At 50.1% G+C, this 71,514-nt stretch overlaps 2 protein-coding genes and 1 long non-coding RNA gene across 3 annotated transcripts; all 3 read left to right on the top strand.

Moving 5' to 3' along the window:
- The first annotated feature begins 49,753 nt into the window (after positions 1-49,753).
- On the top strand, positions 49,754-55,033 carry LOC141276217 (uncharacterized). The gene is made up of 3 exons (XR_012325463.1): positions 49,754-49,830; positions 52,010-52,178; positions 54,934-55,033. It is a non-coding gene; the product is annotated as an uncharacterized lncRNA (long non-coding RNA).
- Positions 55,034-60,428: 5,395 nt separating this feature from the next.
- LOC117307854 (gap junction beta-5 protein) lies at positions 60,429-63,804 on the top strand. Its single transcript, XM_033838380.2, has 2 exons — positions 60,429-60,585; positions 62,613-63,804. Exon 2 carries the CDS (start codon positions 62,637-62,639, stop codon positions 63,456-63,458), a length of 822 nt encoding a protein of 273 aa, XP_033694271.1. The 5' UTR covers positions 60,429-60,585; positions 62,613-62,636; the 3' UTR covers positions 63,459-63,804.
- Positions 63,805-66,326: 2,522 nt separating this feature from the next.
- Positions 66,327-67,580, top strand: GJB4 (gap junction protein beta 4). The gene has a single exon (XM_033838399.2). The coding sequence runs from the start codon at positions 66,430-66,432 to the stop codon at positions 67,387-67,389; it is 960 nt and encodes a 319-aa protein (XP_033694290.2). The 5' UTR covers positions 66,327-66,429; the 3' UTR covers positions 67,390-67,580.
- Positions 67,581-71,514: the final 3,934 nt, after the last annotated feature.

Below are 71,514 nucleotides of genomic sequence, written 5' to 3'. Positions count from 1 at the left end.
CTGAGCTGCTCCAGCCACTTGGTCTTTTGGTTATTCCTGGAACACACCACACTCATCCCCACCCCAGGGCCTTTGCACATGCTGTTCCTCTGCAAGATCTTGCTGTGACTCCTCCCCCACAGGTAGTTCTCAGAGAGTCTTTCCTTGATTACCCCCAATAAACTAGCACCATCTTTTCTAACCTCTTCATCTTTCTTTGTTTCACTTATCACTTACTCCCTGAAATTTTATTTGTTTACTTGTTTATTGCCTATCTCTCTCACAAAATTGTAAGCTCCAAGAGAGCAGGGACTGTGTCTTGCTCACAGTAACCTGCAATGGTAAAACAATGCCTGGTGTTCATCAAATTTTGTTAAGTGAATAACAGAAAAAAAAATCTAAGATGGCTGTCTGGGCTATTTCTTTGCTACCAAGCCCACCACCACCATTCCTCTGAAAAACAGTTACACCACCTTCACATCCCAGTTCTAATATTTGGTGGAATGGGAGCTGCCAGCCACCTTCTGACATGACCCTCCCCTTGGCCACAGTGAATGTCAGGGGGTAGTTACATGACTTGGTCTGAACCAATCAGAGATCTTCCCTGGGATGTTTCAAACTACAGCCAAGGAAAAGAGCAAAAATTTTTCCCAGAGAGACACAAGGGGGAGGCTGGGAGCACAAAAAGGAGACTCTGGATACCCTGTCAACACAGCCCCTCCTGTGATTTGGACACCTGAGCCAACAACCATCTCTTTGTCTAAGCCAGTGTGCATTGTGATTCTGTCACTTGCAACCAAAGAATTCCGTTTTCATGATAAATGAATCGATGTATGCCGAATGCCTGGACCAGTGCCTGGGTCACAGCAGATGCATAATTGTCTTTAGCTCCCGTCGTGCACCTCCTGTAATTTCATCCTTCTTTGCCTCTCTCTTCCCATCTCAGATGGGGGTGTCCCTCCTCCTGTCCAAGGCCACCTCCACCCCCTCTCCACTCAGAAGCTTCTCCTTCCCCTCCTGCTCATCTTGCAGGGATTAGGAGCGCCTGCAAGCCAAGGGCCGTGCTGGCTCATCTCTTGCTCTCCGTGCCTGGCATAGAGCATGTCCCCGAAATGCCTGTCTCAGTGGCAGAGTCAGAGATGAACAGAATGGAGCCTCAGGCTCCTTATAAACTAAAGAGGGCTCCATAAAATGAATAAAAAGGGAAGGCCTGTCTGTATGTAAGGGATTGGGATTGTGGTTTTATTAGCCAAATAGATAACCCTCATCATGAAAGGAGCCTTTCTGGAGTGATGGATGGCTCTGAGGCCCCAGAGGGACAAGGGTATTTCTCAAGGCCGCCAGTCAAACAAGTTAACTGCATAACATTTCTCTCTCCATAGCAACGGGCCTGGTCTCCTCTGCCAGGTCCCAGCATCTGTGCCTCTGACAGTCCCTCAGCCTCGTGGCTGCTGCCTTCTGTAGCCCGCGATCAGCTGGGTACACTCACACACAGCCCCGTCTAAGGGGGAGAAAGGAGCAGCTTGGGGAGGGGCAGGTAGAGGGAATCCAGAGTCCAAAACTGGCCAGGCCGTGGGTCGCTGCCTCCTCTGTCTCTGAGCTTCTGCAGCATTCTGCCTGGCCTCTGTCATCCTCCAGCAGGCAGGAGGATGGGCTCCCCTACAAGACTGAGAAAGGGAGCTTCCCTGGTGGCGCAGTGGTTGAGAGTCCACCTGCCGATGCAGGGGACACGGGTTCGTGCCCCAGTCTGGGAAGATCCCACATGCCGCGGAGTGGCTGGGCCCGTGAGCCATGGCCGCTGAGCCTGTGCGTTCGGAGCCTGTGCTCCACAGCGGGAGAGGCCACAACAGTGAGAGGCCCGCGTACCACAAAAAAAAAAAAAAAAAGACTGAGAAAGGGAGCGGAGCATCCTTCCTGGGTACACGGCGCTGAGCACCTGCATCATCACAGTGATCAAGAGGGAGGTCATCTCAACCCCACTGCGGAGGTGAGAAAACTGAGACAGTCGATGAGGTGACGGGACCAATCTGAGGTCACGGTCTAGTAAGTGGCAGGGTCCCCCAGGCTTGTCTGATACCCCAGCCTATGTTGTTTCCTCTTCATGACCCTGCATCCTTCCGAGCTCCCCACATCATTGGTGAGCATAGCGGGACTGGAAGCAAGAGGGGTGGGAGGCTGGGGGAGGAGTCTCAGCAGGCCCCTCCCACTGCTCCCAGGCTCCATCCAGAGAGTGGGCATCAGTGCCTGAAAAGATCAACACAGGGAGACGGTGGAGACAGTAAGTGTAGACAACTCCTCCAGGAATTCTGGCAATGGACGGAGAGACGGAGGTTTTGTACGATACAGGCAAACAGCCTGGACCAGAGAGAAGCTTCTCCTGGAGATGGAGAGGCTGCAGGCACAGAAGATGCAGGGATCGTTCACAGCTTGAGTTTCTGGGGGAGGGGGAGGCAGGAGGGCACCAGATCTAAGCCAGGGATCTGCAAACTTTTCCTGTACAAGGCCAGAGAGTAAATATTTTCAGCTTTGCAGGCCCTACAGCCTGTGTCACAACCACCAAAATGCCATTGTAGCGCAAAGGCAGCACGGACAATGCGTAAACAAATAAGCGTGGCTGTGTTCCAATAAAACTTTATTTATAAAAACAGGTGGTGAGCTGGATTTGGCCCTGGGCCATAGTTTACCAATCCCCATCTAGAGCACAGTGTGCAACTGGCCCTGTAGGAGGTTGCGGGGGGCAGCAGGGGGGATACCCTTGGAGAGGAGAATGGAGACCTTGCCATCTGCACAGTGCCGTCCCCAGTGCAGGCACATAGTAGGAGTACACTGATGCTGACCTGAACTATTGGACTGTGAGGTAGGAGGGGAAAAGAAGGCATTGGGCAAATTTATAGAGAAACGTTGAGATAGGGAACGCAAGTCTGACGGTCTTCACTCTCTGCAGGGGGAAAAGAATAAATCGGGGGTGTAGAGTTGGTGTCCACAAGAAAGTGGGAAAGGCTTGCACAGCAGGCAGACATCAAATCCCAGTGGCTCCAACAGCTGTGCCCATCAGGGTTCATTAAACACCACCCCCCAGAGGAGGGAGGTCTCCAGCGGGGACTGGAGTGCAGAGATGGGAGGCAGCTTTGAAATCTGCTGATACACACAGCCAGAGGGGATTCAGTACAAACTGGTGCAACAGGTGAGAACTCTGGGCCAAAACCTCGCAGGCAGAAGCCAGCTGTTCACCAGTCCAGCACTTTCAAATCACTGGACAGGCAGACGCGATGATTAACTCCACTCACTATTCTCCCTGAGAGCACTGCACTGGGCTGCCTGCCCTGTAGCTCCAGCAAGTTTTTCAGGATGACAGTGGAAAAGCTCTGATTTCCCAGCTGCTCGCTACCTGTGGCCTGGTGAGACTCTGTTCCCTCCGAGGTCCACAGTGGATGGCTCTGGTTTCTCAGAAAATCCACCTGCACGAGCCCCTAATACGCTGAATAGAGGAGGAGACAGAACAGTGGGGGAAAGACGTGAGCCATGGGGACCCGTGGAGAGAAGTGGGCCGAGGAAACTGAAGGACATGGTAACACAGGGACTGGGTGCCTCGGTGACAGGCAACATCTTCCCCTACTTCCTGGGCATCTTTATCTGTGGACATCCTTTCTCCTCGGAATGGTTTTCCATGGCCTCAGTGATTGAAGGATGCATCTGTGAGATGGCTGCGGGGCTTGCAGCTTCCCTGCACTTTGGAACTCCCCCTGTTCCCACCAGTTTCCCATTGGTTTCCCAGCTAAGGCCACCATGGGTGGTCACACAGGCTACACCACTCCTCGGGGCACCAACCAAGAGCCACAACAGACACGACCTTTGTAAGCCACGATTATTATGCCAGTTTGATGCAAAAGGAGCCACTGAGGGGTCACACGAAGGCTAAACAGTTCGATTCCCGAGCCCGCACTTTCCACCTGCCACCAGGGTGAGGCACTCAGCTGCTGCCAGGACCCAGGCCTGCAAGGAGAGCAGCTCGAGCCAGCTGGGCATAAGTGCCCAGGCATGTGCATCTGAGTGGAGGAGATCACGACAAGTGGAAAGGGCGGCTGTCCACGGGGAGCAGTCACTAGTGGTCTACCACACTGCTGCCACGTGCAGGAAGCTGAGAATACGGGCTCAACCTTGCTAGACCTTCCAGTTTTTCAAGAGAAGTCAGCATCCAGAGTTGTAAGTGAAATCCCCTGATTTTTGGAGACTGACTCAGAGTTTTTTAATATGCTATGAGGCCAAACAAAACACATTGGCTGGCCAAATCCAGCACATGAGTCACCAATCTGCCTCTACTGTACCATATGTGCTATTTCTACTTTATCTTGTTAAATTCACATAGCAGCCCTTATAAGGTAAAGAGTGTTTATCCCCATTTAACAGAAAAGGACTCCAAAGCTCAGAGGAAGGGAAGGGACTTGTCCATAGTCACATAACTGATACATACCTAACCTGGAGGCTGTGCTTTCTGCCAGGCCCTGAGGTACCCTATCAATGCCAGGTTGCTCCCGCAGATGGTAAAAGCCTGGCGCTGGTGGTTTCCTGTACCCATGGTGTCTGTCACTCAGTGCAGCATGTGGGGTGAGGGCTGAAGCTCCGATGCAGCACCCAGAGGTGCTACTCCCCAGCTGGGTTCCTTCAGCATCAGATTTCACTCCTACTCGGGCTCAGCTGGTATTGTCAGCCATTTCCCCAGGGCCCTCCCTGAGTGATGGGGGAGACAGTAACCCCGGAGAGCCCTCAGCCTGGGTCACCGAGAAAACAGTGGGTAGACCAGGTGGCCAAGTGCCCCAGTTAAAACAGGAACAATAGGAGCCCAATTCTCCATCCAGAACCTGCTTCTGGTTCTGAGGATGGTTCTCCTTGAGTGAGCCTGGATGTTGAGACCATCTGGTCCAACTTTGTTTTATGAATTTTATTATAAATTTACAGGAGGATGTGAGCTGAATGCTGGTTCATTTAGGAGCATTTATAACTTGCTGAACACCAGGAGTGCTGGTCAAACCTGGAAGAAGTTCTCTGCTGGCCAGCCACAGAGTTCTGTCCTTGACTCTGACCTATACAACATTTTTATTAATGACTTAGTTGAATATATAATAGGCCTCTTCACCAAATTTGTCATTGATTTCAGAAAAAGAAAAGCAAAAAGATAGGCAGTGGGGCTTCCCTGGTGGCGCAGTGGTTGAGAGTCCACCTGCCGATGCAGGGGACACAGGTCGGGAAGATCCCACATGCCGCGGAGCGGCTGGGCCCGTGAGCCATGGCCACTGAGCCTGCGCGTCCGGAGCCTGTGCTCCGCAACGGGAGAGGCCACAACAGTGAGAGGCCCGCGTACCGCAAAAAAAAAAGATAGGCAGATTGCAAAAACATCAACAGGATCCAGATGGCTCTAGACAGGCTGGACTGATGGGCTGAATCTAATAAGATAAAATAAAACAGGGATAAATGTTAGGTCCTGAACTTGGCTTCAAAACAATAACTGCTCAGGGACAGGATGGAGGTGGACAGGACAGAAATGGGACTGAACAGTGGCAGGTTTTAATAAAACTTGGAGCTTTAGTCAACACAGTCAACATGGCTGTGACACTAAGAGAATAATCCAGAATGTTTATCACAGCATTGTTTATAAGAGCACAACAGTGGAAACAATCGTGGTCCAGTAGATACGGTTCCTCTGTTAGAAGTGACAACAATATACCTATTAACAATAATAATGGCATGAGAATATACTAAATGTCATGGGAAAATATTAAATGAAAAATAGTAGATTACAAAGCAACACGTGCAGTTGGAGCCAATTGTTTTTCAAAGGATTAAAAAAAAAAGCTGTGGAAAGATGCACACCAAGTTCACTGAAGTGTGAACTGGCAGCTTCTGGATGGTGTTAGGGTGACTTGTGTATAGGGGGAGGTCTCAGTAAGTGTGTCAAGTTTTTGGAGGTTTCAGAAGACTAATGCAATCTTCAGATATGTGGAATCTAGTGTCTAAAAAGTTGGAGAAAGAAGTCCCAGGCACGATCAAGCCTGGGTTCTTGAGGCTAGTTCTTGGTGCCTCCCTTTAACACAGGGCAACTTAGTGATAAAAGGTAAGAGTAACACTCTGAGTGCTTGCGGTGTGCCTGGAAGTGTGCTAAGTTCTTTTCATTGGTCGTCTCATTTAGTAGTTCCAATATCTTATAGCTCCCTATCAGACAGATACCATTGTTTTCTCCACCTGTTTACAGACAAGGTTCAGAGAGGCCAGGCAACTTGCCCAAGGGTTAGTGAACAGCAGCGGCAGGATTAACTGGATACATTAGACCAGGAAAAGGAGCCTGCAAACAGACAGACAAATTCCCTGCAAACATTGCAAGTACTGCTGAGCATGAGGCATCACCCACAGACCCACCCCGGGAATCCTCAATGTCAGGACCTGCTGCCAGCGGTTCTAATTGACTAAGAGTCCCTAGTCTGCTTGGGAGAATTTGGGAAGGGGCCACTGGGACTGAACGTTGGAACGATTGGGACTGAATTTCAGAATCCCAGACACCAGAATGAAGTCCCTCTGTCATAAAAGTTGAAGAAAGTTTGACTCTCAGATTTGGAGAAATCAAAGAACGTGAGATTGGGTCGCGGGGGGAAACTGGGAAAGTTAGCACAGGGTGACGTCAAAAAATTAGTCATCCTCCCACCTCATCCAGCCCACCACCAGGGAACTCGATTTCAGCTCCTTCTCATCAAGAACCGAACAGCCTAAACAGCTCCTTGGGTGCCAGCTCGTGTTAGGCCAGCCAAAGAGTCTGTCATACTTTGGGAAAAATCTCCTTTGGGGAAGAAAGCCCATGGCCGGGGGCCCAGAGAACAATTCCGCACAGCGAGGCCATCCGCAGTCCTGGACAAGACAGCTAAGGCAGCTCTGAAAACACCTTTCCCCCGGGTGTGACCAGAGCAAGCACACTGGGATTGGAGCTTTTAAATACCCTCTCCCATCTTGAAAACACATGGGTTAGCCTGGAGGAGGAAGGGACCTCTGTAGTGTGAATCCAGAGGGCAGAGTCAGCTCTAATGTGGAAGGAACAAGAGAGGCGCCTTGCTGCTCCCAGCCAGTGATGGGGCAGTTAACCCAGCAAATGTTAGGTGGTCACTGGTTCTGAGAGCCATATAGAAGGGGTTGTGCCCTCAACTTTGAAGGCCACGAGGTTCAGGATTTGGGGGTTTACTCAACATTATTTCCCCAGATCCTTAGCACATAGCCAGATTATAATAGATGCTCAAAAAAACATTATCTATTGAATTAATCAATTAGTGAGATGAAGTGTTAGACCAGATTACCAAAAAGGGTCCTTCCGGAAGTATGTGGAATTTATAATCAATGTCTATAAAGTCCTGATTATTTTCATCACGACTCATTTCTTCCAATGTCCATGCCCTCATTTAACCCAGCTGCAGTCCCAGATCACTCTGCACTCCTTTCAGGTTATAACACCCCACCCTAGTTGCTTCACCTTGAGACCCCCCCCCCCACATAGCACACCATGATGTCACCATGCCACTTAACCAAGGCCCAGAAGTTGTGCATTTGGTCATTTACAATATTTTACATTTACAATGTATTGTGAATATGTTGTGAAACATAGCTACAAACATGGGTATTCAAACATTTGTTTTCCTTCTTGGTTATTTCCCTGGACTCTACTTTGCAAAAGAAAATTGTTGGATGTCTTTGCCCAATTGGTGACTAGCTCCTCTGGCAGATTTGGGACCGTACACTCGAGTTCTTCCAGCTGCTACGCGTTGTAGTGATTCCTAGTTCCATAGCTAGCAGACGACAGACCAAGAGCATTCTAACTCAGAGCTAAGTGGTCCTAGAACGTCCCAGAGTCAACTGAGAATGCGAGATCCACAGGGTTATTCTTCAACTCATTTATATCATCTCTGAGTCACAAGAGCCAGGATAAATGACCTCCCACTTCACACACACTTTCCTGAAGCTCTCTCAATACAACACCACAGTCTGGGTGATGGGTCCCAGGAGGCTGTCTCCCAGCACAGAATGGTTCTCCTGAAATACATTGTTTATTTCCTGTCTTCTTATAGCTTGTCAGTGGTGGGGGATGTGGGAAGCCTGCAAAATAAGACACACTGGTGTTTGGGCTTCAGTGAGAGCGCTCATTTCAGATAGTAAGGTTTATGGGCCTCAGACACATCGTCAGGAAAAGTGAGCAAAAACTGTCATGGCTGGGATTCCCAACCCGGTGCAAATGGTCACATTCGACCCTGCCCAGCAGAGTAACCTGGCCAAAACTCTAAATGGTTTCCTGGCCCTTATGAGCCCTCTGGCAAGACGGACTGATTTCTAGGACCACCAGCAGAGTACAAATGCATGCCCCTCCTCCCCACCATCCCAAATTCAGCTCTGAGCTGGACCATCTTTTCTTGCTTGTTTAATGGCTGCGTAATATGACCCACAAGGCGCCAGGATGCGCTGTGTGTGCGTCTGCCTGTTGATGGGTTGCGTGCACTGCCCAGCAGATGGGATGGTTACATACAGGGACTGAGTCCCCTCCGTTGCCGAAGCAGTGAGCTGGGGGAGTGCTGCCTGTCCCCTGAGTTCCCCATTATGATATCTGGCATTTGCTTCATTACAATTTGTCGTGCAAAAAGGTTTTTTTCTTTCAGTATATTCTGGGCTAATTTTAGAAATTTGTTTTCACCTTCCCGACATTGACTCCTGGGGCAGCTTGCAAGGTGCCGGGAACAAAAAATCAATGGTGACAGTAGCAGAGTGGGCTCCAGTTCTTCATTAACCTGGAGCTCCGAGCAGCCCCAGCCCTGTCTCCTCCCTCAGGGCTAACCCTGGGCAAAAATGGGCAGCTGGGAAGTTTTCCTCTGGTGACCTTCACCTTTCTGTTCTGAACCCTCTCTGTCTGCCTGCTCTTCCTTTATCCTTTACCAAAACCTATGACCCACCAAGCACGGGGAATGGGGTGGGGAGAAGAAGTAAGATCACTGAGTGCCTACACATATGCCGGACACTGGGCTAGGCAGTTTACACGCATGATCCCATTTAGGTCTACCAATAGTTCTCAGAAGTTGGTATCGCCCCCAGAAGAGGAAACTGAGGCACAAAGAGATCAAGAAACAAGAACAGAGCTTCCCTGGTGGCACAGTGGTTGAGAGTCCGCCTGCCGATGCAGGGGACACAGGTTCGTGCCCTGGTCCGGGAAGATCCCACATGCCGCGGAGCGGCTGGGCCCGTGAGCCGTGGCCGCTGAGCCTGCACGTCCGGAGCCTGTGCTCCGCAGCGGGAGAGGCCACAACAGTGAGAGGCCCGCATACCACAAAAAAAAAAAGAAACAAGAACAGCTAGTAAGGTGGAGCTGAAATGAGAGCCTCTTGGACTCCAAAGCCTGTGTTCTCGCCATCGCTCACTGTTACACTGGTAACCACCGTGGTGCAGAAATCCAAGAGCAGGTGTGTGGGGGAGCAGCGTCCCCCAGTGACACAGGTAGTACGCTTTGCCCAGCACCCAGCTGCCCCACTCAGCCGAAGACTCTGCTGAGCTGTACACGCAGGGACTGGCCCTAATGCAGTCTCTAGGGACCTCAGGCTATGCTCCTGAATCTCAGCTCCACCCACTGGAGGCACAGCGTGGACCAAGGGCGTTCTAACTGAGAACTCACAGACCCCTGGAGAGGGATCGCGGCCCCCTGGCCAAGGGTCACCTCCAAGATGTGCAGAGCAAGAGGACCAAGGGCGTTCTAATTGAGAACTCACAGACCACCCAGAGCGGAATCGCGGCCCCCTGGCCAAGGGTCACCTCCAAGATGTGCAGAGCAAGAAGTTGAGGCTAGGATCTTTGAAACGAGTCAAAGACAGCAAAGAGACAGAGCAGCAGTGACTTCCAGAGTGGAAAGGGGGGTAATGCTAGAGAAAGTCTAGATCAGCCTTCTTCAGTAGAAATAGAATGCGAGCCATATATCTATTGTTAAATTTTCTAGTAGCCACATTTTAAAAAGTAAAAAGAAACAGGTGAAATTAATATTAATAATATATTTATTTAACCGAACGTATCCCAAGTACAATTTCAACATGTAATCAAACAGAAAAACTTATTCATAAGATTTTACATTCTTTTTTTGTACTAAGTCTTTGCAGTCCCATGTGTATTTTACACTTATGGTCCATCTCAGCTTGGACTGGCCGACTTCAGGAACTCAATAGCCACATGTGGCCAGTGGCTCCTGTGTTGCACAGTGCAGGGCTAGACCCACCGTTTTTGTTTGTTTGTTTGTTTGTTTTTGCGGTACGCGGGCCTCTCACTGTTGCGGCCTCTCCGGTTGCAGAGCACAGGCTCTGGACGCGCAGGCTCAGCAGCCATGGCTCACGGGCCCAGCCGCTCCGCGGCATGTGGGATCTTCCCAGACAGGGGCACGAACCCGTGTCCCCTGCATCAGCAGGTGGACTCTCAACCACTGTGCCACCAGGGAAGCCCGACCCACCGTTTTTAAACAATGTTCAGTGGACCGCAGCATTCCTCAGAAGTGCTCCAGGCATTCCCTAAATGTTTGCTTTTAATTTCATTTTTTATGGATTTTAAACCTTTAAATTAGTGATATAAAAAAATTCACACTTAAAGATGTCCCATCCCAAATTTTAACACATTGAGGACGATCAATAGGAAAACTTGTGTTTGTATTTGAGAGAAAATATTAATTCATCTCCTTATACAATAAGTTTGTACTAATAAAACATCTTTTAATCTGTTTTAAATATTACTAATATATATTAGCTTTCAATTAAGTAATAACAAGAACAACCAGCATTTACCACACATTTACTGTGTTCCAAGTGCTTTATGGGCATCAGCTCATCAAATTCTCCCAACAAACCTTTGAGGTGAGCAATTTTATTCTCTTCATTTGCAGAGGAAGGTACTGAGTCTAGGGAGTTCAACAACTGGCCCAAGGTGGCAAAGAGCAACATCAGGATTTGAACTTAACCCCAGCTGTCTAACTTCTAAATTAAAACTTTGTAAGCACCAGACTACAGTTAAAAGCGGAAAAACCCACCACTCAGTATAAAATTCTGAACTTCGTCAAACTTCTGTCTACCTCATATTGCTTCCTCCCTATACCCAGGCTCACGGCCTAAGTCACCCTCCCTCTCATCGGACCCTTAGACACAAGCAAGCACACCACACAGCATCCTGTCTAAGCCAACAAACATTTACTGACACTACTATGTATCAGTATTAGCTGTGGTCCCTTCATAGCCAAGATAAAGCTCTCTAAATCCTGCTTAGCCCTCAACCACTGAGGAGAGGTTGATTTTATCCTGTAAATGATATGAAGCCAGGGAAGGATTTCAGCAAAGGGGGTGACAAAAAAAGACCAGATTTGCATTTTAGAAAACTCATTCTGGTAGCTGCAGCAAGAGTAGGTTGGAGGGTCTTGGGGCTAGAGAAAGGCAATCAAATAGGAAGCTGTCAGATTGGTGACGGTAGATATGAGACAGGGCCACAAATGATAGAAGTGCTGGGTCTTGGTGATGAAATAAATCACTGAGTGGGGGCAACAGAGAGAACGGCGAGGATGATCTGGCTTCTGGTTAAAGTGGTTGAGTTAATAGTGGGACAATTCACTGAAATAGAAAATACAGAAGAGAAGTTGGGGTTGAGGGGAATGAGTAGACATGATGAGTTTAGCTTTTGATATCGGGGTTGACATTGTAATTGACTGCCCAACATCTACTCAGCCCCTCTGCCACCTGTCACACAAATGAAGTCTGAGGAATTTACTCCAGATCCAGGGTGGACCCAATCATATAACCCAACCATAATAAGCCCATCCCATAATAATCCCCCTTGCCAATGACTGGTGTGGAGCATAGGGCTAAGCTAATGAGCACATAGCATTCCCCTTGTGATTTTATTGGCGTAGAGACCATCAGTTGACTCACTCCAGACCATAGGGAAGAATCTTTCTTCCACCGTTTTGGGAAAGGAGATCTCTCCTGATGAGAACAAGGAAACACGTAGTCCTGATTGCTACCGACAGCACTCCTCCAACTCAGGAGGCTTGGGCTAAGCCAATTCTGGGAGGAGAGTATAATGGAGAGATAGAAAAACTTGGGCCTTGGATGAACTCATTGAACCACTGGATCAAGCCACCCAAAAGCTCCACCTATCCTCCTAGATGAGCCAATACATTTCCTTATTGCTTAATCCACTTCGAGTTGGGTTTTCTGCTATGTACCATTGCAAACCTCCTACCTGATATGTATATGTTGAACTGAGGTGACCCAGAACTTGGAGCCCCCTGGAGGTGTGCAACACAGCATCCCTAGGGTGACCTTTGGAACACTAAAGAAGTGGTACCCAACAGGAAGATGCCTCATCAATCTGAAGCTCAAGAAAGAGGTCAAGCTGGAGATGCAGATCTGATGCCATCAGATGGGATAAAAACTGAGAAAGTAGATGAGATTGACCAAGGAAAGCACATAGAGCGTGGAGAGGAGAGAAGAGCGAGGTCAAGGACAGAACCCTGGGAATCAGTAACATTGTGAGGGCTCACTTGCCAGGGCTCTAAAGAAAACAAAGGAATGAAAACAAAGGAAACAAAGATAAGCGAAGATGTTCTGGATGTGGGGAGGAGACCGAAAGAATATGGCCAAGCTGGGGAGAGAAAAAAAAATAAAGGCAGAAAGGAAAAAGGAGGGATGGGGCAACTGCTGAATGCTGAAGAACACTGCTGGAAAGAGACATGGAGAGGAGTGAAGGAGGAATATTAATTAAGGTGTAGGCCAAGCTGCTTTAACTATGAGACTCATAGTGGAAGTTCATTTCTCTCCCACATGACAGTCCAGAGGGAGAGACGGTCCAGAGCAGTAGGCTGTTTTTTCCCCACAAGGTCTTGAGGGGCCCAAGTTCCTTCTGTCTGGTTGCTCAACCATCCCATAGGATCTTGCCTTTGTCCACATAACCACAGCTGGCTCATCACTGGCAGTTGCAATTTCCAGCCCACAGAAAAAGAGAAACAGACAACGTTCAGGGCAAACAGGTTCACACCTAGCTGCAAGGAAGGCCGGGAGAGAATGGACATCTGGGTACACTTAGCAAGTTCCAGCACGAGGGTCTAGGAAGATGCGGTAGGTATCATATAAGCAACTACCGCTCTCTTCCTCAGTTTTATCATCTAGGCTTATCGACATCAATACCTTAACCGAGTCAAATGGATAATATTATGAATAAGATCTGAGGATCTAATGTAGAGCGTGGGGACTATGGTTGATAAACTGAAATTTGCTAAGACAGTAGATCTTAGGCATTCTCGCGAAACTAAAAAGGTAAATATGTGAGGTGACGGATGTGTTAATTAACTGAATTGTGGGAATCCCTTCACAATGTGTATTATATCAAATCAGCACATTGTATACTTTAAATATATTACAGTTTTGTCAATTATACCTCAATAAAGCTAAAAAAACTTGGAAGGAATAAGAAAAAAAATTTTTTAATTTAATATAGAGAAAAAATCATCTCAGACAACCCTGAAGAATTTCAGGCTCTCCAAACACAGCACTTCAGCTGCCACCCCTTTGCCCACTCAGGAGACAGCCTTGCAGCCCAGTTAATGTTGCATGACCTGCTGGCTGTGTCCAACCCCTCCCTCCCTGCTTCCTGGCCTGTCAGCTTAGCTCTGGGAACGCTCACCAGAACCAGTCAGAAAGGGGAAACCGTCACATTCAGGTGCTTTGCATTATGTAGGTCACGATTCCCTTTTTTATTTTTACTCACCTTCTAACCATTGACTCTCCTCAAAATTCCTTCCCCTGGCCGGGGCTCTGCTTAAAACTATCCCTTTATTTCTCTTCTTGCCTTCACCAATCCAACCACCAACTTGTTCCCAAACCCCCTGCCATCTGGCATCTGCCCCATCACTCAGCTGAAACTGTCATAGAGCTCGTTAAGTTTAATGGTCTTTTCTAGGCCCTCTTCCTCCTCCACCTGGCTGGGTCTCATTAGACACAACTGACCACCCCTTCCTTGGAACTCTGCCTCTCTGGGCCGCTGTAATATGCCACTCCACACACCTGCCGCTCCACACACCTGCCCTCCACCTGCTCCCTCCTTCTCCATCTCCCAGTCCTGCTCTGTGTCTTTCTTTCTGTGACTCCTCAAAACACAGACAAACGCTAATGCAACTTCTCTACAGGGCAGTCGTCCTGCTAGCCTGGTATAGTGGAAAAGATATAACCTGGGCTCAAATCTCAGATATGCCACTTATTTGCTGTGTGACCTGGGCAAGTTACTTAGCCTCTCTGAGTCTGTTTCCTCCCTGGAAAAACAAGGATACAAACACCCTGCTTTCAAACTTTGTATTACCAGTCTAGGCGACTGCTTAATAACAACCCCTAAAACCTCAGTGACTTAACGAACCTAATGTTACAGTCCAGTGAAGGTGAGCAGGGGCCAGGGTTCTACTACACACGATTATACAGTGACGGAATTATTCAGGAATTCAGTCCGGTGGCTCAACCGTGGCCTGGAGCTCAGCTTTCTTCACTGGATTTTCTGTTTCAGCAAACCACAAGGGAAAAGAGTGAGCAAGTGTGTGTAGAAGACCGTATGTGATATTTTTAGGGGACAGACATGAATGTGGCGTATATTACTCCTACCCACACTCCATGGTCTAGAACTCAGTCCTGTGACTTGACCTGGTAGCAAGGGATGCTGGGACATGTAGTTCCAGGAGAAAGAGGAAAGGGGATTTGATGAACACAGGGTATCCTCCCTATCACAGGGTCGCTGTGAAGATGGAAATGATAGAAGTAAATCCTGTGACCTTTCTGGAACATAATAGGTGCTATATAAACAGAAGTCAGTAGTAGTTTTTGTTTGTTTGTTTGTTTTACTGTTTGCCAACTTTCCCAAATGTTTAAGTATGGACAGACAAAGGCTGAGATAAAGAAGGATACCGGGGGAGAAAACGGAGAAAGGAGGAAAGCAACTATTGTGGACCGAAATGGAAGTGCTGGCCAGGTTCGAGGGGTAGGAGCAGACAGAGCTTGGCCGGGGGCTCGCAGGGAGCGGGGAGCCCAGTGGTACTAAGCACAGCATCTGACTTCCTGGCCAACACTGGCTCCCACCTGAGCCAGAAGGGACTTAGAAAGCTCTGAGTTTCCTTGGAAACCATTTCTCTGGCCCTCTCTGCACGTTATCAGCCAAGTTGGTTGTAATCAAACCCCCATGGGGCAGAGAGTGAGCTCTCAAACTGCCATCCCGGGGTTCCATCCAAATTGCTTGCATTTCATAGTTAAATTGGTAATTTCCCCACAAGTGTTCCTCCTCCCCATCCCGAGATTTGTTGGGAAAGGGAAGGTCGGGACATGCACCCAGACACAACCAGGCTCCTTGGGAGCACCTCCAAGCGGTCCTGAGTCCTCTGGCACACCTCGGCCTCAGGAGCAACCACGCCTGACCAGGACCCTGTCCTTGGGCCCCCCTGGCTCATGGAAGGAAGAGCTTGGACAAGAGCATTGGAGAAAGGCCTACAGGGGCCACAGTGGGTGACTCCAGAATGGGGGGCACCACTGTCCAAAATGAATGGGGGGACTGACTGTTGGACATTTGGCAGGTATACACTTTCCAAGGGAAAGAAATGGGAGCAGGACCAGAGCACTCGATAATCTTAAAGTCCCCAAGGCCACGGGACTAGGGGACAGCTGGGGACGTCCCAGGGTGGTAGGCAGAGAGATTCCAGGAGGCTCTGAGGCCACTCACCTCCACTTGCTTGGTCACAAGCCAGCCCAGGCCCTAGGGGGACCACAGGAAGGGAGACTGGACCCTGTCCCCTGTCCTTTCAGAGTGGAAAGAGGGCCCATCTCAGACAAGGACAGACACTCACAGACACACACTCAGATAGCCATACACACATGTATGTACACAGGCGTATCCGAGAGATCTGTATGTGTGTACAGACACATACCTGTGTACCTAAATGTCATGCATCCTGACGTCCCTCACCAGCCACACTAGGCATGTTCATGTTCATGGTGGGCATAGGGCCAGACTGCAGCCAGCACACGGTGACAATCGTGCATGACAGCCTCTGTGAACACACATGCACGTCGACACGGTCCGGCCAGCTGTGATGGCGTGATCACTGACCAACATGTGTACTCAGACACACATATATGAGGCTGAGGAAGAGGGAGAGCCAGGCCAGGAAATGGACCCCGCTTTGCAGGTGGCTAAGCAGGCGGCGGCTTGGATTCCAAATTATAGATAGAGCCAAGGAGACGTGGCCAAAGTGAGTCTAATCCGGCTGCACCTGAGAGTCTAATCTGGACAGAAGTGTGAAGGCGGGGTGGGGAGCTCCATGGTGGGGCAGGGTGGGTCCTTCCTGGGTGAAGTAAGTTCCCAGACTGCACTGGGGATCAGGGACCAAGAACAGCCCCTGGGGGAGGCCTTCCTCCCAAAGTGAAGCTGGATGCCAGAGCCTTAGCCCAGTGGAGAACAGGTAAAACCAGGAACTAGCCATGGCCCTGGGCACCTACAGTCAGGGGACTGCAACAGGGTTTGTGGGCCCTGGATGTCCAGGGTCCCCCAGCTTTCATCCTCTATTCAGGGAAGTATGATTGTACCAGCCCCACACACACTACCATGCTGGGCTCCCCACTCAGAGCCAGGCTGGGTCAGGGTGAGTGCAGGGACTTGGCAGGCAGGGCCTATGGACTCCATCAGTAGCTACAGCTAGGGAGACTGGGGGAAGACAGACCCAGCCTCTGAGCCAGCCTCTGGACTCTGTTATTCCCTCTGCTGCCAGGAAGACAACTGGTAGACCTGCCCTCGCCCTCCAGATCCCAAGCTAGGGCCCCACCGCTACCACAGCTAGAAGGGTCTTGGTCACACACACTCCCTGGCCTCCCCTCCCACTGCAAGGCAGTGGAGAGCTGAGCTGCACAACTGAAAGGGGTGGGCAGCAGGTGCTGGATTCTGATGCCCGGAACAGCTGTCTCCACCGTTTCTCCTCCAGCCCTAGCACGGAGAAGAATCCCACAGAGCTTCACAGCCTGCCTGCTCCTTTCTAAACAGACAGGTGTGAAGGAAGAAATGAGAACTCCAGCAGGGCAGGTGCAACCAGCTGTCTGTAGCTACAGCTCTCCACATCTTCTGCAGAGTCTGCTATGGGGACAAGAGATGGGTGGGGTGAAATTTCAGAACACTTGGTATTTCCCAACCACTCAGTGTCTTTCTCTGTGTCTCCCTCTCTCTCTCCTTTGTATATGCTGCTCTCTTTGCCTGGAATACCCTTTCACTGCCTTATCTCTGGGAAAACTCTTATTTAATCTTCAAAACTCTATTCAGGTGTTCCCTCTTCTATGAATCTCTCCCTAGCACTCCCCCTGTTTGATGAATTTCTCATTCCTTCCTCCAAATCATAGCATGTGTTATGATTTTCTATTCACGTCAGGTGTCTGTCTTCCCCACTTGACTGTGAGCTAGCTCCTTGAGGGCAGGAGCTGTGTGACACGTGTTTCTGCACCCCAGGGTCTGACAGAACATGTCCAGGAGAAGCAGTGTAACACAGAAGTTAAGACAGTGGGCTCTAGAATAAACCAGACCTGAATTTAAATCCCAACTCTGCCTTGTCTAGCTATGGGACTTGGACAAGTTGTTTCAACACTTTAAGCCTCAGTTGGCCCAAATATGAAATGGAAAGAATAATAATCAGCACTATGTCATCATCTGTCATGAGTAATAAATGATATAATAAAAATTTAGAGATTAGCCTGGAACCTGGCACATTAATTATCTTTGTTATTATCCCATGAGCATCTATGCTGTTGATTCTTTGTTGAAAAGTCACAATGACTCCTGTACAGGCCTTTTGCCTAGAAATCTCACAAGCAAGTGCATACAGTTAAGAGGAGTGAGTTCCATGAGAGAGCGGGGTGCTCTGGGAGCCCGGAGAAGGAACCACTCACTTCAGTGGCCATGTGCTCTGGTAGTTATGTTCATGAGCTTTGGTATCAGAACGTGCCAAGTTCAAGTCCTGACTCAGACAGAAACCAGCTATGTGAACTTAAGGAAGTTCTGTAAAAACTCAGAAACACTCTCCCTAAGGGCTCCTCTCCGAGGACGGCTGCTTGAATCGAAGGATCGTGGCAAAGTCATCTGCAGCCACAGCAGGACCCTGTGAGCGGGCTGTCCTGGGAATGGAGCCAGGGCAGCTCACCTATGTCTCTATCAGAAGCTGTGTCCTTGCACATTTACTCATCAGCTCTGCTTGGCTTAGCGCTTAGCACCATCAGAGGCTGGAACTGGCTTCTATCTCAAGGCCCCATGGCCTCAAAACCATGTCAGAGACAAATTGACTCCCCTACCCTTTGGCGGAAGACAAACCACTGCAGTTCCAGGTCAATGAGTCCCTACCATGGCTGTGACCCTGCTGTGACCACTGCTGTGACCCTGCCTCCCTCTTCCTAAAGAGACGGAGGTGCCGAGGGAGGGCTCAACGTCCGTCCTCTCAACAACTCCCCACATCCTCACTCCCAACTCAGAGGGAGAGAGGGCTCCTCCTCCCATCCAAGGGCAACTCTGCAGTCGGATGGAAACTCACACTTCCTCAGACGTCTGCACCCAAAACATCTCCCCTGCCCTCTTGCAACAAACGGCTCAAGATCCCCGGCCCCACGCTAAAGGCAGCCTTCCCAGAGCGGCCCTCACTTGTATCAAGCAGATCTGGCTTCAAGTTCAGGCCCCATCACTTACCAGCTGCATGACCTTGAGCCAGTCTTTTCATATTTGCATCTCAGTTTCCACATCTGGAAAATGGAAATTGTAGTCTCCACCTCTGAGAGAGGATTGTGAAATGAGGTGGTGACGCCTGGAAAGGGCTTAGCACAGTGGCTCCCTTTCACCACTCAAGCCCATTTTGTCATTATTATAAATGTGAGCCACTGTCTCATCAGGCTAATGGCCTCTTTTCTTCCTTTCACTAGCAGACTTCGTATATTTCCTGAGCACTCAACCCCCTTAGCCTATTTCAAACGGTACCCTGTCCTCACACCTCCTGCCCAGGTCACCAATGATCCCTGGTGACCTAATTCAATGGCTTCTTGCCAGCTTCCAATTGAGGCATTTGTTGCTGACGCCCACCTGTTTCCTTCCTCAAATTCTCTCCTCCTTTGGCTTCACAGCTACTCTCCTAGTTCTCCTCCAACTTTTATGAACATCCTTCCCTACCTCCTTTCTGACTTTCCTAGATCAGTGGCTACACATTAGAAACGTCTGGGGAGCCTAAAATACCAATGGCCAGCCCCACCCTCCAGCAAGTCTCATTCAGTTGGTCTTAGGGAGGCTCAAGCATTCTGAGTGCAGCTGGTTTTGAGAACTGCAACCCCGCATGAAGACTATGCTGTTGGCCTTTCTACTTGTTACGATTATTTCGCGTTTACAGAAGAGACAAACTAATAGCAGCTTAGATAAGACAGAGGTTTGACAGCTACTGGGAAGTACTGGGGACAGGAGCCAGATTATAAGGTAAAGGAGTAAGTAGGAGGTAAGCCAGGAGCCACAACTAGAACACACCATGCTCTTCAGAAGCGTGACAACAAAGAGAGAGGCGATGGGAGGTAGGGAGGGAGGGGTTTGGGTTTCCTTTAATGATTTTCAATCTACTCCATTAAAGCAAAGTCTTTAGCAATGTGGATGGATGCTTACTTTTTTGGGGGGGTGTTATAGTTTTCTGGGCAGCTTAAAAACAGCTAGAATAAACCTAGATATAGGGTATGTATGTGTATTTGAAATATAAGATCTTTAAAACTAAATATTTAGAGGAGTATATTTCAGAGGGAAGTGTCTAAGTGAAATAGAAAAAAAGCATTTGCTTAACAGATTGAAAATCAGATCACAAATAGATATTTTCTATTATATTAGAAAAATGGTATAGCAGGCAGGCAAGATACTGAAAGTGCAATAGAAGAATTACTCACCCAATGACTCAACATGACCCAATGTGAGCAAAGGGGCCTCAAGAAAAAAAAGACAGAGGTTCGTGTCTCTTGTACGTATGGACTCTAGAAGTCTGGATGAGGTTAGTGGCTGCATCAGGTACTTAGACTCATCCTACCTCATGGCACAAAACAGCTGCTTGAGCTTCACAGCCTTGCTCTAGCCAGCAGGAAGGAGAGAGAAGTGAAAGCAATAAAGGTCTGCAGGGACCACTTCCCCTCCCTGCTCTCTAGCCATAACTTAGCAATGGCCACACTCAGCCTCATGGGAGGTCGGGAAGTATAGTCTTTATTCCACATGGTGTGTCCAGCTAAAACCTGAGGATCTGATTCCTGAGGAGGAAGAAAGAGCAGCCCCGGCCATGCTCTCTTCTCTCTCCACACCCCGTCATGTGGCAACCCCAGCACCTCTACCACTGCACCTGACCATTTCCCCCAGCCACACCAGGGGCCCCTCAGATGCCCTTATTTCCAAACCTGAACTCATCTTACCAAGACCCACGAGGCAGCAGGAGTTTCTGAGATTACACACTCGGTTCTAAGACTCGAGTGACCGTGGGTATGTGCCTCAGCCACTATAAGCCTTTGTTTCCTTATCTGTAAAATAAGATAATATATTTTGTAGGTTATTGGGAAGATCAAATGGTTGGCTTACATAGAAACACCTTTAGAAAGCAACCCACTTGCAGCAACATGGATGCAACTAGAGATTATCGTGCTAAGTGAAGTAAGTCAGAAAGAGAAAGACAAATGCCATATGGTATCACTTATATGCAGAATCTAAAACACAACACAAATGAACATATCTACGAAACAGAAACAGACTCACAGACATAGAGAACAGACTTGTGGTTGCCAAGAGGGAGGAGGATGGGAAAGGGATGGAGTGGAAATTTGGGGTTAGCAGATGCAAACTATTATCTATAGAATGGATAAACAACAAGGTCCTACTGTAGAGCACAGGGAACTATATTCAATATCCTGGGATAAACCATAATGGAAAGGAATATTTTTTAAAAGAATGTATATATATATATGTATATATATACATATATATGATTTTGCTGTGCAGCAGAAATTAACACAACATTGTAAATCAACTATATTTCGATTTTAACTTTTTTTAAAATGCAACCCAGGTGTTTCTTATGTGTAGGTAGAACGCCAGCATCACCTGAACCCATCTTCCTCCAGGAGAGAAATAATTTGACACATATGGAGGGAGTTTTTCCTCTGCATCTCCCCTTTCCTTCCTCTTGCCTTCCCCAAGAACCCAACATTCACTAGGTAACCCCTAGTGTCCTCAACAGGACTCTAAGCCCCTGTTCTCCCAGTCACAGCTTTCTCCATCCACTGAGCCAATGCTCTCCAACAGTCCTGCCTGGCAATGAGCACAGCAGGTGTGGAATCCTTTAATGCTGTATCTTTATTTGAATGATGTATTGCAAATTTATTGGAAGAATTGGAAAGAAAGCATGTAAAACACCTAGAAGAGTACTTAAAACATGGAAAACAGCCAGTAGGTCGTAGCTATTATTATTGCCAGCTGTGTGGCCTTGACTATCCCTGGGCACACCACAGCCTTAGTTTTATCACTAGCACTCAACAAACATGCCAACATAGAGCAGGTCTTATAGTGTAAGTTCAACCTGATTCTCAACTCAATGGTAGGAGAGAGGATCAAATCCAGGATCGGCCAATGAAGAGAGGCAAGTACAGACAGGGTCATGAGCCTAGATATAAGGTCAGGTAAACCCAGGACACGTCTGAGGAATAAGGAGGAGGCTAGCTTGGCAGGAGCAGGAGACATGCAGAGGAGAAATGGATGATACAGACAGAAGGATGACAGTGGCCACTGATGGACCTTGAAGGCCAAACTAAGAAGTTTGGGTTTATGCTGAAGGCAATAGGGAACCACTGGAAGTTTTAGATCAGGAAGTAGAAGAGTGGCACAAAGTGCAGAAAGAGACTAATCTAGGGCAGTCTGTGATGGTAAAGAGGGGGGAATGGATTCAAGAGATATTGCTGTAGAATGCAGAGGACTTGTTGACCAATAGGGTGTGAGAAGGAGGAAGACGGAGGAGCAATTTGACAATGATGATGGTGATATCAGTGACTGACAAGGCAGCCCAGAGATGGAACTGTTTCCAAATGGAAAGTGATGCCCTAAAACTCCATTCCGTCATCCAAACAGTATTTCTTGAGTATCTATGCTACACACTGCATGGGGCTCTGAGTGTATCACGGTGGGCCAAACTGACAGTTCCTGTCCTCCTGGGAGATACAGCCTGGGGACAGGATGACACTGAGGTGCCTATGGGGCATCCAGCTAGAGATGTCCAGGAGGCAATTCAGAGAGGAGTCAGGGCTGGAGAAGGTTTTAAAGTCATTTTCCCAACTGCCCTGGACATACATTTCAGAAAGCATCCAGAGCTGGAGAAATCATCAGGAGTTTTCTTCAAGGCTCAGACCCTGCATTTCTCATGGTACCCAGTCAAAGCCACCGCAGTATCCAGTTTCCCTCTGCAGGGCCCTGCTTCAAGGTGAGCATGGCAGAGGCAGTTCCCTTGGAGATGGATACCTGCCCCAATGGACAGGGGCTCCAGCCTCTTGATTACCTGCTAATGGGGTGTCTCATGATTGTAGTCATCTGATTAGGGATTCATGCTCTCGACAGAACTGAGCAGAGACACAGGCCATAGAATCTGGGCCAGGTAGAGTCATCTTATGTATATTGTGGTATAGGTGAGATCGTTCTTCAGCACTGCCTCACCTTTACCCCCACAGTGCCCTCCTCTCACTGTACATTCTGTTCCCTGAATGTACTTCTCCAGAATCCCCAATGTGCTAGCTGGTCCACATTCTCCACCCTCCTAAGCTCAGACTATCTCCCGCTCTACAACCCCTCTAGCCCCTGCCTTTCAGCCTCCCAGACTACCCATTCTCACTCCTGGTCCCTGTAAGCCAAATCAAGTGAACAAATCCACAGTCAATTAAATCCTGAGCATTTCGTGTGGGGATGTATCACTTGGAAGTAAACTGCATGAATGATACTATGGAATTATATTTTGACGTGTTCTAATTGTGTAGGTACAACTTAACATTCACTGTGTCTTTTCTGTGGATAATGGATACTTATATCTCTTTTATAGAATTCAGAGGCCAATATAACTAGTATAAATGATATAGACGTTTAAGGCTGTATTCCTCTATCAGTGACATAGGATAGTTAGAACTACAATCTCCTAGCATTCATTCCTTGGAAAAGAAAGCAGTCCCTAGGTAACAAGGCACTCCAGTGTAGAAAGATGATCTTTTCTGTTGCCATCTGCTCTATGATGCACATTCCAGGAATACACCATGGGAGGGACTCCCTTTCCTTCAAAACCTACTCCTCCAGTGATTTTGTCAGTCTGGATCAAAAGCCTGAAAAAAAATATGCACTTTCTTTGACTCTGTAATTCTACCTCCAGAAACTTATTTTAAGGCAAATGTATGTGCAAGGAGGTTTGTGGAGCACTGTTTAAAATAGCTACACAGAAAAATGGAAAGAACCTAGGTATAATATATACACAGTGAGATGCAATGCAAGATATTTACCTAATGTCTCTCAGCCCAAATCCACCCTTCCACATTCTGCTCTGCTGCTGGCCCCAAGACTCTGCATACTCCACTTCCCAGACTCCAGGACCAGCTGGCTTCCTGTTAGGTTCCGGCAATGGGAGGAACTCAAGGAAGACTGGAAGGCAGGACGAGAAGAGAAGGGACTGAGTTCCTGTTTCTCCCTTTCCTGCCAGCACCACTCCAGCAGCAGCAGCAGCTGGCTCCAGTCTCCACTTTCTTTCTGCACTCCCAAACCCAGCCTCCTCAGACTCCTCCAAGGTACCAGCCGCAGCTGGTAACACCCCTCCTTCCAAGGTCTGAGCGCCCCAGAACCCTCGCTCAGAGTTCCTAGGTTCTAGTTTCTCCACATCTTTTCTTTTGTTCCTCTAGCCCTCACCTCAGGGTGGTACCTGCTTCCTGCAGTTATTATCTTGATCTCTGTTTTTCCTTCTTGCTCTATCAGCTCCCCAACACCTATGTAGCCAATCGCCTGTATTAAATTCCCTCTGTTTGAAATACCTTATGTGGTATCTGATTTCCTAACTGGATCCTGGCTAATATAGATGCCATTTCACACCCATCAGATGGGGAAAAAATTATAAATGTAACAATACCAAGGGATAGTTAGGATTTAAAGCAACAGGAAATTTTATATATTGCTGATAGCACTGTAAATTAATATAACCATTTTAGAGAGCAGTTTGGCAGGCAGTATCTAGTAAAGTTAAAGATATATTCACCCTTCAACCCTGCAATTCTGATTCTGGGTATGAACTCTAAAGAAATTCTTATGGATTTCCCAAGAAGATAGCATCATTCTTTACCTTTACTAACAGTAGAAAATGGATAAGTCGGACTTCCCTGGTGGCACAGTGGTTAAGAATCTGCCTGCCAATACAGGAGACACAGGTTTGAGCCCTGGTCCGGGAAGATCCCACATGCCGTGCAGCCACTAAGCCCATGTGCCACAACTACTGAGCCTGTGCTCTAGAGCCTGTGAGCCACAACTGCTGAAGCCCACATGCCTAGAGGCCATGCTCCGCAACACGAGAAGCCACAGCAATGAGAAGCCCATGCACTGCAACAAAGAGTAGCCCCCTAGAGAAAGCCTGCATACAGCAATGAAGACCCAACATAGCCAAAAATAAATTTATTAAAAAAAAAAAGAAAGAAAATGGATAAGTCTATTATGGTATACTCATAATGGAATACTAGACAGCAGTTAAAATGAATAAATGAAAGTTACATATATCAACATGGGTAAAATCTAGAAGCATCGTTTTGAGTGAAGAAAGCAACCTGAAAACAGATGTATATAGTAGGATATCATTATATATATATATATATATATATATATATATATAAAGTTTTAAAGCCTACAAATCAATACTACATATTGCTAATGGGTACATTTGTGTATAGTAATGAGAATATTTTCATGCATGAGAAATAAGAAGCACTAATTCTAGAATAATGGTTACTCAAGGGCAGAAAAGAAAATGGAATCAGGAAAAGAAATACAGAGACCTTTGTCATTATCTCTTAAGCCATGGTGGTAGGTACCATTAAAACGGGAGTCCAGGGCTTCCCTGGTGGTGCAGTGGTTGAGAGTCCGCCTGCCGATGCAGGGGACACGGGTTCATGCCCCGGTCTGGGAGGATCCCACATGCCGCGGAGCGGCTGGGCCCGTGAGCCATGGCCGCTGAGCCTGCGCGTCCGGAGCCTGTGCTCCGCGACGGGAGAGGCCACAACAGTGAGAGACCCACGTACCGCAAAAAAAAAAAAAAAAAAAAAAAAAAAAAAACGGGAGTCCAGAAGCAGAGGCTAAAGAGGGGGATAGAGTCTGTGTTTAGGAGGAGGGAGGAAGTAGGAGCCAATGAGCATATCATTCATCTACATTCATTAAAATGATTATGCAAAAATATAATTTATCAACATGAAGAGCTGTTAAGGACATATTAAGTAAAAAACTGAGGACATATGGAGTACAAAATATTATGTATTTCATTTTCCCCTTTTTATAAGATACAATATATATGTGTGTATGAGGGGAAACAGCTGGGAAAAAATACACCAAAATGGTAACATGGGGACTTCCCTGGTGGTGCAGTGGTTAAGACTCTACGTTCCCAATGCAAGGGGCCCAGGTTCGATCACTGGTCAGGGAACTAGATCCCACATGCATGCTGCAATTAAGAATTCACATGCCACAACTAAGGAGCCAGCGAGCTGCAACTAAGGAGCCCACCTGTCGCAACTAAGACCCAGAGCAACCAAATAAATAATTTTTTTTTTTTAATGGTAAGGTACCTACCCCTGGGTAGGAAGATTATAGATGACTTTTATTTATCTGTATTTTCTATTGTTTCTAAAACAAATATGAACTTCTTATATAATACATTCTTAAAGTTTTTTTTTTTACTTACTCCTACAGAAAACCCTCCCTTATCCATTGTTGTGATTGCAACATTCCACTGTGGGGTTTCCTAAAGCTTGGAATGTAAGATGATTTTAGGTAGTCAATGCAGATTAAGCATTTCTTATTCTCATAAGTATATGTTTAACATATATTACAAAAATAAATTAGTTTCAACTAATGGTGCTGAAACAACCGGGCACTCACATAAAAAAATAAATAAATCTAGACACAGATTTTATACCCTTCACAAAAATTAACTCAAAATGGATCACAGACCTAAATGTGAAATGCAAAACTATGAAACTCTTAGAAGATAACGCAGGAGAAAAATAAATTAGCACATCAAACCCATGATTCAGTTGATACTCAAATTTTTTAAAATGGGATTCCTGCAGTGCACGGGGGCAAGGATTATCTTTTCAATAAATGGTGCTGGGTCTGCAGGATAGCTATATGGAGAAAATGTAATTTAGACCCTACCTCACTATATACAAAATCAATTCCAGGTAGCCTAAATGTTAAAGATAAATAATAAAGCTCCTAGGTCAAACATGGGAGAATCTCTTGGTGACTTTGGGGTGCAAAGATTTCTTAAACAGAATAAAAAACTACCAATCATATAGGAAAAGACTGAAAAACCAGACTGCTTTAAAATTAGGAACTTCTGTTTATCGAAGCACACCACTGAGAGAAAGAAGAAAAAAAAACGAAGAGTAGAAGATGGCAATATTTATAATCTACAATAGACTTGCTTCCAGAAGATATAAAGCAGTCCTACAAACCAATCATTAAAAGACAGACCACACAATTGACAAATGAGCCAAAGACTCAAACAGGCACTTCACAGAGGATGCCCAATTATCTCACAAACGTAAGACAAATGAGCAGTACTTGTGGAGAACTGGCAGTATTTTCTTCTTTTTTTTTATGGTTAAATGATATTTTTATTGTGTTCTCTTTCTTAATCTGAGAGGTGATTAGATGGGTCCATTCACTCTTAGTTTCCTGATTTTCTATTCTTGAAGCTGCACACTTAAGATCTGTGTACTCTTCTGTATATACATTATGCATCGATAAAAAGATGACTTAAAAAAAGAAATTTGGGTAAAAAAAATATAACATTTTTGGCCTTGATTGATCTACAGAAAGTTTAGAAATGTAATACTGCATTACATAACTTTCAAATAGAAACAATAGAAAGATAAACCAAAAAAATAAATAAAATTGATTACCTTTGGAGGGAAGGGTAAGAACAAGAGGAAGGAGATAGGAATAAACATTAGACTTCTCTGCAATGAAACCGCTCTTTTTTTTTTTAACAATCTTCATTCATAATCATGTAAATAGCATGATTTTAAATATAATTTTTAAATAATTTATAAGAAATATAAATCAATTTAATAATGAAGGTAGCACACAGATGCAGCAAAAATTATGATGGTGTCAACCTGAATTACTGAATTTCATGCTGTATGAAAGTAAGATTTCCATACGATTGGGCATGCTGCCACCGCCCTTGTTACAACCAGGGCAGACATTGCTAATCTATCATAGATCTTTCTCACGGTTCCTAGATTTCACCTCAGAATCCAACTCAACACAGCACTCCAGGAATAAACTAGCAGTTACCAGTGGGAGAAGGAAGATGGAAGAGACAAGACAAGGGTAGGTGATTAAGAGGTACAAACTACTATGTATAAAATAAAAAGACTAGGGACTTCCCTGGCAGTCCAGTGGTTAGGACTCCGTGCTTCCACTGCAGGGGGCACAGGTTCGATCCCTGGCTGGAGAACAAAGATCCCACATACCACGTGGCAAGGCCAAATAAATAAATAAACTACAAGGATATATTGTACAACACAGGGAATATAGCCAATATTTTATAATGACTATAAATGGACTATAACTTCTAAAAATTGCAAACCACTAAGTTGTACATTTGAAACTTATATAATACTGTACATCAACTATACCTTAAAAAAAACAAACAAACAACAACAACAAAACAGTACTCTAGGCAGCACTGACACAGGAATTAAAACATGTTTGCCATCCCTATCCTATCACAGTAGGTTTCAAAGAACCAGGTAGAAGCGGTCACAAACTCACCCAGGTCTCCTAACCCCTCATTTCACTCATGGGAAAACTAAGGCTCAGAGAGAAGCGGCTTTCCCAAGGACACAGCAGAGGTTTAATTTTCACTCTGCTACACCACTACCAGCCTTAACATTCCAGCCTAAAGAATGGGACCCCGCACACCTGGGCAGAGGAGGCAGACAGAAGCAGTCAGCTGCGATGAGCTCTTCAAGGACTCCCAGGTAGGAACACCAGAGCTCACCCTTGTAACGAGCCTGCTTCTGCATCCAGGGCTCTCCCCTTCCCTTAATAACCAGGCCACTCTCTTCCCTAACCACCATCGCAGAGCCTGCAGGGCTTTGCTGAGTCATACTGGGGACTCTGCCATTTCCCTGCTCAGAAATTGTCCGTGACTCCCTGTTTCCTTAGTCCTAACTCCTTTACCTGGCATTCCAAATGGTTTGTGATCAGACCCCAAGCTGCCTCTTTTTCTTCCTCTCAGCTTACTACCCCCCATGAACTCCAGTGCAATCTCACTTCCAGATCTTCGTCCACGATGTTCCAACTACCTTGTGCTTTCATTGAGTCCCAGAGAGTGAAACTAGGACACATTTAAAGTCTTCCTTCCAGGCTCTGGGATGAAGCCAAGCCATAGGGTGTGGTCAAGAGGCTCCAGCTGGAAGGAAAAAGGACTCCTGAGGCTGGAGCCAGGTCAAAGGGTGGACACGTTCTCTGGGGCTTTCTCAACCTTCTTTAGACAAAGGACCTTTGAGAATTTGAATAAAACTATGGCCCTCATTCCTAGTTAAACACACAACATTTTTCACTTAGGGTCGAAGGGCAGGGGAACAACAACTGTTGCTCCGGTTTTCATGGCTGTGTAACAAATCACCTAAAAATTTAGGCATGTAGAACAACCACCATTTTATTCTGCTCCCAAATTTGTGGTTCAGAAGTTTGGGCAGGGCATCACTTCCAGCAGACTCTACCCGTCAAAGCAGTCCCAAGCCAGCCCAGATTCAAGAGGAAAGGAATTAGCCCCTGCCTCCTGGTGGGATGTGACCCACTGCGCACAAGCTTATGCAATGGGAGCTTTGTCCTGGCCATCTCCGCAATGATCAATCTGCCACTCGAAGCCCCTGCTCACATGCAAAATGGGGTCACATCAACCAGGCTGCTTCATCCAGCAGCCTGGAGAGAACAATGCTTAACGTTCATCTAAGTCACTTTTTCAACAGGCTTCCTCATGCTCCGCGGTTCGCCCTTTCTGCCTGGAGAAAAGCTGCGGCAGCTGCACCGCACACCTCAAGGGTCACCCTCAGGAAGTGCCCTCAGTGACAATGCTTTCCTGGCAGCTCAGGACCTCATGGACTAATAAAAAAAAAATATGTGTTCACCCAGCTTTCTTCTGCAGTCAGGTGGCCTCATCTGGGGCAAAGGTAAATCTGATGAGAGACGGAGAATCAAAATGAAAAAGGTTCAAACAAAAGACGTCATTGAGAGAGAGGATGTAAATTGGTACAACCTTTCCAAAGGGCAGCTTGGCCATATGTATCAAAATGTAAAATGTGTGGTACTCTTTGACCCAGCGCTCCCACTTCTAGAATTTAGCCCAAGGAGATAACAGACCAAATGCAAGAAAACAAATACATAAGCACTACATGGGCAGGTACACAGAGTGTTGTTTATAACAGTGAAAACTCGGAAACAACCTTCACGCCCCCATGTCACTGATAGATTAGGCAAATAAATTGCAGTTCATTAATATTAATATTCAAAGAATGAAGTCGATCTCAATGGAGTGATATGGAAAAATCTCCAAGACATACAGTTAAGTGGAGGAAAAAACTATTTGAACCATACATGTCATAAATCGTATTTATATAAAACTACGTGTGCTTCAGCCCAGAGAGAGACGGCTGGAAGAAGGTCCCCTGGGTTGTAGCATTTGGTGTGAATTTTGCTTTCTTCTGTGTTGTTAAAATGTTTAATAACGAGGAGGAGGCTTATATTACACTTACTATGGCTGTGAACTGTGGTAAACCCCTTACTGACGTTAACTCACCTTATCCTCACAACAGTGCTGTGAAGTGTATACTGCTATTATCTCCATCTTAGAAGACAGGGATACGGAGGCACATAGAGGGCAACAGCTCACCCCCAGTCCCATAGCCAGTAAACGACAAAGACAGGAGCCAAACCCAGGCAGTCATACTCAGAATCTATGCGCTGTCATTAAGCTATCCTGCCTCTCTCCAGCGATTTGATAAAGCTATTTACCAAAACAGTAAAGACTTTTTATAAAAGTCACCAAATTGGCCTTAAGAATCTTTACGTTTCTAGAAGGAGCTTCCATGGGTCTTTGCAGGGGGTTTTCCTGCCCTTTTATCCCACTGGATATACAGACAGAAATCCTCCTGGGAGAAGTCCAAGGGATGTGACAAGGTCTGCCCCAGGGAGCCCCATAGTGCAAACGGGAAATTAAGGAGACGGGAGGCTTGTCCTCTTGGGCTGGAGTGTGGGGTCCTTCAAGTCTGTGGCTGTTCAAAGGCCAAGAAAGAGACCCCTGGAGCCTGCAGACCCAAGCTGCAGCTCCTGACCTGAGGCTCCATTCAAGGCTGGAAAAATGTGTTATGATAAATATGTTTCAAAAGAGACCCCAGTGGCTAGAACGTGAGATCCAGCAGATAGTGGCATCAAAGGATGATCGCGAGAAGAGATGATGGGCAGTACAAAAGGATGCAGGGGGCCCAGCCAGAGTCCACACTTGGACTCTGGGCATGCCTGCAGGAGGGCAAGGCAGGCCCACCAGGAACTGCGGCATGAGGATGAAAGGAACATCTGGGGAAAACTCATCCTAAGGGAAGGGAGAATTGCAGCCCAGAGCTTGGTCCAAAGACAAAGGTAGAGGCGATTCTGAGGACAGCTCTGCTATGTCACCTGGTTCCCCAGCACATCCCTACGGTCTCAGGCCCTAGGACCGAGGACACAAGATGCCTCCATAAACACAAGTGGGAGTTTGAGAGGCCATTCCTCTCCCACCTGCCTGGATCCCTGCCAGCAACCGAGTCAGCAGCTGTCCCCGGGGCCCCCATGCACAGGGAAATGAGAGCTGCAGCCCCTTCAGCCCAAGGGATACAGCTGGCACTTCGCACTTCTATAGGGACAGGAGAGAAGCGGTAGACACTGGTGGTTGTCAAAGGCACATGAGGCATCCTTGGGATGCCCAGGACAACTTGGGAAGGGATTAAAGGTCTCAGGACTTGTCTCAGAGCAGTTAGGAGTTAAGTTACCCGAGGAGAGCATGCAGTGTGAGAGGGAGAGGTTCAAGAGCAAATCCACAGACAGACAGGAGAGAAAGAGGGCGTGCAAGAAGATCCAATGTGCGATCCTCTGTGTCCTGGGGCTGCCCTCATGGGGAGGGGGATGGGTTCTTCCCACCTCGTCATCCCCACTGCCACCCCAGGCCCCTCCTCCTTCTCACACTCAAGAGCCCCTCTCCCCAGCTAGCTTTCAGTGCCCCCATCCACACCATTTAAGAACCCTGGTCTGTGTCTTCCTTCCATCAGAAGTCCTCAAGAATCAGGTAGGGGGAATTCCCTGGTGGTGCAGTGGTTAAGAATCCGCCTGCCAAGGCAGGGGACATGGGTTTGAGCCCTGGTCTGGGATAGATCCCACATGTCATGGAGCAACTAAGCCAGTGAGCCACAACTACTGAGCCTGCACTCTAGAGCCCGCGCGCCACAACTACTGAGCCCGTGTGCCACAACTACTGAAGCCCACACGCTTAGAGCCGGTGCTCCGCAACAAGAGAAGCCACCACAATGAGAAGCCTGTGCACCCAACGAAGAGTAGCCCCCGCTTGCCGCAACTAGAGAAAGCCCGCACACAGCAACGAAGACCCAACGTAGCCAAAAATAAATAAATAAATTTATTTTAAGAAAAAAGAATCAGGTAGGGCTACTAGGCTGGAGGCAGAAGGGATCTTACTCTGAAAACTTTCTTTTTAAAGCAAAGCAAGAAACAAATGGCTCTGCAGTCCACAGGGATCACCTAGGGTTGGAAATTTAAAATGCATTAAGGTTGAGCGACCTATAAACATGTCATAACACGCTCTGCAAGCTGCTGCCTCCGTGACTTACGGGCACGGGAGCCCCAACGGGCACAGGCAGGCACGTTCCCCACGCACACAGATGGACACACACCCATGCGCGCCCATCCCTGGAACACACTCTTTCACGCCTGTGCTCATATGTGCATGCACTCTCCCTACTCTCCACACACAGCTCTGTGCACACGGTCCCCCAAATAGATGTGCATTCACAGAGCCTGCACATGCGCTCCTATAGGACGAGAAGCGCCACTACATCCAGCCCCACCCTTGTGCATACTCACACCTGCTGCATTCACACATACACACAGATTTGCACGCTAGTCACCCCACACCCTGCACATACCTTCACCCTGCATATACACAGATGCACACGCTCACTCACACCCGCCCCACCCACATATAAGGATGTGTGTGTACATTCACATACACTCATCCAAAATATAGACATTAATATGCATACACAGTCATCCCACACCAAATGTATGCACTCGCTTTACTCAAAGCAAAGATGTGCACAAACATGAATGCTCACCTGCGCACACAGAGCGTGTATACAAACTCAGGCCACTGAGCTGCAACACAATCACATAAACATTCAGCGTTCCCACAGACTCCAATAGCCACTGGGTGACCACCCAGCCTGGACTCTTGATTTTTTTTAGCTTTCTTTTCTTTGGAAATGATGCCACCATTTGCCCAGTGGCTCTTCTGAAAGCCTGAGCATCACCCTTGATTCCACCACCTTCCTCACCCTCCACATCCAGACCATCCTTAAAGCCAATCATTTCTCTCATCTCCGAAGCCATCGTTCCACTCCATGGCATCGTCTCTCATCTGCACCACGGCTACAGCCCCCTCCCCAGCGTCCCCATTTCTCCTGTAGCCACCTACAATTCATCCTCTACGTGGCAGCCTGGAGCAAAAGACCTTTCAGTGGTTTCCACGGCACTCTAACAGAAAGGCAGACTCCTTACCCAAGCCCACAAGTGGATGTGATCAGACCTCTGTCTCTCAGGCCCTGACCTCATCTCACACCTCCCCTCCCCTCTCTCAACACCTCGGCCTCCTTTCATGGTCTCGAGCAGGCCAAACCCTTCCTCCCTCGGAACCTTTTCATATACTGCTCCCTCTGCCTGGGATGCTCTTTCCCTGACTTTTCCTATGGCCACACACATCCTCTAGGTCTCTACCGTAATGTCACCTCCTCCAGTAAGGACTCCCCTGATTTTCTAATCTAAACAGGATGCTCCCCATCATTTTATTTTTTCTATTGAAGTATAGTTCATTTACAATATTGTGCCAATCTCTGCTGTACAGCAAAGTGACTCAGTCTTACACATATATAAATTCTTTTTTTAATATTCTTTTCCATTATTGTTTATCCCAGGAGATTGGATATAGTTTCCTATGCTATACAGTAGGACCTTTTTGTTTATCCATTCTAAATGTAATAGTTTGCACTTACCAAACCCAAATTCCCAGTCCATCCCTCTCCCTCGCCACCCCCACCCCCCTTGGCAACAACAAGTCTGACCTCTATGTTGTGATTCTGTTTCTGTTTTGTAGATAGGTTCATTTGTGCCATATTTTAGATTCCACATATAAGTGATATCATGTGGTATTTGTCTTTCTCTTTCTGACTTACGTCGCTTAGTATGATAATCTCTAGGTCCATCCGTGTTGCTGCAAATGACATTATTTTATTCTTTTTAATGGCTGAGTAATATTCCATTGTGTATATATGTACCACATCTTCTTTGTCCATTCATCTGTGGATGGACATTTAGGTTGTTTCCATATCTTGGCTATTGTGAATAGTGCTGCTATGAACATTGGGGTGCTTGTATCATTTTGAATTATAGTTTGTCTGGGTATAGGCCCAGGAGTGGGATTGCTGGGTCATATTCCCCATCATTTAAATCCACTGTATCTTGTTTCCTGCATAGTACTTACCATAAGCAATTTCTCTATGTTCATGTCTGCCTTTCCTCCTAAGCCTGCACTGTCCAATAGAGTAGTCACATGTGGCTAATTAACTAAAATTAAATAAAACCAAAAATTCAGTTCCTCTGTCAAGTTAGCCACATTTCGAGCTCTCAGTAGCCACATGTGGCTAGTGGCTACTCTACTGCACAGAGTGAATATTTCCATCATCACAGAAAGTTCTAGACTGCAGCTTGGAGAGAGCAGGGCAATGTCTCCTCTACTCACCAACACGTACTCTGTGATCACCATGGTGTCTGGCACACGGTAGGGGCTCAGGGAATATTTATTGAATGAATTCACACATGTGTACACAGTCCTAAAAAAGAGATACCCCTTCCACATATCAAAGACCCCATTCAAATGCCACCTCTTTCTTGAAGTCTTCTCACCATCCTTCCCTTCCCCTTTCTCCCAGCCATGGTGCATATATCTCGGTCACAGATGGGTCCTTATTGGGCACAGACCTGAGTTTGCTGCAGGCCCTTTTACCCGACACTGGCTGTGAGATGAGACGAGAAGAGGAATGGTTCAAGCTGTATCCTCATCAAGAACCCCCTCCATTCACCTCTTTAAAGGCAGCAGAGCAACTGCATTAAAAGCACAAGCACTGGACACAGGCAACCCTGGTTCACACCCAGCCCTGCCTCTTACTAGTCATGACTCTGGGTAGCTTGCTGAACCTCTTTGAGCCTCAATTTCCTCATCTGTAAAATGTGTGTAATAATGCAAACTTCACTGCTATTAAAAGTAAAAGAAATAATGCACGTCGAAGATGTTGCAACATTCCCTTGGAGGAGGGCGTTGCCTACCTTAGCAGAAGTAGGATTCATTTACATCCCGCCAGCCCTAAACCAAGTCTTGTGTGGAAACCTCAGTTTCTTCCTAATTTATTCCAGAGATGTCTGAAATTCTTGATAGATGGCTGTTCCAGATCACTGCCCAGATGGCCTAACGATTAATGAAGCTCTGATCCTGGCCCGGTGGCTGCAAGTCTGGAGCAAAACAGTCAATGGCTATACCTCAGTAATTAGTTTACATGCTATTAAAACACAAGTATTCATACCAACATTTTGTTAAAAGCAAGCTACAGTTACCACTGAGCCCCAGCCATGGTCCTCGGAGGTCATGTCACCCAAGACGGGGTGAGGTCCATGGCTGAGCCTCCTTGGTCCTTCTGGCTTGAGTCTCTCCAGGTAGGAAGATGGGGGAAGGAGGCCCTGGCCAAAATAAATGATCAGAAAGGAAGGAGCAGGCCCCCGGAGGAAGCAGCTGGCTCAGGAGGACAAAGGACGGGCGATTACAGGGACGTTAACCCTCCATGTCTTGGCTATTGTGAATAGTGCTGCTATACGGAAAATACAGTATGTGCAGCGATAAAGTCGTGGCATCTGACGCTAAACTGCCTGGGTCCAATCCCAGGCTGTTCCTCACTGGTTGGGTGACCTTGACCAAGTTACTTGTCCTCTCTATGCCCTTGTCTGTGTAGCAGGGAAAATTGTAGTACCTACTTCAATGGGTTTTTGCGGGGATTGAATTAGTTAATATCATAAAATGCTTGGAATAAAGCCTGGCACCTGTTAAGTTCTGTACATAAATTGGGGAAGAGAGTTGAGGTGCACTAAGAATTGGGTCTGGGGACTCTCCCTCCACCTTTGCCCTCTCTTCTTCCTTATGTCACCTTACAAAACCTTCTTCCCACTTTCTCCAAAGTCCTCTGCACCCAACCAGCCCACACCCCAAGTCTAGGCAGATTCCATCAGAGACCCCGAGTGGCTCTGAAGGAAATACAAGCGACTGAAACGGGGAAAGAGGCTCAGACACCCATCCTTCTTGTCATCCAGGGTGCAGGAATTAAAACGACAACGAGGGATCTCGGAGAGTCTCACAGAGGGCCGAGATGCGCTCAGAACGCTTCTGAATGAGTGCAGCTTTGTTCAGTTGGAAATCTTAATGCAGCATATAATTCTCTGGGCAGGCCTCAGGTGTCCATGATTCAGGTTTTTAAAATACTGAAATAACACTGGTACAGTAACCAAAATTGCCTGCATTTCAGTACAAAAATACAGAGTACCAGAACACCAGAATATTACATTTTAAAAAGTCTTAGAATCCCCTTATCACGCCCAGATTTCATGGTCAAGAGCTGTTTCAGAAGAGAATACGTGGCCTGTCCACCGAGGCAGCCTCTGCATGTTGTGAAGCCTAGGGCCGGGGGTGGGGGGTCGGGGAGGAGGGAGAAAGGCGGAAGAGAAAAAAATCATTGAAGAAGACAGATGGGCATCAGGCCTGTGAAAGGCAGTATAACCGCCCCTAAAGATGTCCACATTTTAGTTCTTGGGATTTGTGAATGTTACCTTACAAGACAAAAGAGACTTTGCAGGTGTGATTATGTTAAGGCCCTTGCAGTGGCGAGATTATCCTGGATTTTCTGGGTGGGCCCAAAGTAATCACAGGATCCTTATTCTTATAAGGAGGCAGGAGAGTGAGAGGCAGAGAAAAGGAGAAGATGGTGATGACAGAAGCAGAGGTTGGAGTGATGCAAGGCCACAAGTAAAGATCTGGGAGGAGAGCATCTCAAACTATATGATTAGCCTTTGCTCTGTAACAAACCACCCTGAAACTTAATGGCATAACAAAACCATCATGTATTTGCTCCCAGTTTTGCGATTTCAGCAGAGCTCAGGGAGAATGGCTCATCTCTGTTTCATGCAGCATCCGTTGAGATGACCCCCCTGGGGCTGGAGGGTGTACTTCCAATATGGCTCACCCATATGCTCCAGCAAGTTGGGAGGCAGACACTACACGAGGCTCTTCCACATCTGCTAGCCTCTCTCTATATTCCCGATAATGGAGCTATTAAGAACCGGGGGCCTCAGATGTTTAGTTTATACCATGCCCCCAAAGGGCTGCATGATGTGGCCTCTGATGTGTCACAGACACACAGCGGGCAGTTCGTCACCCCTGCTGCTTCTAGAACTCAGATTGTAGGAGGAACTTCCTGTGTGCCAGGCCCTGTTCTAAACTTGCTATCCAGTTGTATTATCTCACTATATCCTCACAATAGCCTTATGAAATAGGTCTTATTACAGATAGGAACACTGAGGCCCAGAGTCACAAAGCTAGAAATTGGCAGATCTAGAACTTGAACCCAGGTAGGTTGATTCCAGGGACCACTACCCTAGACTGCCACATAGCCATCATTTGAAATCCCCAAATTTAAGGATGGCAGGAGACCCTGCAACCTTCCCTCTTATGGGGAGAGGCACAGGAGATGCAACAGACCTTCCTGGAGAGGGGCACGGACCAAGGCGGCATGATGTTTCAGGAAAAGAACCAGCTTGGAATAACGTATACACACTACCATATATAAAATAGATAAAAACAAGGACCTAGTGCATAGCACAGGGAACTATACTCAATATTTTGTAATAACCTATATGGGAAAAGAATCTGAAAAAGAGCTCTTTTATATATATATATATATCTGAATCACTTTGCTGTACACCTGAAACTAACACGACATTGTAAATCAACTATACTTCAATTAAAAATAAAAAAGGAAAAGAACCAACTTGAGAGTCAGATCAGTGTGGGACCAAGGCCTGACTACCACTTCCTAAGGGACCACAGGGAAGAACCTTAGATCCATTTAGCCTCATCTTCCATTCAATAACACAGAGATCCTCATTCATTCAGCAAATAGGTACTGAGCGTCTTTTATGTGCCAGGAACTGTGCCATGAGTGACACACACACTGTCCCTTGTCCTCATGAATCTGACATTCTAGCTAGGAAGACAGATGAGAAAACAGATGAACACACAAAATAGATTTAAGCCCTAATGAGATCCATGAAGGAAATTAACAAGGAGCTGAGGGCAAAGAGCAGGGGAGGGTACCTCTTTGGGATGAGAATGGTCACCCTAAGGATAAGAAGGAGCCGGCCACGCAGAGAGGAGGCGCAAGAGCACCCAGGCAGAGGGAAGGGCACGTGCCAGAACCCCAGGAAGTTTGGGAAGCAGAGGAGCCCAGCAAGGCTAGCGCGCAATGAATGAAGGGATCACAGCAGAAGATGCTCGTCACTCTTCTGGGCTTGTCATGAGTTTGGAAAAGGATCCTGCTCGGAAGGCAGTAGGCATGACGCCTTCAGTAGGCATGCGGTAGACACTTAATAAACGTGAATTCTCTTTCCTCCCTGAGAGAGCTGGGTGCTCTGGGTCCAGAGAGAGCCTCCTTCTCGGCCAGGAGCTGGGGTCAAAACTTCCGGGCATCTTCAGCCACGAATCCCTGATGGCTGCTCGAGGTCCCCGAGCTCCAAGCCTGTTTGCCACCATCCAAGTGCGCATTTTCTCCCTTTGTCTAATTATTCCTAATTGGAAGAAAAATTGTTTGGAAAATCAGCTGGCATCTCCTCAGCTCCGGTGTCCTAGCAACCCAGCTCTCGAGGATGACACTAGGAGAGGAGGCGCTTTGCCGCCTCCGCACTGCAGGAAGCGCCAAGGAAGGGCGAGCGCCACAGCGACGCCCCCAGACTGGCGGCTCCCCCACGCGCCCCTCCCAGCCGCACCCCATCCCCACGCGCGCACACACCCGCGCACATCCGCGCGCTCACTCCACTGAGGCCACCCGCGCTGTCCCTGCCTGAAACGTCACCTCAGCCTCTCTGGAAAGCAGAAGGTGTCTCCAAAATAGATTTCTAATTTTCCAGCCACCTGCTCGGCTGAAAGATATTCTGGAGTCTATAATTACTTTTTAGGCACTTAACTAGAGTCTAGTTTCTAGGGCAACCTGATGCATCTCTTAATGTGTTTATGGATAAATCGCACCTTCAGGCTTAGGTAGAGTGGCCCGAGAGTGGCCCAGCTAGGCCCCGGGGGAAGGAGCTGCCTCCCAGCTTCATTCAGACTTTTTTTTTTTTTTTTTTTTGCAGTACGCGGGCCTCTCACTGTTGTGGCCTCTCCAGTTGCGGAGCACAGGCTCCAGACGCGCAGGCTCAGGGACCATGGCTCACGGGCCTAGCCGCTCCGCGGCATGTGGGATCTTCCCGCACCGGGGCACGAACCCGTGTTCCCTGCATCGGCAGGCGGACTCTCAACCACTGCGCCACCAGGGAAGCCCCCATTCAGGCTTTTTAAGAAAAATAACACTGACCTCCACGAGTCTGGGGAAGGAGTAAATGAGATGATGTGGGTACGGCTCCTGGCACAGGCCCAGGGAAGTTCTCCGAGAATATTTAGCAGCTGTAGTAACAGTTTTAATGAAAACAGATGGCATGGCCTCCACCTTATGGAAGCATGCAGACTCGGAGGCCAAGCCTCAGAGGCAGAAGCCACCTCTAGCTTCCACCTGACACCTTTGGAAGGCAGAGAGTATGGTGGCTGGACCAGGGTTCCAATCCCCACGGCACCATTTACTGGCTGTGTGATCATGGCAAGTTACTCACCATCTCTGTGCCTCAGTCTCTCCCCCTGGAAAGTAGAAATAATGACGGCACCCCCCTCAGAGGGTTGTGATGGGTCTTAAAACAGTTAATTCATGGAAAGCACTGAGCACGGTGCCTAGCTCATCGTGAGCAATGAGTAAGTATTCTATTACTGTTATTATCAAAAAAAAAAAAAAAAATCACAGAACAGCTCCCCCGGGGCCAAGAAAGCCCCGTGTGGGTGTCAGGAGACAGAGATGGCTTCCGGGGGGGCTTACAAACTAGAGCAGAGGTCTCCCATGGGAAGAAAATACCCACATATTGTAACTTCCATTTGTGTTTTTATCTCATCCTTTTTAATTTATATTTTATATATGTCTTATGATGCTTATATTATATATTATATATATATATGGCCTCATTCAATCACGTTTCAAGGACAGGGGAATGTGATTCAAAAAAGGGTAGGTGAGGGCTCCCCTGGTGGCACAGTGGTTGAGAGTCCGCCTGCCGATGCAGGGGACACGGGTTCGTGCCCCGGTCCGGGAAGATCCCACATGCCGCAGAGGGGCTGGGCCCGTGAGCCATGGCCGCTGAGCCTGCGTGTCTGGAGCCTGTGCTCCGCAACGGGAGAGGCCACAACAGTGAGAGGCCCGCCCACCACAAAAAAAAAAAAAAAAAAAAGGTAGATGAGAGGGAGTAAAACAAATTATTTCAAATGGAAGGGGCCCTAGGGGTCATTCCACCAACCCCCACCCATATTTCACACATGTGGACACCGAAGGCCAGCAAGGGGACCACACTCAACCCAGAAACAAGAACCAAAGCTCTGAGAAATCCACAGAGAGCCCAAGAAACTGGAGCCACAGGATTCCTGGGAGACAAGGGCCCCATGGGCAGCGCAGTCAGGAAGGCTTCCTGGAGGAGGGGACAGGGACCAAACTTTGAGTGAAAGAGCAAAGTCTCATCTGGGCAAACCTCGGAGAGGAGGAGCCATTGCTTATAAAGCCCCTCAACATGGGCTCCCCAAGGGTCATGACGTGGGTGGACACTCCCCTTGGTCACCTCCTCTCCATCCTTCCCTCTGTCTCCCTTTCTCTGCATTTTTGTCTGCCTGTCTTCTCTGGGTCAGTCTCTCTCTTTCCTGAGGTATCTGGTCATTCTCCAACCTGGGCGAGGGGCCAGGGAGGGGTCTCTTTCCTGGATCCGTATTGTGGGTCCCTGTCTCTCCCGGGCTCTGGGTCTCTCGGTCTCCCAGTATCTCTACCTCAGAGCACATCCGTGGGTTGACTTGACTGTCTGTCACCTCCTGGGCCTGTTTCTCAAGTCTCTCTCTCTCTGGCTCTGAGTATGTGTGAATGGGGGTGGTACGCAGCTGGGTTTCTCCTTGTCTGATTCTGTCTGTCCATCCGTCTGCCTGCCTGACGTCTCTCTGGGCCTCTCTTTAAGTAGGTGATTCTCAAATTGTAGTCCAGAGACCAGTAGCGTTTCTTGGGAATTCGGTAGAAATACACATTCTTGGCCCCTCCCCCTGCAAAGATTCTGTCTTCGACCAAACTCTATTCACGCTCCTCTGAGCTCTTCTTCAACTACGCTCTTTTCCAACTCAGCTCTTTTTCATTGGTTTCCATGTTCATCTCTGCATTGTCCAATTTTAGCAAGAATCCTGCTAAGTCAGTTTAACCAGAAGCACCCCACCGCCACCCCTCAATAGATATCTGACCAGGTTCCTCATCTTCCACCATCCCTCACCTGATGTCTGATCACCCTGGCCTCCCTTCAGCAAAAATCCCGCTAGGTTGATTTAGCCAAAATCTCCCCTCACCCATGACGTTTCCTCTTAGTAATTTTCCATCCACTGATCCCCTACCCTGCTCTTTGGCTGTAAGTTCCCACTGACCCAATCTCTCTCCCTCACTGCAGAATCCCATAGTCCCTGTACCCATCAGGATACCCATTTCCCACCCCCCAGCCCCGGGAATAAAATCTTCCTTACTGTGCTGTAACAAGCAGCATTGAATATCTTTTCCTTTAACCCCAAACAGACCGAATCCGAACCCTGAGGTTGAGCCCAGCAATCTCTGTTTCTAAAAGCCCCTCCAGGTAGCTGGGGGTGTCTGATAACAGGCCAACTTTAAGCACCAAGTCAATCTTTCTGGCTCTGTTGGGAGTGGGGGATGGAAGGGGGCTCCTTGCTCTCAGCCTCGTCTGTCACTGTGTCACTCTCCTCTAGGTCTATGTCTGTCACATCCAAGGCGATGGGACAGGAAGCAGCTGCATCCCCAGGGGTGTACTTCACTTGCTGTCCCCTGTCTCCAACAGCTCAGATGCAAACGAAGAGCAGACATCTGAGAAAAGGAGAGCTGCCCAGTTAGAAGCACAGAGCAGTTTGTTGACTGACCACAAAGCCTGGAAAGTCTGCTCTGGATTAATTGGGAAACATCAACTTCTCCTTCTGCTGGAAATGTTCACCGGGCTCTAGTCGGATCACCTATTACAGCTGTAGCACAGAATCACCTGGGTGCTTTTAAAGCTGCCAGGAACGACTGCCGGAGATTGTGATGCAGTTGGTCTGGGCGGAAGCCCGGGCATCAGCATTTTTTAAATGCTACCCGGGTGATTCTAATGTGTAGAGAACAAAGTCCTAGGGTAACCCTCGTTACCCCCCTTAAAGATGGAGATCAGGATCCCCCTTTTACAGATGGAGAAACTAAGGCTCAGAAAGGGAAAGTGCTTGAGTTAAAGTCACGGAACTAAAAGTGGCATAACTGAGATTTGAACCGGAGCTGTGGTCCATGTTCTTTATTCCACTCCGTGCTTTGCATTTTGCACATAACACTGTCATTCTCCATGGCTCGCTCACTTCTGGTCTCCCAGAGTGGCTGTATGTTGCCCACTCCAGCCAAGCCAATGGCATCTTCCTCGGCCAACTCCACCCCAGTTCTCTGCAGCAATGAGGGCCCTGGCCCTGGGCAGCCAGCTCTGCACCTCAGAAATGGCTGACCCCTCCCAGCAAGTGAACTCTCCTTCTTGGGCTGTTTGCAAGATTTGTTATTTCCCCACCAGGGAGCTTTCCTTCCTAATACCCCCCAGAGTGCCTCCCTCCATGTAAACACTCTTCCCCAGGCCCCTGCCCTAGAATCTGGCCAGCAGATTTCACGTTATGACCGCCTGGAGGGGTGGGATAGGGAGGGTAGGAGGGAGGGAGACGCAAGAGGGAAGAGATATGGGAACATATGTATATGTATAACTGATTCACTTTGTTATAAAGCAGAAACTAACACACCATTGTAAAGCAATTATACTCCAATAAAGATGTAAAAAAATAAATAAATAAATAAATAAATCTCATTATCTTGTGGAACAAAAGAAAGAAAGAGAAAAACAAATACCATATGCTAACACATATATATGGAATCTAAAAAAGAAAAAAAAAGGTTCTGAAGAACCTAGGGACAGGACAGGAATAAAGACGCAGACGTAGAGAATGGACTTGAGGACATGGGGAGGGCAAAGGGTAAGCTGGGACGAAGTGAGAGAGTGACATGGACATGTATACACTACCAAATGTAAAATAGATAGCTAGTGGGAAGCAGCCGCATAGCACAGGGAGATCAGCTCCGTGCTTTGTGACCATCTAGAGGGGTGGGATAGGGAGGGTGGGAGGGAGACACAAGAGGGAGGAGATATGGGGATGTATGTATATGTATAGCTGATTCACTTTGTTATACAGCAGAAACTAACACACCATTGTAAAGCAATTATACTCCAATAAAGATGTTAAAAAAAAAGTCGTTGCTTGCTTTCGCTTGGAGTCCTGCACCCTGTGCTCTGCAGCTACAATACTGACAGCAGCGCGACTGCCTGACAACAGTTTCTGAGACCCACCACAGAAGTGCCCCAACCCACAGGAGTGACCCCAGACCAGCGGGGGTTTGGACCACAGGCCCTCTTAAGCTCAAAATGTCTTTGAAGCCTCATATTTTCTCTTTAAAGCCATGTCAACTTTGCATTCTACTCCATAATGCATCAGGGTTTGTTTCAATATAAAACAATGCCAATGGATTGAATTTTCACAAGGAACATGTATTACTTTGTAATGTAAAATATTCCATTAGTAAGTAAATATAATGCTTCTAATTCCTTACCGTCAAGTAAAGTAAAACTGATGATCCAGGGAGATGCCAGGTTCACTCTGTGGCTTTATGAATTCCCAACTCACCTAGGGTGTCCCTAGGGGCACCCATAATACAGTCATTCTGTCTTTCATTCACTCATTCAACAAATATTCTTAGAGTACCTAGAGTGCCCCTGGCATTGGGCTGGAGTCTGAGGATATGAAGATGAGTAAAAGAGAAATGGTCCCTGCCTCCAGGGAGCTTCCAGCCCACTCAGGGGACCAAGATGTTAAAAACACACACACACAAATAAAAGTATAATAACTTGTAATAAATGCATTGTAGAAAAGGCAAAGGATGCACTGAGCAAGAATAATGCGGGGAACTAAACTTATTTACAAAGGAGTGGCATTTAAACTGAGACATAAAAGATGACTAGGAGTTAAGCAGGTAAAAGGGAGCAGTGGGACAATGCTCTAGGCATAGGTAATAGCCCAGGTGAAGAAGGAAAGGAGATAAACCCAAACTTTTCAAGAGGCTCAGAGGTGACTCCTTCATCCTCTGCAGCAAGAGCTCCCAGGCTAGAAGCAGCAGTAGCCCCTTCCCAAGCCCTGGGAGGCAGCCAGGCTCTCTGCCAGACCCAACGCAGCTGCAGTCTCTGGGCACAAAGCCACCTGTGATCACACAGCCAGCTCCCAGCTACATACCGGCGCTGAAGGAGAACCTGGAGCTAGGTGGGGTGAGGGCTGGTGGGACCCATGGATTCAGCCCCCGGGTGACAAGGCATAGGACTGTGGTCAACTCTAGGTCAGGGTCAAGCCCAAACGAATCCTCTAGGCTTCCCCACACCTTCCTTGAAGTCTGGCAACAGTACCTTCGGGGCACATGGATGTGGGCAAACAGCCTTTAGGTACCATAGGGCCAGCTGCCCTCTGAGCCCAGGTCTGGTCAGAGATTCCACCTGTTGCCAAGGTCACCCCTCACCTTGTGCTCCAGGTGTGGGCCTCAGCCCCTGGTCCTGATTTGCAGCCCTGACACCTTCCTGGCAAGCCAGCCCATGTAGGATTGGGGGCTGCCCCACTCCTGTCTGGGCTGGACCCGTGTCCCGAGCCCTCGGCCACCACGGCAGTGGCGGGCTCCTTCTGGGGTCTGGCCCCACCCTCCCCGTGCTCAGCCCAGCTGCCCCGCAGGATGCCTCCCACCAGCCGCCTAGAGGCCTGGCTGGTTCCTCACGGACCCTGCCCTCCTCCCACCTGGACTATTGCCACAGCTTCCTGTCTGGATTTCGGCTTCCATCATCCTTCCTCCTGTAGCCAGAGTGACCTTTCTAAAAACACAAATCTGATAGTGTTGCTTCCCTGCTTCAAACATTTCAGTGAACTTTCCATCACCTTAGGGTAAAGTCCAAGCATCTCGGTAAAAGTCAGGCAAATTCTGCACCTCCACCCGACTCCCCACACCCCTCTGCTCTCAACTTCCAGAAAGAAGACTTGTAGGGGAGGAGAGGACACAGGAGAAGGTTGAGGGGAGCGTGTAGGAAAGCATTCAGAGGCAGGAGCCCAAGCTTCAGCACCCCAAGCCTTTGGCCTGAGCGCCCCTCCACTCACCCAGCGGAGCTGGACCTGCCACCAGAGAATGGCTCCTCCCCTCGCTCTGAGGGCGGAGACTGCCGAACGGGGAGCTCAGCCAACCTGGACCTCTGCTGCCACCCAGAGGCTGAACGGAGCAGCACAGGCAGATGAGCTAGTCGCAGCGACCCGCAGGGGAGCCCCTCTCCCCCGGACTCCTCAAGGGTGAACAAGGTCCGGTCAAGGGGAGGGGCCAAAAGCAAGGGCCTCCGTCGGGGTGACAGTGTCAGGATCCAGCTTAAAGGATCCTAAACACATTTCTTTTATGCATCTGCCATAATGCTTTGTAATTTACCTGTTCCCACATTTGGCTCCCCCACTAGACCCCGTAATCTGAGGTCTCTGCTCACAGAATAATCCCCTGATCTCCGGTCAGCCAGCCTCCCCAGCGTCTCGCGCCCTTACCGCTCTGCCCTTTCCTTCCCAAACCCCTGGATCGTGGGCAACCATCTCAGGACAGCTAACTCCGGTAGAGCTTCAGTCTCTCCACACACACCGCCTCCACCACCTGCCTGCAACGGTACCTGCCTTTCCCACCACCACCATGTTTGTCCTGTCATTCATTCATTCACGAATTACTGAGAGCCTCCTAGGTACCTGAGTCTACACTAGACCCTGGGGTGATGGCCTCAAGCAGACAGACAGGATCCCCCTCTCATGGAGCTTACCTTCTAGCTGGCGCAGACAGACAGACAAATGAGCAATGTAATTTTAGGTAGTGATACACTGTGACGAGTTAGAGTACTAGGAGGGTGGCAGTGAGGAGAGAAATTGGTGGTCAGGGAAGGCCTCTCTGAAGCCAAGCATAATGGTTTTAAAGTATGTCCATAAATTCTATGAAATATGTCCACTGGTTTCACAAAGTAGAATCTAATATCCCTCCCCATAGGCCCCTTATGTGCAGGCTGTACTTAGTGACTCATTTCTAACAAAAAGAATATGGCAGAAGTAAGGATATGTTGACCATGTATGACTTCCAAGATAGGGCATAAAAGGCATTGTGGATTCCACCTGCCTCTCTCTCTCTCTGTTTTTTCACTCTAGGGGAAGCCAGCCATGAAAATGCTCAAGGAGCCCCATGGAGAGGCCCAGATGGCTGGGAACTGAGGCCTCCTGCCAACAGCCATATGAGTGCACCATCTTGGAAGTGGATCCTCCAGGATCAGTCAAGCCTTCGGATGACTGCAGCCAGTGCCAACATCCTCACTGCAGCCACATGAGAGACCCTGAGCCAAAACTACCTGGCTGAGCCACTCTGGGCCAATTCATCCACTAGACACAGGAGACACAGTGCCCAGGGCCTACAATACTTTTAGGACCCACAAAAAAGTTTTAATTTCCATTCAAGTTAGGAGAAAGAAATTTTAGGCCAAAGAAAATGCTTTAATATCTAATACTAATGTATCTATCGTTATACCAACACAATCATAAAATATAATTTTTTTGGCCATGCCCTGCAGCATGCAGGATCTTAGTTCCCCAACCAGGGATCGAACCCATGCCCCCTGCAATGGAAGCAGAGTCCTAACCACTGGACCGCCAGGGAATTCCCAAAATATAAGTTTTAATATTCTTTTAAGAAGGAAGGGGCCAACAAAGACAAACATCATAATGTGGTTCTGCAGCTGCTCTCAAATTCCTGACCACAGAAACTTTGGGATAATAAATATTTGCTATTTTAAGCTACTAAATTTGGGGGTAATCTGTTACACCAAATTACCAAATTTTGAGCACCATTTGTTACATGGCCTTGTGAAGATTTGAGGGCAGAGCACTGCAGACAGGGAAGAGCAAGTGCAAAGGCCCTGGGGTAGATGTAATCTTGGCATGTTCAAAATGAACAGAAAAAAACTTAACCCCTTTCAGCCTCTGTTTTCTCATCTGTAAAATGGGGGTGGTGATCATCACAGCTCCCCATTAGTTTGTTGTTGGGGGTTAAATGAACAGTATCTGGCACAAAGTAAGCCCTCTATGTTTGCTTTTATTATCCAGCCTCCTCCTGGCCTCTATTCCTCCTCCCATGTCCTGCCTGTACCCGATATCTGAAGGCCTGAGCCATCCTCTCACCTGCCACCTCAGTCTTCTCCCACCCCTGATCTCCACCCACACGTCCAGCAGCTGGGGGTCCAGAGAGGCTTCTAGATGGGATCCTGAGAGAAATTTTTCTGGGAGAAACAGCTGTTCCACAGATGGGGATGGGAGGAATTCAAGCTTTGCAGCTCTCTCCTGAAATCACTGCTTTCCTTTCCCATCACACACTTGCTAACTTACCCAGATCCAGTGAGAGTCTCCTACAATCCTAGAAAATTCCTGATTCTCAGGCAAAGCCCCTACTTTCCACTAAAATCCCACCATTTGCCCACACATCCACCTGTGCTCTGCCGAAGCAGGGAGAAGCCCTCCTCCACCACTGTGATGGTGTAAAGGCCAAAGCAGAGTCATAGCCCAAGGTCCCAGCCACAGTGGTGGAGGGAGGGTCAGAATTACTTTACACACACACACACAGACACACACACACACACACAGACACACACACACAGACACACACACACACACACACACACTCCTGTACAGGGAAGTCTGAACTCTCCCTTTGCTTAGGATGAGTCCTTCAGACAGGATCACAAACAGGTTAGGAAGGAGAGTGTTGGAGTCAACAGTCCATAGACTGGCTGGGTGTAGCAGATGTGTCCATCACTGCTGGCTCCACTCACTGCCCCTGCCAAGCAGAGACACCATATTCTGTAACGGTAATAACAACAACAACAATAATAATAATAATCTGTAGTGGCAGGGTGCTTCCTCCATGCCAGGCACTGTCCTAAAACCTTTACATGCATTCAGTCCTCACAGCAACCACATAAGGCATGGACCATTATTACCTCCAATGATGAACTGAGAGCACAGAAAGGTGAAGTAACTTGCCCAGAATCACACAGGGGCCAAGTAGGGATTCAAAGCCAAGCTCTCCATCAGCAGAGTGCAGCCTGAGCCATACTGGCCTGCGTGCCCCACCCGTCTAGGCCACAGCTGCCTGGACCCCAGGGTGGCCAGTCCACAAGAGGAAGGGCAGGCCAATCTGTTGCTCTGTTAGCTAGACTGGCAGCAGGGGGCACAGAGGCCAAAAGGAGAAGCTGAGCATCCAGGATGTAGCAGGGACAGATGGCCTTCAGGGCCCAGTGTCAGAGAGGACAGAGCGGCAGTGCAGACAAGAGCCAAGATGAGATGACGGAGGAGCTACTGGGTGAGGGGCCTGAGACAACCTCGATTCTGCGGCTCCCAAGTTCCAGGCTGCTGGAGGCCTGGCGGTCCGGCACTCCTGCCCTCGGAGACCTGGAAACCCTGCTGCATCTACAAGACATCCCCTTTATGGGGCGAGCTTGGAAAAGTCTCCCATCCTGGCTCTCAGATGAGCTCTGGCCAGAACATACTGTGTGACCTTGGGTAAGTTACTTAACCTCTCTGAGCCTCAGACTACTCCATGGAATGGAATTTTGTGAGAATTCAAATAGATATTGTGTGTGCAGCAGTTTAGGAGGCTGCCGGCACATGATAGGTGTGAAGTAGATGGTAGAGACTGCCGGGATATTTCTGGTACTTTTTCCCACCACCTCCACCTTTTGGTGAACTAAATCAGGGTGAGCACAGTTCACATTTGGGCTGGGGCCCTGGTGACACTTGGCCAATGGGGCCCTAAGTGAGTTGCGCCACGAGCCTCAGGTGCCTCATCTGGGTGAGAACATTGCTGTGGGACGCCTGGGTCAACTGTCCGCACCCCAGCTCCCCTCTGGGGCCCTGACCTCTGCCCAGTGTTATCAGCCCCCTTTCCTGCCCCCAGCCAACAGCTAGAATCTGCCCTGTTGTTTTCCTTTAATAAACTTATTTGGAGATAATGTAAAAATTACACATGTAGTTCAGAGAGCTCTAGTATACCCTTCACCTAGCTTCCCTTCCTGTTAACATCTTACACAACCGTGGTGGTATGCTTACCAAAACCAAGAGATTAACATTCACACAATTCTGTAAACCGAACTCAAGATGTATTCAGACTCCAACTTCACTGTCTCTCTTCTGCCTGGTGTTTAAATTTGCTGAGTGTTCTGTGCAGGGATTGAGACGTCCCCAGCCCAGCCCTGCCCTCAAGGAACTCACAGCCTGGGGCGGGGTGGGGACCAGATATGGAAAAACAAGCCGATTACCCAGAGAGAGGAAGCACGCCTTGCCCTTAGTTCCTGCAGGGGAGGGTCTCAGTCTGAGCCAGCCTTGAGGGACGAGTAGTGCCTGCCCCCTTTTCCTCTTTCACCATCTCCAGAAGCCAAAGGGGTTCCTACAGGCCCGTTTCCCCATGACTTCCCAGTGAAGGCAAAGGCAGAACCACAAAGTAAGCAAAGACGAGGCATTCTGGAAGCAGACAGACCGACCAGCCCAAGCCCAGCTTCACCTCAGCGCTGTGTGACTCTGAGCAGGTGACTTAACCTCTCTGGGCTTCGGTTTCCTTGCTCTTTCCTTCCCTTTCTCTCCATCTCTCTTTCATACCCTGCGTTGCGGGCTCTCTCTGTCAGAAACAGTGTCTTTCTGTCTCCAGTTCATCTCCCCTCGGCCTCTCCCAGCCTTGGCCCTCCCCCCATCTCAAACCCCTTGGAGTCCCATTCATTTTGAGAGGCTGTCTGTATGGATTGCTGCCTGGCCCAGTCCTGGGGCTCAAAGAGCTGTGTAATTATCCACTTGGAGCCGAGGGGGAGTGATAACCAGTTCTTCCTCCCTCCTTCCCTGCCTGCCTCACGTTCGTCCATTTCCCTCAAACGTCCCCAGGGAAGCTGATTATGGAGAAGCCCGCTGGGTGAGGAGGGGCGGAAGGTCAGAGAAAGTGAATGGGGGCATCCCTCCAACCTCCACCAAATACTATGGTAGTGACACCCCACCCCCCTATCCCCTTCCCTACCCCGTCCCCTCAACTCCCAACCCCCACCTGGGCCCTTTGTCTGCCCTGGACAGCACAGCTTAATCTCTAGACCATTATCTCCAGCCTGGAGATGTTCTGGAGATATGTTCCAGCCTGTTTGGCCAACTGTCCCCGGGACACCTCCCCGTGTACATTCCACTGGCCCTGAAACCTCCAAACCTGGACACACCATCCCCCCCTACTTCCCCCAACCCTACCCTCCTCCTCCTAATGTCCCGAAGCACCTGCCACCCCGGCTCTCAATAATACACCTGACATCATTCTTGCCTCACTCCCCTCGGCTAAGCCTCCATAACCACCCATTTCTCTGTTTACCACAGACACCAGCACCAGCTTCCGCATCCTAAAAGTCACCTGGGAACAGACCCCTTCCTCAGGATAGCCTGGGGTCCCTTCAAACTCGCAATGCCCGGGTCTGACTATATCATCTTCCCCCCAGTCTCCCTGCTTCATCCGTGGCACCTCTTCTTCCCAATCACTGATCCCAAACCTCTCTTACTCCTCCTTCCCCTCTCTACCTGCAGCCAAACACTCCCTGTTTTTTGCCAGGAGAATGAACTTTGGGGTCGGTAAGAACTGAGCTACAATCCCAGCTGTATCATTTCCTAACTGTGTGACCTGGAGCAGATGACTTCACTTCTGACCCTCAGTTTGATCATCTGTAAAATGGGGCTAAGGGTACCCACCTTGCAGGGCTGTTGAGAAAACGCCCAGAACGACCATCTCAGATGACTACAGGGCCAGGCAAGTCCCATGCATGAGGGAAGAGGCCGGGAGGGGTCAGTGCAAACTAGAGAGCAGATGCCTCATCAAAAGGGGGCAGCTGTTCGTCACTCTACCTATCAATGCCACAGGGAATGTGGGCCCCGCGTTGCTAGAACTTCCAAGTTTTCAAGAGCGGCCCCCAACCAGCTTTTCATGTGGAATCTCCAGATATGTATATGTTGGCAATTAATTGAAATGTTTCTTTAAGCCCCATGAAGGCCAAACAAAACATTTGCCTCCAGGTCACCAGTCTGTACTCTCGGAAGTGTGCAAGGAGTTGGACCCAGTGCCCGCGCATAACAGAGAGTCAATAAACATTAATTCCCTTCTCTGCCCTGCTTATCGATTCTCTCAAAAGGAAAAAACAAAAGTCACTCCCGGCCGTTCCTCCCACTCTACCCTGATCGTCATCATCATCTCCACGCAGCCCTCACTGGCCAGCAGCCGCCAGGCCCTGTCCATCCACAGACCCCGGCAGGGCTCTGCGCCCCTCCTCCAAGGTGCCTCCCCTCCCTGGGTCCCCCCATTCCTGGCCTTCTGGGCAGAAGGAAGCTCTCTGCTTGGGTCCAACCCTTCAAAGCCCCTGCCCTTTCACTGTCTAACTTATATTTCCGACAACCTATAAAGTATTATTGACCCTAACATGCAAATGAGGAAAATGGGGTCCAGAGAGTGTACATCAGTCAACAGATACTTATCAAACACCTACCATGCACCAGGCTCCATTAAATGGCAAACCCAGGGTCACACAGAGTATTCTTGGTTGCGAGCGACAGAAACCTAAATTAAACAGACTCGGGCAGAGGGACCGTGCAGTGGGGAAACAACACTGGGTTCCAAAGATAAACGGAGCCGGAGACGCAAACATCTTCCAAGCACTCACGTGCTCTTCATCTCTGCTTCCCGCTCTGTCCCAGGATCATTATCTCATCCAGCCGAGCAGCATTTCCAAACAGCAGGACACCAGCTGGTCCAGCGTTTATCATCAACGGACTCTGTCCCTGCGCATATTCCGAAGTCCCAGGGAAGGACCCCTGGCAGATCAGCGTGGGTTACACTGTCACTTTGGGTTGATCAACTGACAAGGTAGGTGTGACTGATGAGCTCGGTTTGGGGCCAGCCTCACCCCTGGGCCAATCGACAGTCTACAGGAGAGCAAGCTTGTGAGGCTGGTTAGCCTAAGGACGGGGGAATCGCACAGGAAGTGAGGCTGCTGCTTGTTCAACAACAGATGTCTTAGTTTGGGCTCTCCCAAAAGGCAAGCCTGAGACACGGGTTTGCAAACAAGTTGCTTATTTGGGAGGTGATCCCAGGAAATATGGGCATGGGAATGGGGAGTGAGGCAGAGAAGGGAAGGAAGCTGGTGAAGGTATGTAATTGAGTGAGTTTCTCTGGACAACTGAGCTCAGTCCTGCTGGGGATTGAACTCAGTCTGGGAAAGACTAGGACGCGGACCTCACAGTTATCTCAACCCAAGGGGGAGGAGCCTGGAGGAATCATGCCCTAACTTCCGTAAGGCATTGGCTGAAGGCTGCCCCCCGTGAGGTGGCAATTCCCTGGCACTTCCAGGCTGCCCCATTCACGGGCAGAGAGACCCCAGAAGCCCAGAGAGCCCCGGCCGGCCTAGTGGCAGGTGCCGGCCACTGGGCACTGAGCCCACCTACTGTAAGTCACCATGCTTTACATAGGTCCCCTCGACCACCAAAGCAGAACAGGCCAAGGAGACGTGGGCTGGGTTCTGACAGCACCCACCCCCTGTACTCACTGCTTCATGGAACAAAGTTTAAAACCCAGATCTGCCCAATTGTTTGCAATAAGCCATGTGGTCCCCACACTAGACCGTGACTGAGCAGAGGTGCTGAGCACCCAGGCCAGAGTCCACAGGGAGGTCCCTGGCCCTGGAATGCCAGCAGCAGAGAATGTGGTGGCCAGTGGCCAAAGCTGCAAGAACTGTACATCGGCCTCCCGACCCTCTGCAGAGGAGGCTGCGCAAGCTGCCCAGGGACAGCAGAGCACCCGGTGATTTGGGCCTGGCTGGAGGGAGGGGGAGGTACGGAAGCATCGGGCCCCCAGCCTCAGGGACAGTGGGCCTCACTGCTGCCGTGACTCAGTCTGCCCAGAGCCACAGAAATAGCAGAGAGAGGCCAAGGGGCGAGGCCAGCTCCAGCCCCCTCGGGCTGAGCACGGGAGCATAGGCAGAACTGGGGGTGGGTTTAGGGCCCCAGGGGAACAGCGTGGCTATGTGCCCACCTGGGGCCCCAGGAAGATAAAATAAGAACGTTGGGAGTTCCCTGGCGGTCCAGTGGTTAAGACTCCGTGCTTCCACTGCAGGGGACACGGGTTCGATCCCTGGTCAGGGAACCAAGATCCCCCCGCATGCTGTGCGGTGCAGCCAATATTATTAATTAAAATCTAATATCTAAAAAAAAATAAAATAAAAAATAAGAATGTCCACCCAAGCAACCAGAGAGTTATAGCCTGCAGAGCAGGGAAGTAAAGGAATGGGGGCTGGCCGTGCCAGCCATGACCCACCACACTTTTCCTCTCTATCACTTTCCTCCACATCAGCCGTCACCCCCGGGTACAGGAATGACACTAAGTCTCAGAAAGAAAACTTGGCTTGGTCAAGTACATGCGGCTAGGTAGTAGAGGGGGACTTGAGCCCGGGTCTGTGCGGGCTCTGTCTGTCACCCAGCTCTCTCCCCTTCCCAGCTCTGCTTCCTCTCTGCCGTGCCTGTCTCCCACCCTTCCTAGACTCCTGCCATCCCACAACTCCCCTCGTTCTGCAAAAGCATAGCCGTGAAGTCTCGCCAGGGATGGGAACTCACAACTCTTTCCAGGAGAAAGCAAAGCTTCTCTAGCAAAGGAGCAGGCTGTCTGGCTAAAGCCAGCCCAGGCCTCACAGCAGACGCAGGTCAGCAGCAGAGGAAGCTCTCCCGGCGGCTGGGTCCGGCTCTTCCCCCAGAACCTACGTGACGGGGTCTCCCCCACCCCGCTCTAGGCATCTGGAGGGAGGAATCCGATCTGCAGCATCTCGTGTCCTTCCAGTGACGGAGAAGGATTGGACTGCTCAGGCCCACACGGCTGTTTACCTCTCCCCGCATTTCCCCTCAGCGGAGCTGAGACGGGCTCTCCCAAAGACATGTCCAAGTCATCGGGGACAGGAATCAGAGAGCAGCGTCAGCTCAGTCTCACTCCCAGATAGCGGTCCTGGCTGAGAATTACGGCAGCCAGCATTTATTACATGTTTATTAGGTACCAGGTGTATATATTTTACATATTTTTATTCATCTGAGCCTTACAACGATCCTATGAGGTAGGTTCTAGCGTAGTCCCTATGTTCCATGTGAAACTGAGGCCCAGAGAGGCTAAAAACTTGTGCAGGGCTGCACAGCCGGTAAGCAGGATTGCTGGGGTGGGAATTCAGGCAGCCAAGCTCCAGAGCCCAGACTCTCAAAACAGTTTCACTTCAGTACCCTTGTGCCCAAGGATTTGGCGGTGTTCTTGGCTTTTTTACTTTCAATAAACAGAATCATTCATCCGTTCATCTCCGAATACTCATAAAGCACCTACTACATGCCAGGTGCTATGCCAGATGGTGGAGATGGAGCAGCGAGCATGATTCCCATGGCCTGACCTCTGGGCCTGGTCCTCTTGAAGATTACGGTCTAAAGGAGGAGAGGACATTAAACACACAAGCACACCCATAACTCTAGGAATGCAGTTGTGACAGGGATACAACAGAGAAGCACATGCAAAGAGAATAGATAACAAAGAACCTGACCTAGTTTCAGGGGTTAAGAATGGCTTTCCTGAAAGTGACATTTAAATTGATATCCAGAGGGACTTCCCTGGTGGCTCAGTGGTTAAGAATCCGCCTGCCAATGCAGGACACGCGGGCTTGAGCCCTGGTCCGGGGAGATCCCACATGCTGCGGAGCAACTAAGCCCGTGAGACACAACTACGGAGCCCGCACGCCTAGAGCCCGTGCTCCACAGCAAGAGAAGCCACCGCAATGAGAAGCCTGCGCACCACAATGAAGAGTAGCCCCTGCTCGCCTCAGCTAGAGAAAGCCCGTGTGCAGCAATGAAGACCCAACGCAGCCAAAAATAAATAAATAAATTTATTTTTAAAATAATAATAAAAAAATAAATTGATCTCTGGAACTTGATGGTAGCTAGCTCAAAGAAAATGAGGAAAGAGCATTGAGTCATGTGCAAAGGCCCTGAGGTGGGAAAGAGACTCCTCCGTTCTAGAAAGTGAAAGAAGGCCACTGTGCTGGAGCACAAAAACGGAAGGGAAGAGACTGGGAACAAAGGCTGGCAGAGGCCAGGTCATGCAGGACTTTATAGGACATATTAGCAACCGGAGTTTTTTTTTCAAGACAATGGGGAGCCTCTGAAAGACCCGGAACAGATTGTTTTAATATGATTTGTGTTTTCCAAAGATGACTCTGCTTGTGTGGACAACTGCTTAGAGAGGGGCCAGGTGAGAGCAGGGAGTGTTACACACAGGATGCACATAGAGCATTTGACATGGTTTCTGGCACAGGGGCGGCGCCCGGTGACGAAGCTGATACCATTACCCCATTGTCCAGCCTTCCCACCTCTCCTGAGAACAGTGAACGGACACCACCTTGGCCTCACAGGCCAACCTAGCTTGTTCGTCCAAGACCAAAAGTTTACTTGCCTTTGGGAACAGTAGTTTTGATGGGTAACTGGTGGGGTATCGGGCCCCGATGCCTGTGCTGTCCTCTGCCCTCTGCATTCAGAAGGGAGCCTGGGGGGACGGCTAGTCTCCAGAAAAGACTCCAACTCTCACCCACCCCACACCCATGAACAGGGAGAACAGGCAGGGCTCAGCCTGAGCCAGAAGAACATGTTGGAGGCGGTGACAAGAGCCAGGAGTACCTGGGCTGAAAACTGGGGGGACAGAGACAGCCCAGTAGAGGCCAGGGAACCAGGAAAGAGCAGAGTGGGGAAGGGATAGGGTGACAGATATAAAACAAGATCTAACTGCAGGTCAGATGGCTCTCCAGCAGCTCCTTTGATGTGTCTGTCCCCATCTCCCCAGAAGAAGCGAACCCTTCCCCAGCTCTGATCCCCCGCCTTTCTACCTCGCTTGTCAGCTTCCTGAAAACGTGCCACCCACGGCTCTCTGGCTTCTGTCCCCATCGCTCTGCAGAAATCACTCGGGCAAAAGTCCCCAGGGACCTGACCGGCCTCTCTACCGCTGGGTTTCCTCCCCTGCCCGCCCTGGTTTCCCTGTCCCTTACTGTGCTTTCTCCTCCACAAGCATCTTTCTTGCCTGCTTCCTAGACGTCAGTGCTCCCCCGAGCTCTGCCTGGACCATCTTCTCTTCTCACTCCGCACACTCTCCCAAAGTCACCTCGTCCACCCCGACAGCGGCTCCCACCACCCCCTTGGGGCTGAGAACCCCCAAAGTACATGCCCAGCTGTTGCTGCCAGCTGCTGGCTACGGACAATCCACACAGCTGTCCTCCACACTCTCCCATTCAGCACATGGAACATTGAACTAACTCCCAAACATCTGGGAAGAACTCCCCCTCACCTGCTCCTCCCCTCCCCCCCAAGCAACCTGCTCTCCTCCCGTATTCCTTCCTTCCATCAGGAGACCCACCACCTGCCCAATCACCAAAACTAGCAAACTGGGCGCCCTCCTGGGTCTTCCTCCTGCCTCCTTCCCTGCATCCACTCAGAGTCCAAACACTGCCAGTTGTATCTGACAGCTATTTCCCAAATCCACCCGTCTGGCTCATCTCTTCCCCAAATCATTGCAGTAATTTTTTTACTGGTCTCGCACGCCTCTTCCTTCGAAGAGCGGGAGCTTTCTAAACATACCATCAATCCTCATTATTCACAGATTCCATATGGGTGAGTTTGTCTAGTCACTAAAATTTATTTGTTTAACCCCAAAATCAATACTTGCAGTGCTTTCGCTGTCATCCGTGGACACGCACAGAGCAGCAAAACACTTGAGTCACCGATGTGCACATTCCCAGCTGAGGTTGAACAAGGGGTTGCTTGGTCTTCTTGTTTCAGCTGATACTGTAAACAAGTGCCCCACTGGAGGTTGATTTAGTACCCCTTTTTTGCATTTTTGTGCTTGTGGAAGGTGATTCTGCTGTTTAAACTGGCCCCCAAGCGTAGCACTGAAGTACTGTCTGGTGTTCCCAAGCATAGGAAGGTTGTGATGGGCCTTAGGGAGAAAATACGTGTTAGATGAGCTTTGTTCAGGGGGACTTCCCTGGCAGTCCAGTGGTTAAGACTGCTTGCTTCCACGGCAGGAGGCACGGGTTCAATCCCTGGATCCCTAAGATCCCACATGCCGGGGCCAAAACAAAAGAGGATAGAAAGATGAGCTTCGTTCAGGAGTAAGTAATAGCGCTGTTGGCCATTGAGTTCAACATTAATGATTCAACACTATATATAATTAAGGTGTCTTTCAAGAGAAACACACGTAGAACAAGGTTACGTATTGATCAGTTGATGAAAATGCTGTAACCAGAGGCTCGCAGGAACCGAACCCTGTATTTCCCCTACTGGCAAAGTTTCAAGATTTGCTAATTCAGTGTTTGTGGTGACTTACAGAACGTAACTACCATGAAGAATGAGAATTGACTGTACCAATCTGAACACATAGCCTCCTTCCTTCCCCCAGGTCTCCCTCTGCACACAAGATCAATCCAAGCCCCTTAACACAGTGTTCCAGATCTTTCACGGTCCAGAATGTCCTTGCTTTTTAGTGCCCCCACTGCTGCCTCCTCCAGCCCACTCTCCAAAGCTCTTCCATCATCCTTCACTGCACACTCTATGCCCTCTGCCTCAAAGGCCTGTCCTCCTCATCTCCTCTTGGTGAACTCCTACACATCTTTCAAGACCCAGCTTAAATGTCACTTTGTCTGGGTCTCCCTCTGGCAGAACTTGACACTCCCCTCTCTGTTGTATGTCTCTTATAGCTCTTCTCACAACGTTGTACCCGATCCATTCATGTGTCTCCTCTCTCCTGTACTTGGCAATCATTTGGAGGAAGAACGTAGAGGGGGACAGATATGTGTGACTCTCTTTGCAGGGTGTGTATATTTCATACATCATTCATTCCAAAAACGTAAACAGAGGCCTAACGTGGTACCTAACAGGCCCCATACTAGGCACTCAGGGCCCAGCACTGCCCCACAGTGTGTAGCATCATGCCCATAGTGTGGCCTGGGTGGAAGAGTGTGTGCATGTGGGATGTGCCACGCTCGCTGTAGACCTGCGGTGTTTGTGGCTCTTGGACACACCGTCCATTGAATTCAGGCCCCGTGTGACCTGCTGATAAAGGACATCTTAGAAGCTAATTAGACCAACAGGCTGCGACCAGGCACTAATGAGAAACCCTCCCGGGGCACCTCCTGCCTGCCCTCCCCACTCCCCAACCGTCACTGCCTGACCCGGGTTTTGCCTTTTTAACCCAAAGACATCATCCATCCACATGAGATTTCCTCTGGCGAGTAGTCTGTCTCCCCCTCCTTTCTCTGCCTTCCTTACATCTCAGAGAGAAGAGATGAACAGGGAAGGGGGGAGGAAGTCATTTTGGGTACCCACCACGTGCCAGGTGTGTGCGGGCAGTTCACATACATCAGAGGCAGTGGTAGAAAGCGCTTCCTTTGTGCCGGGCACTGTTCTGGCACTGTGTCTCTATTGGCTGGGCTAATCTGTGCGCCAACCCTACGAGGTAGGCAATGCTATTGTCCCACTGCACGGATAGGAAACTGGCACCACATGCAGAGGAAGAGGCAGAGCCGGATTCAGGCCACGCAGCCTGCACTCAGGCACCGCCCTGCATCGCTCTCACTGTCCTCACAGGACACCCCTCACGGGCACAGAATGTCTCATTGTACATCCGAGAAACAGGGAAAGTCCCCAGATCTGAAGGAACCAGAGGTGAGATTCAAATCCAGGGCTGTGAGATTCCAGATGCAGGGGTGTGGGCCCAGACGTAGGGGTGTATGAGCTCCAGATGCAGATCTCCCCTGCCTTAAGGCAGCTCCTTCTTCTGCCTCACCCATTAGACAGGGAGGCACCTGCTCTGAACAGGACTCATCCACTCCAAGGGACCCCAAGTCCCTTCTGCTGGAACTCACCCTCAACGTCCTTCTTACATCTCTGTGTCTCTGGGACCCTATCTGTGTGCCTGCCCCGGGCTGGGAGACCCTGACAACCTCTTCTGCTCCTCTCTTTATCTGTGTAGCCCAGCCCCAAACACAGCACCTGGCACACAGCCGTGTCTCAGCAATGATTCTTGAATTCAAAACACGGGCTGATGGAAGGGCTAGTGTGTCTGGTATGGGGGTAGGGGGCAGCCCCTCGGGGTCGGGGTAGACAGTGAAGGGCAGTCAGCCATGAAAGGGTTGGGGAGGAGCTTGGTGTACGTGTCTGGGGAGGAGTGGGGCTGTGTGTGCAGGGGAGAGGGTGGCTTTCTGTACAATGCCTCAGATACTCAGTGTTGGGGTGCAAAGACTGAACTAGATTCCAGCAGCAATGGGAAGCTGGGCCCAGAAACTGTTCCACGAGCTCTTCGCCATCATGAGAGGCTATGCAGCTGGTACTAGACTTATCAACTGGTAATTAAGGTCAAGCTGGTGAGTTCCTGGGGGTCAGGGGCTGATCCGTGTTATGTTGTGCTCACGACAAGCCCCTAAAAATGTCCGTTCATGGGAACTGATTTGCTCATTCAACAGGCGGGTCCCTGGAGCAAATTCAATTAAAATCAACTACTCCAATACAGTCTGATGAGAGTGTGGAGGCTGAGAGCAGTGGAAGCCCCGAGATGGGGCCCTAAGCCACCTGGGCCTGCACAGTCAGGGAAGGCTTCTTGGAGGAGTAGGCCAGGTGAGGAGAAAGGTGAAGGAAGGGCATCCAGGTGGGGACTATTGATGGGCAAAAGCATTTGGGCTGGAGAGAGAATTTGGGACTCATGGCATTTCCAAAGGTAACTGAAGCTGTGAGAACAGAAGGCCACTGAGCAGCAACTAGAGAGGGAGGAGTGTCTGGAGCGGCCCATAGCGTCCCAAGAAGTGGCAGTGGGAATTTCTGGAAAGGATAAGAAGCCAGGTCAGGCCTCGGCTTCTTCCACACAAGGCCAGGGACGGGAAGACAAGCGGGGACTCAGAGTGGACCTGTGGTTGTCCCCAAGAGGATGCCAGGATTTGGGGCCCAGCCCCTGGGAGGAGGGAACCCCTAAATTTCCTTGGCCTCATCAGAGGCAGTCTGGGGAGGCTGGGGCCCAGCCAGTGGCAGTGCCTGGCGCAGCTCCTCCTCCTGGCCAGCGGCACACCCAGGCTGCCTGCCGAAATGTGCAGGCTCTGTCCTAGGAACGGGCTTCCCCAGACACTCTCCCTGGTTCTGACATGAGTTCCCGCTGCCTGCTGAGTTCGACGGCTGGCAGCCAGGAGCCGGTACCCAGAGAGCCCTGAGGAGTAGCCACTCAGGTAAGGCCATCTGTGTCCAGATGTGCTCTGCCCCTCAGCACACCTGGAAGGGGGAGACTTCTCTGGTGGAGTGCCGGGGGAGTGGCCTGAACACAAGGCCGCCCTGCGTCCTGATGGTGGAGGAATGAAGATGGGCCCCCCCCCTCCTCTGCTCTGAGTTTTTCACCTTTCTCCCCAGCTGAGCAGAGGTGGGAGCCAGGGACTGAGTGGGAGAGGGGCTCCCAGAGGGGCCAGGAGCTAAGCAGATGGGGCAGCTCTACCTGGGCCTGCAAAACCCCGCCAACCCCAGGTTGGGCTGGGCGGAGCACCCCTGGGCTAGAGCCTCCTTGGGTGTTCCCTGAGAAGCTGCCAGGAGTTCCACCCACCTTAAGCAGGACTGAGCAAAGACAAGCGGATGATTCAGAGCGGGGGCCCACATTCTTATGTAGACAGGACAGTGGAGAGACAGGGCAGGGAGCAGAGTCACCCCCAGCCTCCCCTACCGGGGATTCACCTGGTGGAGGAGGGAGTGGACACAGCAGGCAGCTTCCCGAAACCCAAGGAAAGGGGCCCAGGCCCAGAGTGTGGGCTCCGAAGCCAGCCTGCCTGGGTTCAAATCCCAGCTCTGCCGCTTACCAGCTGTGTAACTATGAGCAAACCTCTCTGTGCTCCACTTCCTCATCTGTAAATTGGGAATAAAACATATACCCTTTTATACAGTTGCTGTATTGATTCATGCAAAGTGCTCAGAACAGTGCTGGCGCTGCATAAACACCCGATAAATGCTGGCTTTTATCACTACCCTGCCCATCTGCAGTGGATCACGCAGCTGGTGGAGGGGGCGGCGGAGGCAGGACAGCACAGTCACCTTTGGCCTAGACCAGCACTAACCCCTTAGAGCAACAGGCTGTGCAGACAGGCTCCCTGAGGTCCCAGGGAGCCCAGTAGGGTAAGACCACCGTGCACAGGTCTCAGTGGACCGCCCCCAGGAGCCAGACAGAGGAATTCCAAGAGAGGCCGTGGGCGCCCCTCACTCTGAACCATTGTCACATTCCCTAATTGGAGGTAAATCTGATTCCTGTGTGTTCATCACACCAAACTCGCCAGCAGAACTGACCAGAGCAGCATTTCCCATTTCGGTGTCTTGACAAGGCTGTTCTACAAGATGACAAAAAAGGGTTCTACAGTCAAAGGAGTTGGTGCAATGCTGCATATTCTGTCCTCCTTTGGGAGATTCATAATGTGAATTTATTAGCATGGTCAAGTAAAGGGACCTATTTAACTGTGCGCTGAACATAGTGCTTGACTACTTTTCTTGAACACAGAAGAGAATCCTTTTCTCTTGCTGCTTCTGTTGCCAGCCTATTGAGCAGGGTTCCATGGAACACCAGTTTGGGAAGCACAGGAATACCAGGCTACTCTACGAAGCCTATTGTATCAATATCAAGAGAATCATCGCTTTTGTTTCAGCTGCATTGCCATTGGCCTTGCTTCAAGTGAGCCGCACGTGAGCAGGACACTGCCTGGATATTTATGGTGTTACAACAGACGGGAGTTTGGGGACGAGGTTCCAGCCTCCTCTCTAGCCCCATCCCCCAAACCAAGTAAAAGGCAAAGAGCGGGTTCCCCTTGGGAGGAAGCTGTCTAAGGGGAGACAGCCTAGCTCAGAAAGGAAAGGAGAAGTCATCCCCAGGTCTGACTCGCTGAGGAGGAGGGCCATGGTTGGGAGAGAGAGGGAAGTCAGCATGTCCCACCTCCTTAAGACCTGGGAGGACGAGTGGCTCCCCGGACCTGCCTTCACCCACTGCTATGGGGAAGAGTTGGGTTCTGGGCTGAATGACCTGTGCTCAAGGCCCAGCTCTGCACCTAATCGTGTGTGACCCTGCACAACCCCTCTGAACCTCAGTTTCCCTCAGCTGTAAAGGGGACGATAATAGAACCTAGCTCCGCCGTGGTTGGGAGGATCCAATCCAGTGACACTGTCTTATAAGGTGCTGAGCGTGAGCGTTCTATAAACTTGGGAAATGACAGTCATCCTCTCCCTGCAGTAGCGGCCGACGCCCGGGGCCACCATGAACTGGGGGATCTTCGAGGGGCTCCTGAGCGGGGTCAACAAGTACTCCACAGCCTTCGGGCGCATCTGGCTGTCCCTGGTCTTCATCTTCCGCGTGCTGGTGTACCTGGTGACGGCCGAGCGCGTGTGGAGTGATGACCACAAGGACTTCGACTGTGACACCCGCCAGCCGGGCTGCTCCAACGTCTGCTTCGACGAGTTCTTCCCCGTGTCCCACGTGCGCCTCTGGGCCCTGCAGCTCATCCTGGTCACGTGCCCCTCGCTGCTCGTGGTCATGCACGTGGCCTACCGTGAGGCCCAGGAGAAGAAGCACCAAGAGGCAGCAGGGAAGAACGGCGGGCGCCTCTACCCGGACCCCGGCAAGAAGCGGGGCGGGCTCTGGTGGACGTACGTCTGCAGCCTGGTGTTCAAGGCCGGCGTGGATGCCGCCTTCCTTTACGTGTTCCACTCGTTCTACCCCAAATACACCCTCCCTCGCGTGGTCAGGTGCCACGTGGCTCCGTGTCCCAATACGGTGGACTGCTTCATCTCCAAGCCCACGGAGAAGAACATCTTCACTCTCTTCATGGTGATCATGGCCGTCGTTTGCATCGTGCTCAACCTGGTGGAGCTGGCCTACCTGGTGAACAAGAGGTACCGGGAGTGCCTGCTGGTGAGGAAAGCCCGGGCCACGGGCCTGGGCCACCGCTGGAACTGGGCCACCGCTTCCTCCAAACAGGACGACCTCCGCTTGGACAACCTCACCTTTCTGGGCTCAGACGCTCCCCCTCCTCTCTCACCAGACCACCCTCGAGACCACGTGAATAAAACCATCCTGTGAGGGGCTGCCTGGTCAGGCCTGGGTTGGAAGGACCCGGCAGCCAAGGTGCAGCCTTGGGGGTGGGAGCGCTGTGCGGGGAGTGGGGACAGGCAAGAGGGAGGGTCCGACGACCTGGGTTCAGATCCCTTTTCCCCAGCTCCTGCCACCAACCCCAGCCGTGTGGCCTTGGGCAAGTTACCCCTCGGAGCTGAACCTCGGCTTCCTTTTGTGTACAACGGAGATGATGAGGCGCCCCCCAACAGGGCTGCCGCTGTGAGGAGGGGCTTAATACGAGAATGGATGTGCACATGCCTTCAGTGTGTGGTGCCCACGGTCAGGGCTTAATAAAAGTCAATTCATTCACTGATTCAAGGTGACCTTTGATCCTTCGACCTTTGTGAGCCTTATCAGGTCATGGGGTCAACATCTCTGCCCCTGCAAAGGGCTGCACTTGATCTAGCCAGGTAAGAGCGCCCCCAGCACTCCTGTGGGTGTCATGCCCCTTGCTCATGCTCAAGTCTAGCCTTTATCCCCAGTTGCAGTTTTAGGCCCATGGGTTGTCTGCAAAGAGAGTGGAGCTTAATTACATGGGGAACTGCGTGTCTCGGTGGAAAGTTAATGGACTTTTGAGTCATAACACTTGCATTTGAACACAAGTTCCAGTGGAACTCTGAGAAAGCGACTACAGCTCCTCTCCAAAATGGGTTAACAATGCTGAGCTGGTGGGGTCGTGAGTCTGGATGAGCTCACGACTGCGGATGGGGTTAGCCGTCTGTGAAAAGGCCACATAAGCATTAGTCACTGGTGTTAGGAAGTGCTCTATAAATGCTTGTGGGAAATGAGGCAAAGGAGCCCCTCCCTGGCTGCACATTAACGTTCACTGTTCCAGGCCCAAGGCCTCTCTGCAGCCCCCACTGGGTCACACTCCGACTTCCCTGGAAACCCAGGCCCATAGAGGCTGGACAGGGAGGCTGTGCATTTCATGCTGCGACCTGCATTCCTTGTCTCCACTAGGGCAGAGGTGCCCTTGTCCAGAGAAACCATAGGCAGGCCCTCCCACGCCCTACACAACTCACCAGCAGCCCAAGCTCTAGTCCCCAGAAATGCCCTGCCAGGGTAGAATGCAATCCAGGACTGGATCATAGATGTCAGCTGCTGAGGGCCTCAGAACCAGGCTTCCAGAGAAAAGGTAGGAGAGAGGCCTGGGGACAGGGGGACGGGGGCAATAGGGCAATGAGAGGGGGACAGGGACAATGCCATCTGGTGCCAACCAGGTCCCGAACACGAGGCTACCAGGCTCCTGCGCCTGCTCGGGCAGTGTCCCTGCCAGCACGGGGAGCCAGACCCAGCCATGCCTGGCCAAGCTGCAGAGAAGGCGTGGGCCAGGGGAGAAGAGACACGGGTGTTTGCTCTGAACGTGGGCCCAGCAAGCCCGCCCGCCTACCTGCCTGCCCACCCGATCGCTCTCATTTGGTTCACTGGCTCAGAAAGCTCCCCCAGCAGGGGAGTGAGGAACAAAAGCTGCCTCCAGGAGGCCCTCAGGCAGATGGGCAGACAGACCGGCCCAGGGGCAGGAGACTGGCTGCTAGACCCAAGAAAGGTGAGGACCAAATCGGGAAGGAGGCTGGGCTGGGAGGCAGCGATGGGCTGACGATCCCCAGGGGACCTCGGGCTGTGGGCCAGACTTCAGGGAGGAGTAGGGGGGACAGAGGATCTCTGGAGAAACCCCAGCGAAGCCCCAAGGAGGGGAACGAATGTCCTGCCAGACCAAAGGGAGGACAGAAGACTAGAGAAGAGATAAATAAGAGGAGGGATGAGGAAGAAGTGGGGTTTCGACTGGGTTTAGCAAATGTCTATTGTGTGTTCACTGTCTATTGCTGAGTCCTGGGGAATCAGAGACGAATGATATGCGGAGGCTGCCCTCCAGAAGCTGACAGTCTGGCACGGAAAACAGGTGAACAGACCATTTAAGTACCGGTGAGGCATTCTTCCAGAAACGATGGAGGAGGAGGCTCAGAAAATGTCCCAGAGGCACAAGGTTTGAAGATGCTGATACCTGAGTCAGGGATAGGGGAGGGCCCAGGGCCAGAGGTGGAAAACGATGTCACTGCAGGTAAGGGGTGTGGAGGATGGAGCACGCAAGACACAGCCTGAATGAAACAATGGCCTGTGTGGGCAGCAAACAGCCACTGAGCAGACGGAGAGGGGAGATGTCCCTGAAAGAAAAGGTAGATGGTGGGGGGAGGACCGTGCCAGAATCTTAGCTCTGTCCCCTCCCCAATCCCTCCCAAAGGCTGGAATGGTTGGAATTCCAGAGGAACCCACTGTGGTCAGGACAGTCAGCCCTCAGGCCCAGCACCAAAAGAAGGGGTGGCAGGATGATACCAAGCCACCATGGTTCCAAAGAGCCTGTTTCATTTGGAAGGGAATGTCAGGGTGGGGGACATCCTGGAGCCGGAGAGGAGAATGAGGATGGATATCACTCCGGGGTCTGCCCACCAGGCACAGGGCCTGGCTCATGCTGGCGCTCAGTTGGAGAAAGTTGAAGGATAAAAATCCACATCCCTCAGATTTCCCTGGCGGTCCAGTGGTTAAGACTCCATGCTGCCACTGCAGGCGGCACGGGTTCGATCCCTGGTAGGAGAAGCTCTGCACGCTATGCCACGCGGCCAAGAAAAAAAGATGCACATCCCTCCCGTCCTGCCGGGTCCAGCCCTGGGGGCTGATGGGAGAGCAGATCGTCCAACCCGCACTTTGTTACTATTTCTTTAGAAATCACGTGACGCCGCAGGCCTGAAGGCTGGAGTCCATGAGGTTGGTGGGCACATCCATGCAGGACGATTACCCTTCACATGTATCTATTACTTTGTAGAATAAAATATGCCCTGATTTTGGAAGATGGAAGTTCAAAACCAGCTCTGCCACTTCCAGCCGTGGGCCTTGGGCGTGTTCCTCTCTGGGCCTTAGCTTACTACCCCGTGAATTGGGGACAATGGCAATCCTTACCCCACCGAGTCATTGCCAGTGTGGACATGATGATACGGTGGTCGTGAAATGGTTTGCCAGTCACACCCTTAATGAAGGTTCCCACTTCCCGGTTCTCCTAGGCCTTGGGACCCCCTGGTCTAGATCATCCACACGAGGAACAAAGGCCACAGTCAGCATGAACTGGGCGTTCCTGCGGGGCGTCCTGAATGGGGTGAACAAGTACTCCACGGCACTGGGCCGCATCTGGCTGTCCGTGGTCTTCATCTTCCGCGTGCTGGTGTACGTGGTGGCGGCCGAGAAGCTGTGGGATGATGAGCAAAAGGGCTTCATCTGCAACACCCGCCAGCCAGGCTGCGCCAACGTCTGCTACAATGAGTTGTTCCCCGTGTCCCCCGTGCGCCTCTGGGCCCTGCAGCTCATGCTGGTCACGTGTCCCTCACTGCTCGTGGTCATGCGTGCGGTCTACCGCCAGGAGCGCAAGCGGAATCACCGCCTGAAGCACGGGCCCGACGTCCCATCCCTATACAACAACCTGGACAAGAAGCGGGGCGGGCTCTGGTGGACAGACCTGCTGAGTCTCCTCCTCAAGGCGGCCGTCGACTCTGGCTTCCTCTACATCTTTCAGCGCCTCTACCAGGACCGTGACATGCCCCACGTGGTGGCCTGCTCCGAGTCGCCAGGCCCCCGCACTGCGGACTGCTACACCTCCCGGCCCGCGGGGAAGAAGGTCTTCACGCACTTCATGGTGGCCGCAGCCATGCTCAACCTCAGTGAGGTCACCCACCCGGTGGGCAAGAGGTGCCTGGAGACCCTTGGCTACAGATGCCGGGGGTCTCAGTGCTGGACTCACCTGCCCGAGACATGCCCACCGTATGCCCTCTCCCAGGGGGAGCACCCCCCGGATGGGAACTCTGTCCTAATGAAGGCTGGGTCAAGTACAGTGGATGCGGGTGGGTATCCATAACCGGTGAGGTCAGCAGCTGAGATCACCAGAGCCTCTGCCTGCTCCCTAAGGCCACGGCAGGGCAGGTGAGGAACGTGGGTGTGGAGCTCAGGAGACCCACCCAGAGGCTAATGCTGGGAAGCAAATTGGTCTCTGGGTCCTCAGCCCCAGGGCAGGAAGGTTGATGGCTGGAGGGGATTTTATATATGCTGATAGGGTATGTCAAACCCTTAATAAATATGATTTTCTCAGTGTTTTGCAGACCAGGGAGGGAGTGATGGGAAGGAAAGCAGGGGGGTTCACAATGGACCTTGGAGAGAAGGCCAAGACCGCTCAGTGGGCCTCTGAGCCCTGGAACCTCAGATCCAGGTTTACCCATCTCACACACACACACACACACACACACACACACACACACACAGGCACACCACACTCACACACCCACACCACACACAGAGCATGCCCCCAGGACGTGGTGGGAAGCCCAGAGGCTGACCCAGGGGTCTCTGGACTCTGCAACCAGCTGGTCAAAACAGGAGGGGAGGGACCCCAGGAGACCCTGTGCCAGCATGAGTTGGTTCTCAGTGAGTGTCACTCAGATGAGTGCACATGGCTCCCCCATTCCGGCCTCCCGAACCCTGCCCAGCACAGGTCCCCAGAGGTAAGTCCCTTGGAGGGTAGGAGAGGCAGGCCTGCTGTGTGTGGGGCAGTGCCGAGAGCACGTCCCGGATGGGCAGTCTGCCAGTGTGTCTAGGAGGCCCACGCCCACAGGCCAGGGACCCACGGACAGCATCCAAGCTAACGGGCCCCTCACAGATCCTCAAGGATGAGGAACTTCCCTTCTCTTTACTGGCTACACAATCCCTCATCCTCCCCTATACACACCACTCAGACCTTGACAACGGCCAAAACCAGCCTAGACTTGCCCTGAGTCCCAGAACACACACAAATGGCTCATGGGACAACCATCTGGGAGACCCCCAGGCATGTCCCACTCGGCAACCCCCAAACTGACCACGTCATCTTCCCCAAACCTGCCCTCCTCAAGGATCACCACCCCCCCGCCATGAATAAGACTGCCATCCGCCCAATTGTCTAAGCCAGGAGCTAGCCTGACATCCTCATCTCCACCCCATCTCCCAGCCCCTCACACCCCACCTCCCAGTACAGCACCAAATCCCACTAATTTCAACCCCTAAATGTTTCCTGAATCTACCTCTCCTCTCCCACCCCACAGCCTGACCACCTCCCACTGGGCCTCTCCCATCTGCCCTCCTCTACGGGGACAGAGCAGTTGTGTACGAATCTGACCACATCATTCCTCCTGCTTTGACAGTCTTTCCAGCATGGCCACCACCCCCATTGCCCTCCACCTGGCCCCGCTGACCTCCCCAGCCTCACCCCCACCCTCCTCATACCATCATAACACACCAAAGGGCTTGCGGACCTCCAACCAGACACATCACGCTGGGTCGTGCCGGGAGCTTTTGGACATGCTGTTCCCTCTGCTGGAATGCCCTTCCTCCCTCCGCTAGGACGCTTCCTGAAACCCCAGGGACAGCCTCAACCACATTCTCCGTGCGCCAGCCTCGCCTGTACCTCTGCCATTCTCCCCGAATTGGAGGGGTCCTCTCCGCGTGAGTCTGTAAGCCCTTCACGCACAGGACGATGAGTCATCCAGCTCCCTGCTGCCTTCAATAAAAGTTTGTTAAATGAGTGAAGGGGCGATGAGCTGCTTGACAGAAGGGACCGTGTCTCGTTTATCTGAATCTGAATCCTCCACCACACCTAGCCCAGGGAGTTCAGCATGGTGTTTCCTTGCTTGTGTGTTTTGTTGTTTTAACTAATCCAGCCTAAAGGTTGTTTGTTTGTTTTTTTAAGGTATTCAGCAATTATTCTTTATTGTTACTGGAGCTGATAGATACTAAATCATTTAGGAGACACCATTTCATAGGTAGTATACATCCCTTAATCAACTTCATTGTTGCGGAGCTAGAATTCGAAAGAAGGAACATCGTGCCAGCCTCTTCAGCTTTCCAGGGGAACTTGGTACTTCTTCCCAAGGTATCCACCCCCATCATACAGTGAGGGCACAGTGGCAGGAAGCTTAGGTCTGAACGGAATGGCGTTATGCAGATACACTGAATAAGTCCATATTACATATCTTTGGTTGACTCAGTCTCCCGCCCAATAGTTTAAAAACCTCAGTTCACATGTGGGCACCTTCATTCATTCTTTTATTTGTTCATCTAAAAATAGTTATTAAGCACCATTTGTGGGTGCTTATCAGCTATCAGCATCCTTCCCAAGAGGGAAGCTTTGGGGAAACTGGTCATTCCATTTCTGGTACCTCCACACAGCCTAAAGGTTTTTATAGGTGAGGAAACTTTGGCCTAAAGAGGGAAGGGGACCTTCCAAGCCCGCAGAAATAAGCTGAATCTGTGGGGGGCTGTGGCCCCCATGATCCCTGGAGAGCCTCCAAGCCCACCCCTGATTATTGAACAAGATCAGAGAGCCACCGCATCTTAGGTCAGGGTCCCTGGAAGCAGAGCCCATGGCAGGAATTTGTGTGCATGTAAGGAAGGAACAGAGGAAGCAGGATGGCAAGGGGGAGGAGCTGAGCAGGGTGTGTGTTCAGGGAAACTCAGCCTTAACCTGATTGATCCCCATGGGGTGAAGGGCATTTGGATCATAAGTCCCATCACAGCGTTGTCCCCCCGGAGGAAAGGGCATCAGGCTTAGGAACTCCCATAGCCGTCAGTCATCGGTTTCACCCCAAGCAGGAGGGCTGGCAGGAGGGGTAGGTGGCTCCTACTCAGTCAAGGTCAATTCTCCAGGGGAAGCTATAAGCCATGAGTGGATGTCCCCCAGGAAAGGGGACATGGGCAGGGCATCAATACCATCCACTGAACTCCCGACCTCAAGAAACAAGGTGGCCCCCACTGCCAAGCTGTGACCACCCAACCCTGGGGAACATGGTGGCCCTCTCGACCAGTTCAGAACCAGACGGCCCCCAGCTGCTCAGCCCAAGGCAGCTCCCGCATGCAGGACAGCAGACAAGCCACAGGCAACACCCTCTGAGATTCCAGGCTTCCCATTCCAGGGGCTGCTGCTGGGTCCAACACAGGGCGAGAGCATCCTAGGACCTTGACTACTCCCACGCCAGCGCTCTTCGTGGGCACTATTCCCAGAAGTCTCAAGTCCTGAGCCAACTGAGCCAGGTGGAGACCAAACACCATCTGACCGGCCTGAGGCCACCACTCTCTGACATTCCACCTCCATCTTCTTGAAAACTCTTCCCTCTTAGGCCCTGCCATCTTTCCCCCCAACCCTCCACCCACCCCCATGGCTGCACCTACTTCTCCTCGTTCATTAAAGACTTGAGCACGTGACTCGGAGTCTTCTGGTATTCTCTCACGGCGCAGGGCTGCGGGGACCACCCATGCGTCACTCTGCCCTCTTCATTCCATGCCGTCCTCGTGTCCTATGACCTCCTCCTCCACTCCACTTAGCTACCCACTTGTAGGACCACACCCCGGACCTTGTCTGCCCCCACAACTGCTCCACCTCTAGAATCTTCCATCCAATTCAGGTCAGTGAATATTTATTGTTCACTTTTATGTGACAAGCCCCGTGCCAGGTGCACAGGATTTATCTGGGAAGAATCAGGCACAGTCCCTGACCTCGTGGAGCTTACATGCTATGAAGAGGATGGCTGCTGAACTCCTGACACCTGGGGAAGCAGGGGGTGCTGGGGGAGGGGGAGGAGGAGCCAACATCTGGGCACCCAGGAAAAGCTTCCCTGGGACTTCTTTCTTTTTTTTTTTTTGGCCGTGCCACAAAGCCTGTGGGATCTTACTTCCCCGACCAGAGAATGAGCCCGTGCCCCCTTGCAGTGGAAGCACAGAGTCTTAACCACTGGACCACCAGGGAAGTCCCTGGGACTTCTTAAGCTGACATCTAGAGAAAGAGGAGGATTCTGCCAAGCAAAGAGGGGAGGGGATTCCAGGCAGAGGGGAGAGTATATGAAAAGCCTAGAAAGGAGAGCAAACCTGATGCCAAGGACAGGAAGCAACCCAGGAGGGCTCATGGTAGGAGTCCGGCCGAAGTAGACAGGGGCTGGATCATACAGTGCTTTGTCTGGAA

Source organism: Tursiops truncatus, chromosome 1 (genome assembly GCF_011762595.2).
Source record: "Tursiops truncatus isolate mTurTru1 chromosome 1, mTurTru1.mat.Y, whole genome shotgun sequence".
In the NCBI taxonomy this organism is placed as follows: Eukaryota; Metazoa; Chordata; class Mammalia; order Artiodactyla; family Delphinidae; genus Tursiops; species Tursiops truncatus.
The sequence above is the reverse complement of the archived record's forward strand: the minus strand, read 5'-3'. Positions and strand labels throughout refer to the sequence as shown.

Coding starts and splice junctions, on each gene's coding strand:
- LOC117307854 (XM_033838380.2), top strand. CDS start 62,637: ATGAACTGGGGGATCTTCGAGGGGCTCCTGAGCGGGGTCAACAAGTAC.
- GJB4 (XM_033838399.2), top strand. CDS start 66,430: ATGGCAATCCTTACCCCACCGAGTCATTGCCAGTGTGGACATGATGAT.